Source organism: Oncorhynchus mykiss, chromosome 12, assembly GCF_057628025.1.
Source record: "Oncorhynchus mykiss isolate SJ-2025 chromosome 12, ASM5762802v1, whole genome shotgun sequence".
NCBI lineage: Eukaryota > Metazoa > Chordata > Actinopteri > Salmoniformes > Salmonidae > Oncorhynchus > Oncorhynchus mykiss.
In genome coordinates, this window is record NC_143033.1 from 74,115,289 (window position 1) to 74,182,082 (window position 66,794).

Sequence of the window (66,794 nt, forward strand, 5' to 3'; positions counted from 1 at the left end):
CTACACCGGCTTTGATAGTCGTGGCAGAGCTTTCAAACTATTACAGATTATAAAGGGAAACCCGGCCGAGAGCTGCCCAGTGACGCAAGCCTACCAGATGAGCTAAATGCCTTCTATCCTCGCTTTGAGTCAAGCGAGCATAGAAGAGCACCAGCTGTTCTGGACGACTGTACAATCATGCTCTCTGTAGCTGATGTGGGTAAGACCTTTAAACAGATTAACAATCACAATGCCGCAGGGCCAGACAGATTGTGCCCAAAAACGCCAAGGTAACCCGTTTAAATGACTACCTCCCTGTCGCAATCACATCTGTAGCCATGAAATGCTTTGAAAGGCTGGTCATGACTCACATCAACACCATCATCCCAGAAACACTGGACCCACTCTAATTCACAGACCGCCACAACAGATCCACAGATGACGCAATCTCTATTGCACTCTACACTGCCCTTTCCCACCTGGACAAAAGGAACACCTACGTGAGAATGCTATTCATTGACTAGAGCTCAACGTTCAATACCGTAGTGCCTTCCTAGCTCATCACTAAAATAAGGATCCTTGTGACTGAACACCTCCTTCTGCAACTGGATCTTGGACATCCTGACGTGGAAGTATAACTTCACCACCTGGAGTGCCTCCAGGTGGTGAGAGTAGGCAACAACACATCCGCCACACTGACCTTCAACATGGGGGCCCCTCAGTGGTGGGTGCTCAGTTCCCTCCTGTACTCCCTATTCACCTACGACTGTGCGGCCGATGACAATGAGACAGCCTATAAGGAGGAGGCCAGAGACCTGGCAGCAAGGTGCCAGGACAACAACCTCTCCCTCAACGTGTGCAAGATAAAGGCACTTATCGTGGACTACAGAAAATGGAAGACCAAACATGCCCCCATTCACATCAACGGGGTATCATGGTCCGAACACACCAACACAGTCATGAAGAGGGCACGACAACACCTCTTCCCCCTCAGGAGGATGAAAAGATTTGGCATGGGCCCTCAGATACTCAAAAAGTACAAACAGCTACAGCTACACCATTGAGAGAATCTTGACTGGCTGCATCACCGCCTGGTATGGCAACTGCTCGGCATCCGGCCACAAGGAGCTACAGAGAGTAGTGTGTACAGCCCAGTACATCACTGGGGCCGAACTGCCTGCCATCCAGGACCTCTTTACCAGGCGATTTCAGAGGAAAGCCCAAATAATTGACAAAGACTCCAGCCACCCATGTCATAGGCTGTTCTTTCTGACATCAAAGGGCTCCTGAACAGCTTCTACCCCCAAGCCATCAGACTGCCGAACAGCTTATCAAATGGACTATTTACATTGACCCACTTTACTATTCAATCTTTATTGTCATTTTTTGCACTGACTTTCATGCACTGGCTATATGCACACTTACTTGACTCTACCCACACACTCACACAAACTACACTGACACTCCAACACACACACACACACACACACACCAAAACACAAAATAATATATTTCCAGTTTAGTTGTTTTAACTACCAGTTAATCCAATCGCAAGCAACGCAAGATACAGTATGTTTCAAATTGCCCTTGGAAGTACTGCTGCTCAAAGTAACATGCTTACAGTACTGTACATTACAGTAGATTACACCGTTTTCACATTAGGCAATACACTTACATTACCTTGAAAAATGTACAGAAAATCTATAATTTCTATAATATCTATCCAATGTGTAATCAAAAGTGTGATCAATGAAGACATCCTCAACAATCATTCATGCCCCAATTAAAAAATATATATAATTGCAACATAGGTGTACTGTCTGTAATAAAATTTAAGAAATGTAATAAAACAAATGAAATGATTGAAAATAAAACATAACGTTCAGCACAAATTCATTTGCATCAAGCCTGTCTCATCCACATCACAATGAATGTTCTCATTGTTCATGCACTGCGGTAAAAACCTTTTGGCATGGCGAATCCAAGCTTGACATTGGTCTGCATTGATGTTGTTGAATGCCTCATCCATGGCCAGAAGGAGGGTGGCACGCTCATGAGGATGGGGATCGTACACCTTCCACCTCCATGCTGAAAATAAGTCCTCAATAGGGTTGAGGAAAGGAGAGTATGGGGGCAGGTATAGGGTCATGAATCTGGGATGGGCCCGAATACATGTCTGAACCACCTATGCAAGGTGGAACCTGACATTGTCCCACACAATGACATAGATGACCCATTCACCTTTGCAGGCCTGCTTAATTTAATTGAGAAAAAACAATTAGGTGTGCAGCGTTGTCGGATCCAACGTCCTACCAGACCATTTTCAGAGACAGCTGCATACATGTATATGTTTCCGCCACGTTGTCCAGGTACTTGGACGATAGCCTGTTAGCCGATGAGGTTCCGCCCACGGCGTGGAGTTTTGGCCAGGTTGAAGCCCACTTCATCAACAAATAGTGTATATACTTGTGGTTAGTAGGCTGAAGGATGCTACATTGACAAAGGTGTCATCGTTCTACTCAATGTCCTGCTTTATTTCAGACAGCCGTATGTCATTCCTGGCCCTCACCATTTCCACCACTGTCCACTCCTTCTGGTTGGTCACCACACGGCCATGGCCACCACCACGGGGTCTTCTGTCAATTCTGAGAGTAGGACAGAGTATACTGTCAACAGATCATGCTGTAAGAATACTGTAACATGTTTGACATTACAATATGTAATTTACTGTAAATGTAATGGTAAAGAATAGTGTATATCCTGAAGAGCTAACCGGTTTAAGTGGCTAAATGTTCTCATGATCTAATTGACAGTTGATTTTTTTCAGATTGGGGTAAACTAATCTGTCAGCCTCTGTCATGGTAAGGCCTCTGTTAACCCATTAAGCGCAGTTGGATTAAGTCATGGTCATATGTAATTAAATGAGAAGAGAATCTGGTGAAAAGTATTGTGAGCATTGCATTGGGAAAGGCAATGACTATATGAAAGGTATTTCTAGATGAAACACTGATTAGGTTTGGTGAAAAAGTAACTTGTGTGATTTTGTGTGTTGTACTTTGTCAATTGAAAATAGTACCAAAGAGATACTGTATTTAGGTGTACTTTTTAAGTTGGGAACAGGCTTTTTCACTGTAAAGTCTACACCTGTCGTGTTCTGCGCATGTGACCAATCAGATTTGAATAGATTTTGAAATGTGTAATAAAGATAACATATATGTTTAACAAAAATAAAAAAAGAAGCAACAAAACAAGAAGATGCAAAAAAATCTCTGTAACTCACGAAAGACAAAAGTAACAGAGAGATATGGTTTTAGAAGCTGATCTTGTTTTAAAAAAAGCAACGGTGGGCAAACCTGACAAATTGTAGTGTTGTAGTATTGTAGTATTGTAGTATTGTAGTATTGTAGTATTGTGCAGAGCCAAAGCCCAATCACAAGCAAATTTCATTGTAGAATGATGTGGTGTTTGTTTTCTGTTCTGTGTCCTGTGTTAGAGTGGCTGAGGAAGTGGGTCTTAGCAACCAGCACACAAAGTGTTGCAACTCAACGAGAGAGAACACAGGAAAGAGCCTCAGACAAGAGAAGGCAGAGACACGTTTTGCCAAAACGTGCAAAAGTAATGTGTTTGTGTGTGTCAGGGCCCATGTTACCTTTACCTCTACAGGCACTCTGTTGTCCTTCAGACAGTCGCAACCACCTCCACAACCCACTTCACCATGCCAACACACTGAGTCAGCTGAAAACAGAGAGGGACAGAGGGTGGTGAAAGAGCACTCCACTGTGCACTGGTCCACACAGCTCATCAGCTCTTTCTATGGATGAGAGAGCACAGACAATCATGCCAGGCAGCAAGCAGCTATACTGAAACAATGAGGGGGCGGATCGAGAGATGGAGTGTGTCAGAGTGAGAGATGGAGAGATCGATAGTGAGTGTGTGGGAGCGAGAGAGGGAACGGAGGAAGGATCAAATACATTTCCAGAAGGACATATACAGTACTATAGGAAGAGAAAGATGAAAATAAAGAGAGAGAACAAGAATAGAGACAGGAGGAGGCTGTAGCAGGTTGAGAAAGCACTGGTTGAGGGAGTGTGTGTGTGTGAACCTATCTGAGCGCTGTGCAGTGGGGTGGAAATGTGTCTGGTTAAACTGCAGGGAACAATTAGGTGCATATCTGTATGGTTGACTCACCTGCTGTGCCTGCGTTCCCCCTGTCACTATAGCTTCCCTCATCACAGGTGAGCAGGCAGAGCTCTCCCTAGCAGTCTCACCCAGCAGCACCTGGGGCTAGGTACACTGTGCCAGAGAGGAGAAGATAAAGCGCTCTGGCATTTAGTTTACTGGCACACTATTTGGGATACTATTTGTGATACTGTACATCAAATGTTCCAATTACCTTCTGAGTATGGAGCCAGGGTCCTCTTATTGCTAACTTGTTTTCACGGTCGACGTACATGTCTCATGCACTCAAACAACAATGGTTTGAATTATGTCATACTTGTAAACTTATGTTAAAAGTATGGGGTTTATCTGATCTGACCTGTGATTTAATGATGTGATGAATCTATGCAGAAAGTCAAATGGCTTGCCGTTCCCATGTACAACATCCAGCATGACAGATCTCACTGTAATGACTGAACAGGGAAGATACGTATTAGCCCTGTTCATTCTGACATGTATTTTTTATGCCTGTCAATCTGACGGACTCATTCATCAGAAAAGCCACCATGATGCTTCAGCTGCATAGCCTGGTCACGTATCCCCACTAGCTCTGTCCTCCACTGACCCAGACCATGACGTAGACAACAGCCAAGACCTCAGGGATGAAAACAGACTTGCCCTGGGCCTAGAGCAAACTCAAGAGCTGCCGGACTAAAAGAGAAGCCGGGAACAGGATGTCCCCAACATAACTGAAAATAAAGAATGGCCGGCCGTCTATTCAAGTAGATGGGGGAAATTTCTCACGACACAATCCCCGGCATTTCCTGGAATGCTGGGACTCGAAACAGAAACTGGACTAGTGGAATGCTGGGACTCGAAACAGAAACTGGACTAGTGGAATGCTGGGACTCGAAACAGAAACTGGACTAGTGGAATGCTGGGACTCGAAACAGAAACTGGACTAGTGGAATGCTGGGACTCTGAACAGAAACTGGACTAGTGGAATGCTGGGACTCAAAACAGAAACTGGACTAGTGGAATGCTGGGACTCGAAACAAAAACTGGACTAGTGGAAAGCTGGGACTCGAAACAGAAACTGGACTAGTGGAATGCTGGGACTCGAAACAGAAACTGGACTAGTGGAATGCGGGGACTCGAAATAGAAACTGGACTAGTGGAATGCTGGGACTCGAAACAGAAACTGGACTAGTGGAATGCCGGGACTCGAAACAGAAACTGGACTAGTGGAATGCTGGGACTCGAAACAGAAACTGGACTAGTGGAATGCTGGGACTCGAAACAGAAACTGGACTAGTGGAAGGCTGGAACTCGAAACAGAAACTGGACTAGTGGAATGCTGGGACTCGAAACAGAAACTGGACTAGTGGAAAGCTGGGACTCGAAACAGAAACTGGACTAGTGGAATGCTGGGACTCGAAACAGAAACTGGACTAGTGGAATGCTGGGACTCTAAACAGAAACTGGACTAGTGGAATGCTGGGACTCAAAACAGAAACTGGACTAGTGGAATGCTGGGACTCAAAACAAAAACTGGACTAGTGGAAAGCTGGGACTCGAAACAGAAACTGGACTAGTGGAATGCTGGGACTCGAAACAGAAACTGGACTAGTGGAATGCGGGGACTCGAAATAGAAACTGGACTAGTGGAATGCTGGGACTCGAAACAGAAACTGGACTAGTGGAATGCCGGGACTCGAAACAGAAACTGGACTAGTGGAATGCTGGGACTCGAAACAGAAACTGGACTAGTGGAATGCTGGGACTCGAAACAGAAACTGGACTAGTGGAAGGCTGGAACTCGAAACAGAAACTGGACTAGTGGAATGCTGGGACTCGAAACAGAAACTGGACTAGTGGAAAGCTGGGACTCGAAACAGAAACTGGACTAGTGGAATGCTGGGACTTGAAACAGAAACTGGACTAGTGGAATGCCAAACTGCCGGTTGCTGTTAAAACTGACGCACTGAGACTCTGGTCCCGTAAAGGACACTTCCATACCCACCATTGTCCAATACATCACTCTGCAGACCTGCACCAAGGCTCCCTGGGAAAAGACACATTCATAATATATGACCCTCTGCTCCATGGCCGTGACAGGATCTGAGTGACCTTTAACTTTATCCTGTGGCATATGATTGGCCTGTGGCTTCCCTGGAGATTATTGCTGGAGCCATTGAATGTCGAATATGTTTTTCCTGGAAATGCAGTACAATTTGAGCTGTACAATTTATCATTTATTTGTCCAGTTCTCAGATTATTGATATTAGCGGTGCCACGGCACGGCTTCAAATACCAATAAGATTATCAATGTTCTGATAACATATTTCATTACATATTTATTATCATGCATTATCACTTCAGTATGGCATGCTCCCTCAACCATTTTTATTGTTTTGTCAAGTGAGTAATTTAGAAAATATGTGAACTAAACTAATTCCATTTCATCTAATGTGAAAAGTGCACAGTATAAAAGTGCTGATTGTGCTTCGAAGTGAGTCTGTTAGCTCAGAGCAATCCATTCTTTCCACCCTTCCTCTTGTGTTTGGGCCTTGATGACTTTACCAGAGAGGAGTGAAAGCTGCTCCCTCCGTGCCAGCTTGTGAAAAATGTGCTGTGCATTTCTCAGGCTCTTTCTTCTCTCTCTGCCTCTGTAAACCTGCCATCTACTCCATGGTAGAAAGAATGGAACTATTCCTACTCTTCACATTTCCCATCTTTTTGTGGTTTAGAAGCATTAAGCAGGCATATAAAGTTATAGCTCCTTGGTTTTTATCATTTTGGATAAAATTCTCTCAAAGGGGGGATTTCTTTAAATCTCCCACCACTGTCCCTGCAGACCTGATGAGTTTCACAGAATGGAGAAATACCTTTCATTTTTACCGTATATCACACCAAAATGTACAATATGCCTCTATTCAGGCTTATGTAGCAAAATTTGAAATTGTGTTTTTTACATTGGATAAAAGTAGAGACTCAGTGCTAGAAAATTGTGTATCATACACTGCAGTTGAGAAACAGTGGGAAAGTAATTCTGCTTTGAAAGTTAAACTTGTAACCCCACTTTTGCGAAAATGGCCCTTGAATGTTTTGGTACGCCTTCTGGCTCTTCTTTAGTATGTAGTATGAATCTGCAGGTAGCTAACTAAAAGTATGCTTTAATGTGCAATAAAAACAACTTTCTGACAACATTTTAAACGTATATCTAAAAATGTAGCTAGAATCTTATCTGTATACATGGATGAACACTTCATGGAAGACTGGAACCGTTGAACTTTGTGTTGTTTGTAGCTACATCTTGTTTGGCCAGTGTTGTGTCAAGTCACTCCAGTTCACACTGACCGTGATATGTGCACAAGGTAGCCCATCACATTTTACAACTGAAATGTCGATAGCGCCTGCTAAATTCAGGCCATCAATGGTGTTAAGAAAGTAGCAAAACTTTTGTAGTTTTCAATGGCTAACGTTATATCTTTCAAAAACGGCATGGTAGAAAAGCCTGTCAACACATGTTATAGATTGAATTATGCTACATGGCAGACCAATCCAAACTCATCTCCTGGCATGTCCAGCCTATCCATTATCTCAGCCAATCATGGCTAGTGGAAAGACCCCTGGCTTTTTCCGTAGCAAAACCAACTAGGCTCGTAATTTAACAATTGTATTTGTATTTATGGATGGAATACAAGTTTGGTACACACACTTCCACTGACGGTTGGCACAGATACAGATATATTAGACCATGCCCCCAAATATGCCAATAAACCAAACCAGTACATTGGCCCCACCTACATTTCAAAGCACAGTGATGATTGTACCTTATATTCAAAATATTGGGGAGAAAAATTGACCGTTATACTAGATTATCTGCACATGTACCCTAAAAGGAACCGACCAGTATCATGTGAGTTCCTATGTGTACCTTTGAGGGTACTTTGTTTACCTTTGACCTTTTTGTACCCCAGGGAACCACACTGTACCCTAACTGTACCCTAATTTTGAGAGTGTGTGGATATATGTTCTTGGTAATAAAAATGTACCTGGTGGCACTGCTGAAACATTAATGCACCATCCACTGGTCTCTACCCACTCAGACACAACATACACTGCTGCTAAAATGATTATTGATTAGATGTATTACTCCAGTACTCTGCTGTCCATTGATTATTGATTTCCATTAGTATTCAGCTACTTATCCTGCTACTGGTCACTATTACTCCTGTTTACATGTATATATTACCATTAGTATATTAGGAAAAGTGTTTATATATTCCTGCTACCAGTCACTTTTCAGCCCTGTTTACATGTATATCCTACGACCAGTCACTTTTTATGTATAAACCCACCTCAACCGCTCCCGTACCCCTGGACATGGAATAAGGTACTGGCAGTGACCTGTATATACTTGCATTCTTGTGTTTCTTATTCACATCATAGTTCTTGTGTTTTTTATTTGAATTGTATTTTGTATTACATTTTGTATTATTATCTATACTATTAGTATTATCACTACATTGTTGGGAAAGGGATCTCAAGGTAAGAGTTTCACAGTACTGTTTTTCACCTGTATCCTATGCGGGTGGCGAATACAGTTTCAAACTTGAAACTTCCACCCAAAAGCTTTCAAGTTCAAATCCCCAAAGCATTTATGCACACTTTACACCAAGTGTCCCCGAGGACTGCTTTTCTTTTTACGTTGTTGTCCAATAATCAGATCTTTTTTTACTTGAATCTGGGCAACTTTTAGCGAAGTGCAGAACTGTAATCATGCCATTAAATCTGTGTACAATCTCTACCATACCCGCAGACCTGCTGGCATCGCGGGACATTCAGGTCACTAGCAACCAACAGTTCTGAGTTCAAGTCCCGAGAAATGTATAGTCTCAAGTAACCAGCATTCAGCAGCATGCTATCCTTTTACAGCAATAATACCTTCAGTCAGCTGTACAAATGCTGCAACTTGTTGTTTACCTTACTTTCACTGCAACCAGTAGCCTGTAGTGTACCGTTCAATTACAGGAACTGTTTAACAGTGTAGTATTTAATGCCATAAAAGGAAAACATGGTAGAGAATGAAAGAACAGGATGAGTCTTCACAACCATCACAACAGTAAAGAACCTTTTTTATGTGTGTATGCTGGTCCAGCATGGTCAGATAACTTTATTTACGATACCAGAGACAAAAGGTAACCTGCATGCCCTCCTCTGTCTGTCAGTTTCAGTAAACATCACAAGAGGATAACGTCTCAACCGGATGAGACAAATCCGAGGTCATTTTCTTGTTACAAAAATGAACAAAAGTTAGCGGAAAATTCCACCCCAAAACTATATTTTGATATTTGTTTCATTAGTCCATTGTTGACATTGTCCCAGCGCGTTTAGCTTGTCATCAATCAAGTTTTCAAGATATGTCATTTTCAAAATACAGAAATCATACCCATATGCTGCAAAACGCAGCATGATGTGATGCAAAATGCATCATACGGGGATGAATTCTTAATTCTAAAATCTTCATATTGATATAGGTTGTATGTTGTTTATCTAAACTCAAAACATAATGTTTGATGTCTGTACTGTACCACACTGTGCCTATTACCTTGTCATAATCAGAGGAAAATCAAGGTCATATTTTTACAAATGTTTTAGAGATCGAATGACTAGCCTAGCAGTTAGAATGTTCGGCCAGTAACCGAAAGGTCTCTGGTTTGAATACTCAATGCGACAAGGTTAAAAATCTGTCGATGTACTCTTGAGTGAGGCACTTAACCCTAATTTGCTCTAGAGGTGGTGTACTACTATGGCTGACCCTGTAAAACAACACATTTCACTGCACGTTGCAATAAAACATATTTTTCATTTATTTTTTACTATCACACAGTTAGCTTCTGTTCAGTACCAAAAGAATTCAACACTTTCTTGATTGTTGTTGTTCTTAAACTTATGGTCAGTGGTGCCACCAGCATCTTCATTGTTTAGGAAAGAGATTTAGTTGTGGATATAATCATCCTATCAGGTGATCACACTGGAATCAAACAGAGGCATTATCTCAAAGTGAAACCCTTACTAAACAAGCCCCTATCTCCTTCCTCTAACACTGCCCAGGTGACACAAAGCCACCTGCACGGCCACTATCAGCCAATCACGGGCAAGATAAACAGCCACAATGTCACCCTCATCTGAGCTGAGAAATGAGGAACATGCTGTTGATGACAGCAGAGCAGGTTTTGGTTTTACGCATGTAAGCAAGAGGTTTGGGCTATTGGTAAAGTTAGCAGGGAAGACTGTATGTTATAAGAGTGTTATAAAAGTCATATTGATAGGGGCGGCAGGTAGCCTAGTGGTTAGAGTGTTGGACTTGTAACCGAAAGGTTGCAAGATCAAATCCCCGAGCTAACAAGAGAAACATCTGTCATTGAAAATAAGAATTTGTTTTTAACTGAATTGCCTAGTAAAATAAAGGTAAATAACAGTGCAGCATACTGTGAAGGTATATGGACCTTAAAGATATAAAGGATTAGGATGAGAGATGATGCAATGAGAATTGATATAGCATGAGGACTTCCTCACAGTTAGACCATTTCACATTTCGAATTAGTTGAATGTTTGTTCAGTCTCACCTTCAGAAACCTCTCACTGTGAGCGTGCAAATGAGAATCAGACTCTCACTGCTATCTATAAAGGTTTGGTAACGTGACATTTCAGTTCAACCTCAGTCACCACAACACGTCTGCAGTTGTTTCACTTCTGCTCATCTTTCTCACATGGGACATCCTATTGAGCGTGTGCTGCTGTCTTTAAATGTAGACTTTTCACTTTAGTCTACATATTCAATGCTTTCAGCTTCGTTTGATTAGCCAAACTCTATGTGGCTTAGCCCATCTCTATACTGCTCATAGACCAATGACAGTGACTCTTTCCTCAGTGTGCCAGACAGACATTTATTGTTCATCTCCAAAACATCCTCCAAATTCACTCACATTTCTACTGGGAGAAACACCCATACACAGAGCCTAACACATGGGGAAACCGTTCTGTCTCTAAGCAGCCCAAAGGGCCTCCTGAAGGAGGTGTGTATTTTGTGTTGTGTCTGGTTTTGGAGGTGGGCCAAGGAAGGGGAATTTTCCAGACCTACATACCCTCCTGAACCCGCTGTGGGCAGGGGGAGAGGACCCGTACAGAAGCACCGGGCTGTAGCATCATCTGATTCTGACTATATGGAAAACAAATCCTTACAAATGACACAGTGCAATCTAATCTACAATCAGTCATCCACAAACATGGATCATATTCACACAAAAAATGTCATTCTTGAAAATGGGGCAACCAGGTAGGTCTATCCAGTGAAAGACAATTAATACTGTATTGGAAACTGAGGCTTTATCACCACCTAGTGAGTATTTATAAAATCTATGGTAGGACACGCAGACATAATACACACAGAGACAGACAATACTGAATTTAGGGCAAACCTAGTCTCGGCTCCCAGGCTTCTCTCAAGAAGGTGAAGAGAAAGCCTGTGACAGTGTCAAGGGCAAATCACACTGTGTGTTTGTTCAGTAATTGGGACACAAACACCACTATGCAAGCACTCCATGGGAGGTCTTTCTAAACACACACTACACACTATGCATGACCTGATGTATCCATTAGGCCTACAAACCTTAGGACTCACTCTACACCACAAAGCATGCACAGAACAGCATAGCAGCCTAATAATAGACTCTCTGTATCACTGGGGCCCTCTTGTTGCTGGCAGACAAACAGAGATGGGCAAAAATGACAAAATACCATAAAGTTCAACGTACCAAAATAAACTACATATAAACTATTTTGAAATATATTTAAAATGCACGTATTTTGTATGTTAAAATACAGCAATAGATTTGCAAGTAGCCGGCTCGAACAGTAACACCATTCTCAGTAACGGTTCTGTCACGCCCTGACCTTAGAGAGCCTTTTTATGTCTCTATTTGGTTTGGTCAGGGTGTGATTTGGGGTGGGCATTCTATGTTTTGTTTTCTATGATTTTGTGTTTCTATGTTTTGGCCGGGTATGGTTCTCAATCAGGGACAGCTGTCTGTCGTTGTCTCTGATTGGGAACCATACTTGGGTAGCCCTTTTTCCCTTCCTTTTGTTGTGGGTAGTTAACTTTGTTTGAAGCATCATAGCCCTGTGAGCTTCACGGTCAGTTTTTATTGTTTTTGTTGGTGACATTCTTAATAAAAAGGAAAATGTATGCTCACAACGCTGCACCTTGGTCCTCTTCATTCGACGGTCGTGACAGGTTCCTTGCTATGACAGTGATATGTGTTGTTTATCTACCTTAGGTGAATGCATTGACTATAGGTCACTCTGGACACTGGGTATTATTGTTGGCCTTGTTTCAGGGTCATGTCTAGATGGGATACAGTTTAACATAATTCTCCTAACCTGCTGCGTAAATTCTCCTAAACCTGGTACGAAAAGTCAATTTTGATAAACTGTATCCCTTCTAGACAAAACCTTGTTTCATTGTTTCAGGGCAGAGCTCATTAGAATAATACTCAGCATGCTTTGCAATTGTACATTTTTGCATACACATTTATATTTAGTTAATTTGGCAGACGCTGTTATCAACAAAACAATAGTGTCATCAAATTTCTGATACCAATTCAGGGTGAAAGGGGGCCACAAAATGGTGAACCACTATAAAAAAAATGGTATAGAAAAGTATTTGGTGTTATGAAAATAGGAATTACAGCTCTCAAATATCTTGTTACAAAATACATTGGAGTGTAGTTCAGCCCAGTGTGATACTGACAAAATTCTCAGAAGTAATTGAAATACATATTTCAAATATATGCAGCAGAAATACTGCCCATCTCTGGAGACATGGCCTGTACTGTACACTTTTCTGACAGGTGGAGATTAATGCACTTGGCATGCAGATCCAATCACCAAATATCCGCGCTAAAATGAATGCGTTTTAATCGACGGCCACTTGGGGCTTTAGGGAGCGCTGCTCAGTGATAGAGTGGTCGAGCGCGGGCTTGTGAGCGCCCTTTAATTTGCTATGGCCGTGGGGGGAAGAGATCTATATCGGAGGAAATCAAGGGCTGTCTGGACAGACGCCTTCTTGGCAGATGAACAAACCCCATTTCTCTTTTACCCAGAGGAGTTGACTGGAGACGGCCATTGGGGATGAGGTCACCGTCACCACCACGTGAATATTTGCGTGATGGATTGAGCCCCTGGTTTATTTGCATTGAATAATAATAGTGCACTTATGTTAAATTATTACTCGGCCAGGCGCCACTGATCTGAATACCATATTTAATACTGACCTATATCACTTTTTCCCATGCGCTTCTGACTCCAAATGGAAATGTAGGACAAACTCAAATGTCAGGTGACCTGACACAGGCACATAGTAAATTAAAATAATAGGCCTACGATTATTGTGAATACTCAAAATGATTCAACAACTGCCTTAAAAAACAATTTCTCACTTAGAAAACAGCCTATATGTGGCATTGATATGAGTCAGAAACATGTATTCTACTGTCAAAATTGACTACAATGTGTAAATAGGATCATAAGTCAGTGTAGGATTATTTTATGATGAAAATTATTTTCTAAGCTACTGTTGCTAGTTCTAAAATATGGTGAATCAGTTGTTTGGAATAGGAATGATAGATTTTCTGTCCCCTACCTACCTACCCCTACCTGTCCTCTACTTTGTTATATTCTGATTGGTCAGATGTTTGTTACTTGTAAAGAGTACAGGACATAGCGCAGCTCAGGCTGTAAGCAAGGTACCAGGGTTCTGGTTCTAGAAGCACAGTTGACTGCTCCTACAGTCTTTTTTCGGTATTGCAGGTTAACTGACACCCGGCCCAGAAAGAGAATTTCCATAGACGACACATAGAGAAGTTCCTAATAAGACACTTTAGTCATCACATTTGTGCACTAAACATCCACGGAATTATTTAAATTGTGACTGAAACAGTTTTTTTTCTTCATTACCTGCAGCCAAAGATGTTAACATTTTATATTCATCCAATGTCTACAATGTTTTTGGATGATGTGAAGACATCGTCACTGCTAGTGCTGTTCCCTGTGCTCACTAAGTGCTAGTGCGCATGGGAAGTTGGACCATGTAAACCGGATGCAACCTGTATATAGACGGTCCATGAATCAGAGTATGCGAATGTGCGTACGTTATATTGAAAAAAAACAGTCGGACATCTTGGGATGCAGTCTCCAGTTCTTTATACCTCAGTGGCTGTAACAATGGTCAGTTGATGATTAAATATACAAAAGAGTAATCAGTCTCCATCCTATTTCTATCCACATAAAGAGTCATCTATCCACCATTGAAAGAACCCTCAAACTATATCAGTCTCGTCCAAAACTGAGTTTAGTGAGACTTGTGTTCCTGACTGCACACAATGTACATGAAGGTTGGGTTTTTTCAAACCTACCCACAACATACAATCATCAATTCGGAGTGCAACTGCATGCGACCCAATCGTCATGCCCGTGGTAAATTTGGGTTACCTTTGGATATCCCAATGGGGCTAGTTAGGGACCATCTGTAAATTACACAATGTACATGAGACAATATGTTAAAAATTTCCAATAGCTCCAAATTTCAATGACTTAAAAACCTCAAACCAACTTTAAATTGTAGAAATTCATATACAAATATTGAAAGCATTTAATGAAAAGACTAAAAGGTGTGCAACATGAAAACATTGTCTAATTTACATTGTGTCATTTATTGACGTCCCGAACTAGCCCCAGAGATGGGCTATCCAAAGGGAAAACCATTTTGCCACAGGTCGCACACCAGCCGGCTGAAGCTAATTGGTGAAATAATTTGTCTTAATAATTCCCACCTGCGAACACACACAAGCGATACCCACATCAAACCACACCCCAAAACCAACTCAAGTTTGAATTAATTCATGGCCGCTAACAAGTCTACTAGGCAAGTCAGTTAAGAACAAATTCTTATTTTATAATAATGGCCTACCCTGGCTAAACCCTCCCCTAACCCAGACGACGCTGGGCCAATTGTGCGCCGCCCTATGGGTCTCCCGATTACGGACAGTTGTGATACCGCCCGGGATCAAACCAGGGTCTGTAGTGATGCCTCTAGCACTGAGCTGCAGTGCGCCACTCTGGAGCCATGCAGTAATTCTCCAACAAAAACAAATGTTCTACCACACCATGTTATTATTTGGAAGCCCAGTGAGGCGGCAGGGTAGCCTAGTAGTTAGAGTGTTGGTCTAGTAACCAGAAGGTTGCAAGTTCAAACCCCTGAGCTGACAAGGTACAAATCTGTCATTCTGCCCCTGAACAGACAGTTACCCCACTGTTGCTAGGCTGTCATTGAAAATAAGAACTTGTTCTTAACTGACTTGCCTAGTTAAATAATGGTAAAATATGATTTGGAGTTTGGACATATAATGTTTGTATGTGAAAACTATTTCTAAGATGCATACTTTCAATTTTTCCGAACTAACTTTTCCTTAACTTAACCTAATTCTCCTAACCTGTGGCACAAGTTCTCAGAAGTCAAATGTCAAGGTTTCAGCACTGGCCTCTGCTATCTATTCCAGCAAGAGAATGCATAGGCCTATATATTAACATTTGTGCTATAACTTAGTTCCTATGGCTAGAGGTCTGAACTTAAATGGCACAGTTCATAGGATGGATTTGAAACAATGTTTCAGCCTACCCTTCAGCTTTCCAAAACAAAGAGCATCTACATGACACTCACTACGAGCCTTATAACTATCCTACCAGGGGTTTACAGGCTTTAAATGACTGGCTATGTAGTCATTTCAGCCAATGCATTTCTGGTAATTGTGGGTGTCAGTTGGCCAGTATAGCCAACGAGAGACTAATTATACTCTAAATGTCTCTATTCTTCCTTTTATCTAAGGTCCTTTTGTGTTCTTCACTGGCTTTTCTCAACATTATTGTTTTAGGTGGAGTGTTAGTGGTCCACTGTGTATTCTAGGAGAATGTGTGGTCAGTGTGGGTTTGAGTGTGACCCGATACTGACCAGAGGGCCCACTGGCTAGGGCTCCTGTGCTGCACACATTGATAATGACAGTGCTTCCATCTCCTGGGTAAAGTAACTAACTGCTGTAGGGATCTTTATTGTTCCAGATCATTTTCCTCAGGTTTGGGAGTTTTTTTCAAATGATGTGATAGTTTGGCTGACAATGAGGAAAAAAATCAAAGCTCCAGTCTCTACCGGTGTGTCATATTTATTTTATTTGTTTGTTTGGATCCCCCATTAGCTTTTGCAGAAGCAGCGGCTACTCTTCCTAGGGTCCACAAAAAAACCCACAAAACAAGTAACAAAACACTGATAGACTGATAGACAAGGACAGTCACACACATTTTAAATACAACTATATACACACCATACAACAACAAAAAGAATGCAAACAATACAACTAGAAAATAATGTGTGTGTTAGAGTGTGTCTGTGTGTGCGCGCGCGTGTGTCTGCCCCCTCACAGTCCCTGATGTTCCATGAGATGTTGTTTAATCCGTTTTTTTAAGGTCATTTTGTTGTTTGCTTGAGTAATTGGAGATGGAAGGGAGTTCCATGTGGTCATATGGCTCTGTATAGTACTGTGCGTTGCCGTGAATTAATTTTGGACTTGGGGACTGTGAAGAGACCCCTGGTGTTATGTCTTGTGGGCGACATATGGGTGTCTGAGCTGAATGTTATTTGATTATGCAGACAATCAGGAATTTTCATCACAATAATATTTCTCATAAAAACTAGAAGAGAAGCAGTGAATCTCTCGTCAACCCTCAACCAGGAAAGACTGGAATGCATGTTGTTGATGTTAGTTCTGTGTGTGCAGTTAAGGACAAGGACTGCTGTTCTGTTGGGAGCCAGCTGCAGCTTTACTAGGTCTTCCTTTGCTGCACTTGACCATATTACCGGACAGTAAACAAGATAAGACAAGACCAGATCCCAAACAACTAGTACAGTTGATTTTTACGTCAAAAACGCAGAACATCTGTTAAGAACAGACATACCCCTCCCCATCTTCACAACAACTTTGTCAATATGATTTGATCATGATAAGTGAACATCCAATGTTATACCTAGACGTTTAGCTTCCTCAACTTGCTCAATGCTCCACAACTCCAGGTGAGGTTTAGGTCTTAGAGAATGTTTTGAACCAAATAGGGAGTGAAAGGGCTCGGGTCATGGGTTGATGGCCACAGACAGACCTCGTGGGAACACCTGGCCTAGCAAAACTTCATCCTGGGCTGGGAAATGAGAGCATGTTTACATTCTAGGGACCTTGTGATAGGGATGACAGTGAAAACATGACTTTGAGCATCAACAAACAACACTAACTGTATCTCTTCCCATACCATCTCATCTCACACCCCTCATCAAGCCCTACAGAGCTGCTCCGTGCATCTCCTCGTCTCCTTCCCTCAGACCTCATCTCTCTGTTAGCTACCTGACCCAGAGGACGTGTAGACCAGCAGCCCAATGGAGCAGACAGTGGTGCTGATCACAGGATGCTCCTCGGGGATAGGCCTCAGTCTGGCCGTCCGGCTGGCCTCGGATCCAGCGAAAATATACAAAGGTAAGCAGTGACTGACTTGCAAGGGCATCACTGTACAGAAAGCGTTTATTTTATTCAGTGCCGTAAGATCATGCAATAAACAGTGTGGGCACAATACGTGATGTGCTTGTTGCATAAGGTCTTTGAAGCAGTAAGCTGTCTCTGAGTTTTATGCCTGTTTACTACATGGCATCCACATATTAGAAACAGGTTTTGGTTGGTTTACCTGCATCACAATTTAATTACAGAAAATTCTAGTTTTTGAAACTATGGTGACAATATAATGTCAATGTCAAGCTCTGTATTTCATCCGTTTTGTTTCGTACATGTTTAATGGTAAATCTCTGATGGCGAAATCTCTGATATCCTTGACCACTGATATCAACTCTGTTTAGTCTATGCCACCATGAGGAATCTTGCCAAGAAGGAGCGTCTGCTGGACTGTGTGAAGGGCCTGCACAAGGACACCCTGGACATCCTCCAGATGGACATCACTGACCAGCGGTCCATTCTGGATGCCAGGGACAGGGTCAGGGAGAAGAGGGTGAACATTCTGGGTATGACCAGAGTCATGACTTACAGGAATAGTGTTATATCGTGTGTGTGTGGTTGTGTGCGCGAAACAGAAGAACAGATGTCCTTCATATTTGTACATCAACGACAATTTCTTTACATGTGTACAGCATACAGGATGTCATGTGCTCTGGCTTTCTGTTTGTCTGTGGTATTCATGTTGGCAGTGTGTAATGCTGGTGTGGGGTTGATGGGGCCGCTGGAGGCCCAGTCTCTGGCCACCATGAGGCAGATCCTGGAGGTCAACCTCCTGGGCACCATCAGCACCATCCAGACCTTCCTACCAGGGATGAAGGCCCAGGGCCATGGACGCATCCTGGTCACTGGCAGCATTGGTGGGCTACAGGGTGAGAGAGAGAGAGAGAGCAGGGCTGGGGTGACAGGAGGGGGAGTGGGATGAAATTGCATTTAGACACTGCTCTGAGGTCAGATTTGGGGGTTTGTTTAGTATTTATTGCCATGATAATCACATATCTCTGTGTGTTATTGTATTGTAGGACTCCCCTTTAATGAGGTGTACTGTGCCAGTAAGTTTGCAGTAGAGGGTGCCTGTGAGAGTCTGGCCATTCTCCTGCAGCACTTCAACATCCAGTGAGTCCAGACAGAGGTCCTCAGCTCATGTATCCCTTTGTCAGTGTTTCATTTTGGATGTGCACTGTGTTGGTACTGATTGACTCCATCCACCATCACGCAGTGTGAGTCTTATTGAGTGCGGCCCTGTCAACACGGATTTCCTGGACAACCTGCAGAGGGCAGAGCCAGGGGACTCTTCGCTGCAGCAGGTCGACGCCCACACACGCAGCCTCTATGACACGTACCTGCAACACTGTGGGATGGTGTTCCAGAACGCAGCTCAGGACACAGAGGATATTGTGAAGGTACAGGTACTGCTTACTTGACATCTATTAGTTATTTAGCTGATCTTCTATGGTGCTCCTCCCTGTCTCCAGAGCATACTGCATGTATGTATATGATACTAGATATTTATAGATTTTCTATGGAAGTGTAAGTAGTACTGTTGAGTAGATTTAATAGCTGGACCCCTCTCAATACAGGTATTTCTGGATGCCATCCAGTCATCGAACCCTGCATTCAGATACTACACCAACAATGCCCTCATTCCGCTCAGCAGCCCTAAAATCTCAGCACTGGACGGGTCCCAGTACATCAGAAATATGAGCAAGATCATCTTCTCAACTAATGGGAAAGGGGAACAAAAATAGCCATCAAACTATGGAATGTAATATAACCCTTTACTTTATACATACAGTACCAGTCAACATTTTTTAGAACGCCTACTCATTCCAGGGTTTTTCTTTATTTTTTACTGAAATAACACATATGGAATCATGTAGTAACCAAAAAGGTGTTAAACAAATCAAAATATATTTAATATTTGAGATTTTTCAAAGTAGCCACCCTTTGCCTTGATGACAGCTTTGCACACTCTTGGCATTCTCTCAACCAGCTTCATAAGGAATGCTTTTCCAACAGTCTTGAAGGAGTTTACACATATCCTGAGCACTTGTTGGCTGCTTTTCCTTCACTCTGTTGTCCAACTCATCCAAAACCATCTCAATTGGGTTGAGGTCGGGTGATTGTGGAGGCCAGGTCATTTGATGCAGCACTCCATCACTCAACTTGGTCAAATAGCCCTTACACAGCCTGGAGGTGTTTTGGGTCATAGTTCTGTTGAAAAACAAATGATAGTCCTACTAAGCGCAAACCAGATGGGATGGTGTATCGTTGCAGAATGCTGTTGTAGCCATGCTGGTTAAGTGTGCCTTGAATTCAAAATAAATCACTGACAGTGTCACCAGCAAAGCACCCCCACACCATCACACCTCCTCCTCCATGCTTCATGGTGGGAACCACACATGCGGAGATCATACGTTCACCTACTCTGCGTCTATCAAAGACACAGAGGTTGGAACCAAAACTCGCAAATTTGGACTCATCAGACCAAAAGACAGATTTCCACCAGTCTAATGTCAATTGCTTGTGTTTCTTGGCCTAAGCAAGTCTCTTCTTCTGATTGATGTCCTTTAGCAGTGGTTTCTTCGTGGGCAATTTGACCATAAGGCCTGATTCACCTCTGAACACTTGATGTTGAGATGTGTCTGCTACTTGAACTCTGTGAATCATTTATTTTGGCTGCAATCTGAGGTGCACTTAACTCTAATGAACTTATCCTCCGCAGCAGAGGTAACTCTGGATCTTTCTTTCCTGTGGCGGACTTCTTGGGAGCCAGTTTCATAATAGCTCTTGATGGTTTTTGCGATTGCACTTGAAGAAACTTTCAAAGTTCTTCAAATTTTCCGCATTGACTGACCTTCATATCTTAAAGTAATGATGGATTGTTGTTTTTCTTTGCTTATTTGAGCTGTTCTTGCCATAATATGGACTTGGTATTTTACCAAATAGGGCTATCTTCTGTATACCACCCCTACCTTGTCACAACACAACTGATTGGCTCAAACACAATAAGAAGGAAAGAAATTCCACAAATTAACTTTAACAAGGCACACCTGTTAATTGATGTGTATTTCAGGGGACTACCTCATGAAGCTGGTTGAGAGAATGCCAAGAGTGTGCAAAGCTGTCATCAAGGCAAAGGGTGGCTACTTTGAAGAATCTCACATATATTAACACTTTTTTTTTTTTTACTACATGATTCCATATGTGTTATTTCATAGTTTTGATGTCTTCACTACTATTCTACAATGTAGAAAATAGTAAAAATAAAGAAAAACCCTTGAATGAGTTGGTGTGTCCAAACTTTGAACTTTAGGCTGTATATAGGTTATACACATGATTTGCGTTGGAGCCACACACAAGGACATAATTTCAGCAAAATACATAGATAGCCAAAATTGTCTTCTTTACACACACTGTTCAACCACCAACTTCAAGGTGGAAGTTTTGCTATTATGTCACAACTTTCTTATACATTTGAAATGTTCATTTCCAATACTCTATATCTACCAATGTTTTTCATCATAAGTTTGCTAATGTGTACCTTCATGTGTGTGTAAGATATTGCTGTTCTTAGATTTTAGTGTATGTGTATGAAAATGCGTTTTTTTTTCTTCAAATCTCGATATATCCATTGTTTAGCATGGAATGAAATTATTGTATCCTGTATATTTGACTGTGATGTGTGGTTGTCTCACCTAGCCATCTTAAGATGAAGGCACTTTTACTGTAAGTTGCTCTGGATAAGAGCATCTACTAAATTATTCAAATGTAAAATATGTATATCTTATATTACGGTATTGAATGCTTTTTAAAATATATATATTAAATATTGATGCCACAAATGTATCATTCATACAGTCCTTTATTAAAAATGTAGTTCTTTTTTTTTACATTTGACTGTGTAAAACCTAGCAGTACTACTCATTTATCTGAGAGTAAGGTGAATTTGTCTCTCAGGGATTCTCGAAAGACAGGACAATCCCAACTTTTGCTTTTACAAATATTTTTCTTAATATTAACAACATTTGAAATATAAATGTTTATAAACCAAAGTATCAGCTACCACACAACGTAAAGGATCAACCTCCTAACTAAAATTCCACTTAATGTCATTTTTAAGATCAGATATTCAAACAAAATTCCCTTTTTTCAACTATAAAAATGACATTTCCCTGCCGGACAAAGATTGCCCCGTTCTCTGAAATTAAGTTATTAGATATATTTTAAACAAATTAATGTCTGTCATTGAGCAACCCCATGACATGATTAGGTAGTGAAAAATCACACTAATCTAGTTTATAATTTCTTTAAACAATAAAAGCTAATTTACCAACATTTCTGAAAATGGTACATAGCGTTTTGGAATGAAATCTTCATTTGTTTTGTTTTTTACCTTTGACTCCATGATTAGATGTTTAAATTAAAAAATATATATATAATAATATTTTGCACTTATACTGTATTTGTGTTTGGGTTCATATCTTTTATTAATGTGCACATTGCTGATACTGTTCCCTCCCACAAGGCTCTGTTGCTGACTGGTGTATCATGGGTGTGATAACATTCTCAAGGGCATGGCATGGATATGAAACTGTCATGGGTATTATTCCACCCAGCAATTTACTTCTTGGATCACTATCTCACAAATGTGTGTATGCCCGTATGCCTGTGTGTGCCCACCATGTGTGTCCCCATGTGTGTGTGTGTGTGTGTGTGTGTGTCTTCAGTTCAACCAGCCCTACTCCAGCTGTGACAGACTATACCCCCAGTCAGCTGTCAGGCCTTGAGATAAGGCTAACTCAAGGACCCAGATCAGATTATCAGGCCCTGTCTGTCTGGCACTCGTCTAAACATACCAATATTTCGCTTGCACAATATTCCCTTTGAACATAATTTTTTTGTATTGATGATTATCATGGGGAAGAGCGATATGTCAGGGAGAGACTTCATTCCTAGACAATGATTGGTTTGACAAGCAAGGCATTTATCCTGTTCTGTCTGTTTGTATTTCATTGTTTGTGTCAATCATTAGTAGTGTTGAGCAAACAATTACTTCACACTGGAAGAAGTTAAGCCACCCTTAACAAAAATGTATTTTACTTAACAAAAGTTACTTTGAAAAAGCATTTCACTCCATCCAAACTACTTTGTGATAAATGATCATATCTAAATGTCATAGATGACAAATTGCAACAGCAGATCACTCGAGGGTCACAACAGAATGTCTAATTTAGTGTATTAAACACAAAACTATGTTTCAAGTGAGAATTAGACAGATCTGATGTTGAAATACAAAGGAAATTCTTGCCTACTTCATCCATTTATCATTTTATTTTTGCAAAAGAAGTTAGTAGTAGTTCCAGTAGTTAAAGTTGCACACCTCCACATGGTGAAAAGCAGTCAATACACTACCAATATTTAAATTAAGTTCAACTACCACCAAGCTACTGCAAAATGCAGTTTCAACTAGTTGAACTAAATGTAGTTCACTACTCCCCAACACAGTATGTTTTCCCTGCCAGTTCACAATGTTCTGACATTGAACTATGTACAGACTTTCTCCCTCATGTGATTTTCTAGCTCTGTGACCTATTTCATGGACATGTTAGAAATACCTCTAACCCAGAGGAAAAACAGAAGAGGTTCTCAGTCCTTCCTCTCCAAACATTGCTACAAAGTGACAAACAACTGAACACAAACAAAGCAGATGAACGTCTGCGCGCACACACACACACACACACACACACACGCGCGCGCACACACACATACACACAGTGTTCTGTTCCTAACGAGGTACATTTCAGTCTCTGTGGTTCTGGTTAAGGTCCATGTTGTGACTCATGAAAACTGATGCCAATTTATTTCAGTTTGAAGGAGGAGATTTCAACCTCCAAGAGACCGCATTCAAGCTACTCATCAACATCCCTGTTCAACCTGTTTATGTGTCGTACGCCGTCTTACTCACTGATTTACTGTAAATATTACTGAAGTGTTTCTCACACGGTCCACAGATGACAGATGTTCTTTATTTTGTCCACCAGGTGGCATATACTGTAATCCTAGCCATCGTGTTGGCTTGTTGATAAAGTTGCTGATTTGAATGAGGGGTAAGCCTATAAAGTCCAATCATTGTCATAACTACGTAAAACATACAGCCAGGTGACTGATGGTAATGTCTCTAAAGCGTAAAGACGTCACTGTAAGTGGTGGTTTCTTTTGTCTCCTTTGTGAAGGCCATGTATAGTTGCGGACAATGGTCTTTTATTTATTTATTTATTTAACTTTGAATTTGAGTCTAATGAAAACAATGAGGTACACTGTAATTCTAAAAGCCTGTGAAAAAAAGTTCAAGACATACATATCTCTCGCTTGAGGCTCCTGTTTCATTCCATCCCAGACTGGCACAAAAATATGACACAAAATGTCCCCACTCTCAACAGAGCAAACTAGGTCTTATTTTAGGCTCTGTGGGTTATGTAAAATACAGTGTGAGGCTCTAACACCCAAGAGCCAAACGCTAGTCTAAGAACCTACCATTACAGCACAGAGAGAGCTAGCCTCTGAGTTATGTATATGTACAGTATATGCCATCTCTGATCGCTGTTTGGTAAACTGGCCTAATAGTGGCCTGATGATCCTGTATGTGACCTAATTCTCCCACTTATGGCTATGTTACCACTAACCATCTAATTATGAATTACCTAACAATTTTATAGCTGGCCTTATAGTAGCGTAAGCTATAGGACATGAATTAATATGGGAGGTCAACACACAGCATAGCCACAATTATTTTAATCAAATAGTGGATTTAGGCCATGTTGCATTTGGTAATACCAATATGGATGTTTTTTTCTAGCTTGCAGTACAGTAGGTCATGTCATGTGACCCATGTCAACCTGCTATAATTTGCAAGTTGCCCTGAGTTTGTTTGCACCCACAGTTGGAGATAGTGTACCAGGCAGTGTCCCAAAGTCCAGGTTTGCATCATAACCAATTCCTGTCTCAGTCATCCCCTCCATCATGAAACACCCACCCACATCATGGATGGTGGATTTGGACTTTGACTCTCCACAAGAGCATCACTGTGACAGTGTTGAGGACACTGAGGCAAAGCCAGGGCAGGGCCAGTCTGGGCAGAGGCCCTGCCAGATTGAACACTGGCCCACCCATGCACAGGAGGTTCCTGGGATCTAATGTTGTTTCGCAATCATATGGTACCCCCCCCCCCCCCTGCAATTCTAGAGTTAGCTAGTCATGAGTTATGTAAACTTTTCAAAAAGACACAGTTGGGGATTCTGTCACAGTGAACATAATTTACCAGAGCCTGGAACACAGCACAGCACAGTTGGTGAGGCCAAAGAGCATGGCCAGATACTCGTAGTGGCCGCTGGCCATGTTGAGGACAGTCTTCCACTCGTCCCCCTCTAGTGTCCGCACCAGGTGGTAGGCGTTCCGTAGATCCAGCTTGGAAAACACAGTGGCACCCTGGAGCAGCACGAAGGCCGAGGAAAAGAGTGGTAGTGGGTAACATTGAGTCCCCGGTAGTCAATGCACAGGCACAGGGTCTTATCCTTTTTCTCCATGAAGAAGAACCCTGCGCCTACGGGAGAGGAAGAGGGAGTCTCTGGTCCCGACAGAGAGTACAGACATCCCCGGGACGGTGTGGTGCTAGGGAGAAGGTCAATCCCGCATTCATAGGGTCGGTGCGGCAGAAGCAACGTGGCCCGGGCCTTGCTGAACACCTCCCGGAAGTCCTGGAATTCCGCTGCGATGGTGGAGAGGTCCTGGGCACCTTCCGAGCCCACAGGAAGCCGTCCCGGGGCGGGCTGCGCTGACTTCAAACAATGGGCGTGGCAGAACGGACTCCAGCCCATGATGGCACCCGTAGACTAGTTGATGCGGGGATTGTGTCACTGGAGCCAGTAGAATCCCAAATCCATGGGAATCTGAGGAGACTTGATGAGAAGAAATTGAATAGTCTCGCTGTGATTCCCTGACACCCGTAGGTTTCTGGGAGTGGTATTATGAGTGACATGGCCTATAAAGCACCTGTCCAGCGCTCTAACATCCATGGGAATGGAGAGGGGCTGAGTGGGGATGTTCAGCTAGGAAGCCAGGGTAGCGTCCAAAAATTTATCATCGGGTCAATGAGGACCCCGAGAGATTTAGACTGGTTTCCCCACAGCAGAATGTCATGAAAAGGGGTGCAAGGGAAGCAGAAAAGTTCCTCATATGGCCCACCAGAGTACTCGCTCCTAACGGTGAGCCTGGTCTTTTAAAGGACAAGAGGCCACAAAATGACCCAAAGTCCTGCAATACAGAGTCTTCGTGTCGATCCTGTATTGCCGTTCCGCTGGCGACAGCCCAGCTCTGCCTAGTGGCATAGGCTCAGGAAGTGGTGACTCGGTCATCTTCAGCGACTCTCGAGGGAGGTCGGGAAGCCTCGGGTTCTCTTGGCAACGAGATCGTCTGGGACTTCCGGGATGACTCGGAGGCAAGGTGGAATCCCTGGAATAGCGAACTTAATCGAATTTCCCCTCCCTCCGTCATTCCCGTAATCGCCCATCAATTTGGATGGTCAAAGCGATGAGGGAATCGAGATCCGTAGGTAACTCCTCCGAGATGCCGTGTAGGAACATATCGAACAGCGCTTCCTGGTTCCAAGCACTCTCCGCTGCCAACGTGCAGAAATCCAAGCGGGGCTCCCGAGAAGGTGGAGTGACTGATGAGACGGTGCTGCTCACAGTCGAGTTACAGAGGGGCTGTGGGGTTACCACCGTGGTAGGCTGCCTCCCAGACAACCCGCAGAATTGCTACAGCAAAATATCCAACGCCCGGTCATGACGTTCAGCCAACGTTTGGACCCCTCCATAAGGCCACGAAGCAATTCTTCGTGCAAACCGATGGAGGCTCCCTGGGAGAAGATGGCGTCGCGCAGCTGGGCCGGGTCTGCTGGGTCAGTCATGACCAGTTCCTACTATCAGGTGTCAAGGTAAGTCCCAGATGCAGACACGTCGAATTGACAATGGTTTAATATTCCAACAGGGGCAGGCAATAGACATGTCAAGGGCAGGCAGGGGTCAGTAATCCAGAGGAGGCAAAGGTACAGGACGGCAGGCAGGCTCAGGGTCAGGTAGAGTGGTCAGGCAGGCGGCCTCAGTGTCAGGGGCAAGCAGAGTGGTCAGGCAGGTGGGCTCAGAGGCAGGACAGGCAAGGGTCAAAACCAGGAGGGCGAGAAAGAAGAGAGACTTTGGAAAAGGAGGAGCTGAGAGAAACACGCTGGTTGACTTGACAAACAAGACGAACTGGCACAGACAGACAGAAAACACAGGTATAAATACACAGGGGATAATGAGAAAGATGGGCGACACCTGGAAGGGAGTGGAGACAAGCACAAGGACAGGTGAAACAGATCAGGTTGTGACAATTCAATACCCGATATTACGCCATTTATGATGATTTCATGTTTTCATGCCTGCCTTGGTAGACGTTTGTGTTTGCTGATTCAAGTGTGCTAGTTATTTCATACCTGCCATACAGTTCAAGATATAGCCCTAAAGGCTTTGTATTGTATTGTGAGTTGCTGTTTTCATTTGGTAAAAATTGTGCTCTTTTGGGCTTAATGAAAACACCTTCAGAGCTTTCTATTCTTCCTTGCTTATTTGTGCAATAAATGGTTAGCGCATATTCTAATCCAGTGCCGAGCTGGTGTCTGGCCAATGCGCTGACCATGGTCCTGAATCCACCTGTTGTGCCTGTGCTATAGATCTCTATCGCTCTCTCTTTCTCTCTCTCTCTCTCTCGCTCTCTCTCTCTCTGAATATGTAGGGGATAGACATGTTGTATATTTCATTATGTTGTAAGCGGTTGTGTAGACTACTTTGCAATAATAATGGGCTCGTTTGTCAAGGGGAATTTGTGGTGTTTCCTGGTCACATTTATCCTGTGTTGTGTGTTAAATTATGCAATGTGATTGCACAAATTTTCACTGAAATATTTTTTTGGGGGAATTTGTGCCCCCCCTTCAGCACCATTCTGTACTAACTGTAATTTTAATTCAGACATTTGGAACAACACAAATAAATAATGATACCATTTAAACTATATAAATATAAAAATATATACATATAAATACAAAAAATAAGACCATATCAAAAAGAAGTAACAAAGACAAATATACACTTTTTGTGTTGATTTGGCTCTCAAGCATCAATACATTACCCATCCCCCAACATTTTCAACCAAGAGTCAAGACTAAACCAATTCACCTTGGTGGTGTGCAGACTGGTTTTAGATTATTCTTAACAATTTCGCACAAACCAGAAAAAAATGCAACAATATGTCTGTGAAACTATATATTCACAGTATTATGAATGAATTGTGGTTTATTTGGTAGCATTTCCTAGTGTGACTGATTTTACTAATTGCATTTGTACTGTACAAAGTTAGAGGTTCGCTATTTGATAGATTCCCCCGCTTCCCATACCTTCGGCTTCCAGTGGGGAGACCTGAGGTCAACCTACCCCCGCCCCCCTCCCCATCTCGTACTTCTGTGTGGGAGACGTTCCCAGGCAGTAGCCTGCCTAGCTCACAAACTAGAATCAGGGCGCCCACTCCGACAAGGTTAATTGACCCACAGTCCCACACGGTGACATGATATCATCGACGTGAAGTGCAAATGAGCGATAGAAAACTGATCGCGCAAATGTCACCATTCCGATTTTTTTTTGTGCGGGCGCTCGGTGCAGCCCCCGGCAAGATGCCGCCCGCCCTGAATGTCAAGTCAATGAGGTAATACACAGCATGATATAGTTTTCATACCTGCAGTAGGCAACTGAATGCGAGTGCGTGCGTGTGTGTTTGCGAGAGAGAGAAAGATAGTTATCTATGCCGAACAGAAAAAAATGAAACTACCCAAAATATTGAATGGTCTGTATGGGAATTTACAGCTTGAGACTGATTGATCAAACATGAATACTCAATAGCCTATAACACTCCTATCGTTCGTTCCGATTGGTTGTCTGACATAGACCCCCCTCCACGTCACACATTATTGGTCCATTTTATGTAACCAGAGTGCCACATGATTTTATAGCAGACCTTGGACAAAGCCAGCATACGCAGGGAGTTAACGCTTCTCTTCAAACTTTGAGAATTTGTATTACCACTAACATCGAGCATGGCCAACAGAATCACCCCTCTTCTTTTCAGGGTACTGGTTGAGATGTCTGAAGTACACTCTTCAAAAGTTGTACGAGGAAATCCCAACAGAGTAAATATCAGGTAAGAGCAAAAATGCCGGTAAGCGATCCTCCAGCAAGTTTGCAACAACGTGTAGGCTATTTAGATCATTCATCAACTGTAGCCATTGGCTTATTTATTTTTCACAATGGTTGAATACAACGGCACTAAAAAAAAATGTACATAAAATATATTATAAATCTGAGACGTTTGTATAAAATGTAGGCTAGGATATTGAGAAAATGAAGCTGGATTTCCGGTTACAATTAAAGTTGGTAAATCCTGAACAAATTTGGAACATAGTGCAGTACAATTGAACATGTTAAGAATTTTAAAGAGGAAATTACATTTTTCCATCTGGAGAACGTTTCTATTGGGAAGTGACAAGATGCGCACATCTCGCGATTGATGACGGTTTGTCCTATATTGGCGTAGATTAGGCTACAGAATTAGAACATGTCAGTTTCTCTGAATGTCAGGCAGTAGTCTGTCAACGTGCTCTGTTCATAACCCTCAGGTGTCTTACTTTATCCATCAAATTCGTCTGAGTTTAGTAACCATTTTAGATCGGCCTACTACACAGTAGAAGTTCTAGAGCTTTTGGAAGTGTTCGATCTGATCTCATTGTTTTAAGTCTGGGATTTAAACACACAACCAAACTACTTTCACCAAACTGGGACAAAATAATGTAGATCGTCTTTGTTATGATACTTTAAAACTGTTATTTTCTTCTGGAGTTTGGAAACATTGACTATCAAACAAAAACGTCTCCACAGCAGGTGGTTAAACCTAAGACCAGTGTGCTTTACCAAAGATGAACACATTTTCTCTCTCTCCTCCTCCTCCCAGACACCTGGGCAGCTGTGGGGTCCTGTCAGCACGGCGTGCCACCCTGCCCCTGTCCTCCCCCCTCCTCCGGACCACACCCTCCCGTAGCTTTATTAACCTGGCTGCCTCCATCACTGCCCGCAGGATGGAGTACTCTGAGAGCCGCACACTAGGGTGAGACTTCATCACACACACAACTCAACTCTGCCCCTCTGTCTTGTCGGCCCCTGTTGACCAGAGGTGATTCTAAAGCCCCCACTTTCCTATTCTCAACTTCAATACCCCTCAGTTAACATGTGGTTTGGATTGAAATAGACGGGAGCATATTGTATCTTTCCTATATCACAGCCAATGTTTACTCCTGACTTATTTAAAAAAAAAAGTTTACATGAGTAGCCCTATGAGCATCTTCTTGATGGATCCCCCTCTCCTTCCCCATCCAGGTACACTCCAGAGCAGATGTACAGTGTGGTGGCCAGTGTGGACCAGTACCAGCACTTTGTCCCTTGGTGTAAGAAGTCCCGGGTCGTGAAGGGAAGGAACGGGGATATTCGGGCCCAGCTGGAGATTGGGTTCCCTCCCATCGTGGAGTGTTACACCTCGGAGGTCACGGTTGTCCCAAACCACCAAGTCAGGGTAAGCCCCGATAACATTGTACAACACGGTTTATAGCACAGAGAGGGTAGACATCCTGTATCAATATGGAAATTGTGCCCTATTTAGAGTGCCTTCAGAAAGTATTCATACCCCTTGACTTATTCCACATTTTGTTGTTACACCCTGAATTCAAAATGGATAAAAAGTCATTCTTACCCATCAACATAGAATACCCCATAATAACAAAGTGAAAACATTATACTTTTGCAAATTTTTATGAAAAATGAAATGCATAAAAATATCATTTAAGTCAATATATGTTAGAATCATCTTTGGCAGTGATTACAGCAGTGAGTCGTTCTGGGTAAGTCTAAGCGCTTTGCACACCTGGATTGTACAATATTTGCACATTTATTATTTTAGAAATTCTTCAAGCTCTGTCAAGTTGGTTGTTGATCATTGCTAGACAGCCATTTCCAAGTTTTGCCATAGATTTTCAAGACGATTTTTAAGTCAAAACTGTAACTCGGCCACGGTCTTCTTTGGCATTGTGTTTTATGCTATTGTCATGGAGGACAGGGAATTTTTCTTTGTCTTTTGGGAAGTAGACTCAACCAGTTTTTCCTGTAGGATTTATCCTGTGCTTAGCTCAATTGTTTATTTTTATCCTAAAAAAACCTCACTAGTCCTTGCCAATGACAAGCATACTCATAACATAATGCAGTCACCACCATTCTTGAAAATATGTAGAGTGGTACACAGTGACGTGTGTGTTGGATTTGCCCCCAAACAATACAAACTTTGTATTCAGGACATAAAGTTAATTTCTTTGCCACTTTGCAGTTTTACTTTAGTGCCTTATTGCAAACAGGATGCATGTTTTGTAATATTTTTATTTTGTACAGGTTTTGTACAGCTTCCTTATTTTTACTCTGTCAATTAGGTTAATATTGTGGAGTAACTACACTGTTGTTGATCGATCCTCAGTTTAATGGCTGTGATAGGAGAAAACACTGTTTTATTGTCACCATTAGACTCATGGTGAAATCCCTGAGCTGTTTTCTTCCTCTCTGGCAACTGAGTTAGGAAGGACGCCTCTATCTTTGTAGTGACTGGGTGTATTGATACACCATCCAAATTGTAATTAATAACTTCACCATGCTCAAAGGGATATTCAATGTCTGCTTTTTTTAACCTATCTACCAATAGGTGCCCTTAAACACTATGGCACAGAGTGAGTCCATGCAACTTATTATGTGACTTGTTTAGCAACATTTTTACTCCTGAACTTATTTAGGCTTGCCATAACAAAGGGTCAAGACATTTCAGCTTTGTTTTTTTTTTAAATTTGTACACATTTCTAAAAAAATGTAATTCTACTTTAACATATTGGGTCTTGGCCAGTGACACAATCTCAATGTAATCCATTTTAAATTCAGGCTGTAACACAACAACATGTGGAAACAGTCAAGGGGTGTGAATACTTTCTGAAGGCATTTCAGTACTCTAACTTGTGGGATTCAAATGTACTATGGGACTGGATGAATGGGTTAAATCGTCAAGTAATACGGTACATTGATTAGATCCTCCTAGGGGATAAATACTAAGTTTTTTTTTTTTTTTGATCACCTAGCTGCCAACATTGTGCTCCTATGTCCATAGAGCAAGGATTAGAGGGGCTTTGTCTGGGGCCATGTCCTGGACAAGAGCAGTGTGTATTGATGAGTGCGCATGTTGTCTCACAGGCCGTGTGTACAGACGGATCCCTCTTCAGCCACCTGGAGACGATATGGAGGCTTGCCCCTGCGGCCGAGGACCAACCAGACTCCTGCAACATCGACTTCCACGTGAGTACCACCATTTTGTCCACCAGAACAGTTCACTTTCATTTGGTGTCAGCCTGAGACTAAAAGTCAGCGAGGTTAGATAATAGCCCACTGAAGTACACCGTCTTAGTGTAGTTAACATTTGATGAATGTTGCACAGGTCTACTCACACGAACATAAGTGACTACTAATGAACTTTAGGGCTTGAGATCAAGTTGCCTGCCAGGGGACTAGTTTTATACCAGGCCTTGCATTTTTCGCAACCTCTATAGATACTTTTTTGGGGGGGGAAGGAAGAGGTTGAGTAAAGTCAATTTAGGTTTTATTTATATCACGTACAGTTGTTAGTGTTCCTAGCCTCTTCACATAGCTGGCTAGAGGTCATGGCGATATCTCTCCCTCTCTACTCCCTGTCAGGGACTTTGTGACCCAATAATTGGGACAGGTTACCTGTAGTGGAAATGGGGTGAAGGATTTTGGAGATGGAGGACAGGCTCATTAAGGCCTTAGGATGACTTGGCAGGAATAATGAATAGTGCGGAATGGAATGAGTTCGTTCCGGCTGTTTGCCAGCCATTAAATCAGGAATACAGATGGTGGTCCCTCGTTACGATATGAGGACTGTCCTCGAAGGAAACAATATTCCTCAGATGGATTGGTACACTTGTGTCAGCCGCATGGTTATGGCATTTGAGTACTTATTTTCTCCCCTTCTCTCTTCAGGTATCCTTCGAGTTCAGGTCTTTGCTGCACTCCCAGCTGGCCTCCCTGTTCTTTGACGAGGTGGTGAAGCAGATGGTGAACGCCTTTGAGTCGCGGGCAGCCAAACTATACAGGGGCCACCACGCCCCCTTCCAGGAGGCGCCAGCGAGGAGGCGAGCAGCATGAGAAGACTCACTGACCCCACTCACTGACACGGACTGAAATAAGACCCACTCCCGACCACCATCCCCACCTGAAACCCCTCACCACTCCATTTCACCATGTCTTATGCAGGAGACTGGGTCTTCTATTTTGGATTTTGTTCTTATGTACACAAAAGCACCTATTTATTTGTATTACAGAAACTTTAATTTATTTACTTGAAAGTACATTACTATTTTTATTTGGGATGGAAGTGGATGTTTGTTGTCAAATGTTTATGTTTGAAAGAGACCTTCTTTTTAAGTTACAGAAGATCAAGTGACTCCTTTGTGGTGTTCAAAAACATCTGAGAGGTCAGCTTTTTCTTCCTGGCACTAATACAATAAAAATGTTTTGTCTGAATGGAAAATTAAACAAAGCTCATTTTGATACTCTTTGTACCTCGTGCATTTTATTTTTGTATGTGTTGTCAACTGTGTCTTCTGTTCATTGTTGATTACTGTCATCGTCAAGACGGAGCTAGGTGAAAGTTGGTAGGATCACAGATGTGTAGAAAGCATTGTTCAAACAGCCAAGAGAACAACTCGGCTCCAGTAACAGAAAGTTGTCCTGTAGTAGACCTATTCTACTGTCTACCAATGTTCTGTTCCATCAGGACAGTTCCAGGAAGGCACATGACTTGAGGATTAGTTGTGTAAGAGCCAGGAAGGAACACAACACAAAAGACCTGAAGGCAGGGTCAACTCCTCCCTCCTGCTTCCTCACTGTTAAACCATAGCCAATCAAGATTTAGGAAGATTTTCAGAAAAGGCTTTCTGCTGTTGTGAATGTGGATACTGGCTTGCCTTGGCAGCTGGGTTATTTTTCAGTTGAGAAAGTGCTCCGGGGGTAACTGAAGGTTATACTCTAAGTTGTGTTTATTTTTTTAGTCCTTGGAAAAAGTAATACAACTTGATAACAGTGAGTCTACTGCTCGTGATTTAGGAATGCCACGGACCGGCCCCCGTCAGCTGGCAGAGACATGGACACCCAGGCTGGTAGTGAGCCAGACCAGTGCCTCAGTCACCATCAGCTGCTCCTAGCTCAGATTTATCACAAGCATCACACCCTCCCTACCCCAGTGTCTTTATATGATTATCAATGTATTCATTTAACACACCCGACAGGCGGGATACTCCTCCACATAAAATAACATAGACAAAAGATGAGACATGGCCCAGCCACACATTTTAAAAGCTGTGAAGCTGCATATGAGACAAGGTCATAGTGTAGGTCGTCTCCACAACCCAACTGGTTTAAACTGACTGGACACTTTTTTTGACATCCTCTATCAATATGAAAATTGTGCCGTATTTAGAGTGCCTTCAGAAACTATTCATACCCCTTGACTTATTGCACATTTTGTTGTTACACCCTGAATTCAAAATGGATAAAAATAATTCTTACCCATCTACATAGAATACCCCCCCCCCCCCCCCCCAACCTAGATGCCTTGTCTCCTCCCAACAAGTGTGCATGACCAAAATAAATGTAGTGATAGCCTTACCCAGTCAAGAACATAATGTAGTTCTACAGCATCAAGTACAGTAATGTACTGTTAGAATCCACTTTTCTCAACCAATATGTCATATCAAGCCAATGAAAAAGCCCCACATTGACTTCTCTTCCTCCAATGAAAAGGCTGCTCTCTAGTGGACATAATGATCATGGTGCATTAAATGCATTAAGAATCAAACCATTAAATACAGGACACAAAATCAACTGCTTCCATCAAACCATTAAATACAGGACACAAAATCAACTACTTCCATCAAACCATTAAATACAGGACACAAAATCAACTGCTTCCATCAAACCATTAAATACAGGACACAAAATCAACTGCTTCCATCAAACCATTAAATACAGGACACAAAATCAACTACTTCCATCAAACCATTAAATACAGGACACAAAATCAACTACTTCCATCAAACCATTAAATACAGGACACAAAATCAACTACTTCCATCAAACCATTAAATACAGGACACAAAATCAACTGCTTCCATCAAACCATTAAATACAGGACACAAAATCAACTACTTCCATCAAACCATTAAATACAGGACACAAAATCAACTGCTTCCATCAAACCATTAAATACAGGACACAAAATCAACTGCTTCCATCAAACCATTAAATACAGGACACAAAATCAACTGCTTCCATCAAACCATTAAATACAGGACACAAAATCAACTGCTTCCATCAAACCATTAAATACAGGACACAAAATCAACTACTTCCATCAAACCATTAAATACAGGACACAAAATCAACTACTTCCATCAAACCATTAAATACAGGACACAAAATCAACTACTTCCATCAAACCATTAAATACAGGACACAAAATCAACTGCTTCCATCAAAATCATTAAATACAGGACACAAAATCAACTACTTCCATCAAACCATTAAATACAGGACACAAAATCAACTACTTCCATCAAACCATTAAATACAGGACACAAAATCAACTGCTTCCATCAAAATCATTAAATACAGGACACAAAATCAACTACTTCCATCAAACCATTAAATACAGGACACAAAATCAACTGCTTCCATCAAACCATTAAATACAGGACACAAAATCAACTACTTCCATCAAACCATTAAATACAGGACACAAAATCAACTACTTCCATCAAACCATTAAATACAGGACACAAAATCAACTACTTCCATCAAACCATTAAATACAGGACACAAAATCAACTGCTTCCATCAAACCATTAAATACAGGACACAAAATCAACTACTTCCATCAAACCATTAAATACAGGACACAAAATCAACTACTTCCATCAAACCATTAAATACAGGACACAAAATCAACTGCTTCCATCAAACCATTAAATACAGGACACAAAATCAACTACTTCCATCAAACCATTAAATACAGGACACAAAATCAACTACTTCCATCAAACCATTAAATACAGGACACAAAATCAACTGCTTCCATCAAACCATTAAATACAGGACACAAAATCAACTGCTTCCATCAAACCATTAAATACAGGACACAAAATCAACTACTTCCATCAAACCATTAAATACAGGACACAAAATCAACTACTTCCATCAAAACATACAACTTATCTAATGAAAAGTTATTTCAATCAATCGTTACACAATGGCCCAATAAACACTAACTACAACTCTCAATATACCCAACATGGTTAACTCTCTTTTATATGTATTCGCTATTTGTTGATGCTATAATTATAGTATGCACCATAAAAGGCGAGTAAATTATGTTATCACAGCATGGGCTGTATTATTTTCTCCTAAAATGAATTTACCAAACATATCCAATGCAGAAAGAATGACATAAATATCCAGGAGAAAAATACTTTGTTTGACCTTTTTCTATTTTAACTGAGAGCTGAACTATCTTCCTCTATAGCCCCTCTACATTTCCTTTGCCCTTGTCCTTGCAAAGACAAAGGAAAGTGTTCAGCACTTCTCAGATAAATAGTTCCTACTTCCTGATGGCATATTTATAAAGAGGAAGACTGAGGAAAACATGCAGAACCGTACTGCAGGAAAAGTTTCAGACGAACATGAGTTCGAGAATGAAGGGTTTTGCATTCTTTTTGCTGGCACTATGTTGCTGTCTGTCTGGGACACAGGGTCAGGGAGACCACGAGGACCAGAAAGCATGCTGCCCATCTGCCACTTGCTCTCTGATGAAAGAACTGACATCTATAGCAGAGAAACTAGGAGCCATGGGGGAGAAACTGGGAACTATGGGGGATAACCTGAGACTCATGGAGACCCGGTTACAAACCAGTGAGAATGAAGTGGAGGTGCTGAAGAGACTAACTGGAGGTAATATAGCGGTTTTCACGTGTCACCAACCTCCTATCCACCCATTGCTTCTCTGTCTATTATAGGGATTATCCTATATTCAACTTTCTAACAGCCTCTGATCTTTGAATACATTATTGTATACAACTGATATGATATACACTAAGTGTACAAAACATTAGGAACACCTGCTCTTTCCATGACAGACTGACCAGTTGAATCCAGGTGAGCTATGATCTGGTATTGATGTCACTTTTTAAATCCACTTCATATAGAATAAGGGGAGGAGACAGGTTACATAAGGATTTTTAAGCCTTGAGACAATTGAGAGATGGTTTGTGTATATGTGCCATTCAGAGGGTGAATGGGCAAGACAAAATATTTAAGTGCCTTTGAACGGGGTACGGTAGTAGGTGCCAGGGCACCGGTTCGAGTGTGTCAAGAACTGCAACACTGCTGGGTTTTTCACGCTCAACAGTTTCCCGTTTGTATCCAGAATAGTCCACCACCCAAAGGACATCGAGCCAACTTGACACAACTGTGGGAAGCATTGGAGTCAACATGGGCCAGCATTCCTGAGGAAAGCTTTCGACACCATATAGAGTCCATGCCCTGACAAATTGAGGCTGTTGTGGGGGCAAAAGGGGGTGTAACTCATTATTAGGACAATGTTCCTAATGTTTTGTACACTCAGTGTACTTTTTAATATAGGTAATCTCATCCATCCTGTATCTCTCTCAGGTCGGCCTCAGGTGGCCTTCTCCGCAACTCTCTGGGAGACAGGCGATGCCTCTGGGAACACTGGACCTTTCACCACTCCCATTCCCCTGCAGTACAAGAAGGTCTTCTCAAACACCGGCAGCTCCTACAACCCTGCCACAGGTACTAGATATACTCTCACGCTCTCTCTCTGTGTGTGTGTGTGTGTGTGTGTGTGTGTGTGTGTGTGTGTGTGTGTGTGTGTGTGTGTGTGTGTGTGTGTGTGTGTGTGTGTGTGTGTGTGTGTGTGTGTGTGTCCGTGTGTGTAAACTAAAAGCTATGTCCCTACAGGTATCTTCACTGCCACGGTCAAAGGAATGTACTACTTCCGTTTCTCAATGATGAACAACCTGAACACCCCTCCTAATTCTGTGGTGTGTTTGACCAAGAATGGCCAGAGGCTGGTGTCTGTCTGGGACACTACAGGATCTGATGCCAACGACAGTGGCAGCAATGCAGTGGTCATTCCTCTGGAGGTGGGAGATAACGTCTATGTGGAGTTACAGGCTAACAGGCTGGTTTATGATGATAGCATGAACTACAACACCTTCAGCGGCTTCCTGCTCTTCACAATGTAAACATGGAACACATTTCAACAGCTAAATGGTTGAAATTACTTTATTTTCTTTAGTAGACATGAAATAGTAATCTGTGCTTCATAGCACACTGTGGGGTTATAATGTAGTGCAATAATGTATAAGAGTAGGTTGTCATCAGGTGGACATGTAACTGTATAAATAAATACAAAATGTATTGATCCTAGATGTAACTTAACATTTTTGTATGGTAATGCTTCACTGAAGTGAAAACATGTAATAACTTTTACTATATGTACATGAACTTACATCTGTCAATAAACGTTGAACCATTCATGAAAAAACATTCCTTTACTACTCCTAAGTGCCATAACTCAAGTCTGAATTCCCCCTAAGTGAACTGGCTATTATATTGATCAGGGTGAGGTACATTTGAAAGGAAGATGCATGCATTTCAAAATGGATTTTCCAAGATACTGACAAAGTCCATTTATAAAGACCCCGTCAGACACATTTAATGTGTCTGTAAATAAGTGACACATAAAAATCAAATAATGTCCAGTAATCATATGAGTTTCAATTGACCAGTGGTGGAAAAAGTACCCAATTGTCATACTTGAGTAAAAGTATAGATACCTTAATAGAAAATGACTCAAGTAAAAGAGAAAGTCACCCAGTAAAATACTACTTGAGTAAAAGTCTAAAGTATTTCAAATCAAATATAATGTATTTATATAGCCCTTCGTACATCAGCTGATATCTCAAAGTGCTGTACAGAAACCCAGCCTAAAAACCCCAAACAGCAAGCAATGCAGGTGTAGAAGCACGGTGGCTAGGAAAAACTCCCTAGAAAGGCCAAAACCTAGGAAGAAAACTAGAGAGGAACCAGGCTATGTGGGGTGGCCAGTCCTCTTCTGGCTGTGCCGGGTGGAGATTATAACAGAACATGGCCAGATGTTCAAATGTTCATAAATGACCAGCATGGTCCAATAATAACAAGGCAGAACAGTTGAAACTAGAGCAGCAGCACGGCCAGGTGGACTAGGGACAGCAAGGAGTCATCATGTCAGGTAGTCCTGAGGCATGGTCCTAGGGCTCAGGTCCTCCGAGAGAGAGAAAGAGAGCGCACACTTAAATTCACACAGGACACCGAATAGGACAGGAGAAGTACTCCAGATATAACAAACTGACCCTAGCCCCCCGACACAAACTACTGCAGCATAAATACTGGAGGCTGAGACAGGAGGGGTCAGGAGACACTGTGGCCCCATCCGAGGACACCCCCGGACAGGGCCAAACAGGAAGGATATAACCCCACCCACTTTGCCAAAGCACAGCCCCCACACCACTAGAGGGATATCTTCAACCACCAACTTACCATCCTGAGACAAGGCTGAGTATAGCCCACAAATATTTCCTCCACGGCACAACCCAAGGGGGGGCGCCAACCCAGACAAGACAATCACATCAGTGACTCAACCCACTCAGGTGACGCACCCCTCCCAGGGACGGTATGAGAGAGCCCCAGTAAGCCAGTGACTCAGCCCTTGTAATAGGGTTAGAGGCAGAGAATCCCAGTGGAAAGAGGGGAACCGGCCAGGCAGAGACAGCAATTTATTTGGTTATAAATATACTTAAGTATCAAAAGTAAAAGTCATAAATAATTTCAAATTCCTTATATTAAGCAAACCAGACGGCACTATTTAAAAAATATATATTTCATTTACGGATAGCCAGGGTCACACTCCAACACTCAGACATCTCTGCCAGATCAGAGGCCATAGGGATGACTAGGGATTTTCTCTTGATAAGTGAATGAATTCGACCATCTTCCTGTCAAAATGTAACAAGTACTTTTGGGTGTCAGGGAAAATGTATGGAGTAAAAAGTACATTATTTTCTTAAGGAATGTAGTGAAGTAAAAGTAGTAAAAAATTGAAATAGTTAAGTACAGATACCCTCAAAAAACTACTTAAGTAGTACATTCAAGGATTTTTACTTAAGTACTTTACACCACTGCAATTGACAGGGTCTTCGTTTCATTCACACATTCAACATAAAAGTTAGTTGTGGACAGGGGTTTTAGATCTGAAATAAGTGTTTCCTATGTATCATTATGGAAGAACAGTAATTTAGGGAGTCAGAGGTCATGAGGCAACATAAAGCATAGAGGTCTGCATGGTTTATGATTGTCATAAGCTAAACACGTTTACATTTTGTAAGTGACCTTTAATAAATGCCCTGTTGTCTTTAAGCTACTGTTTTTAACTTCATTGCCTCTCTTTACTCTCTCTCTTTTTTCAAAGCAGGTCCATTAATTAGTTGTTTTGCGCAAGTCTGTATTTTCCCTCTCTGTTAACCACCCAAAACTTTCCCGCATCTTGTGCAATATTTGACAAGTGCACAATATAAAGAGGAAGACTGGGCTGAGAAACAATACAGAATGATACTGCAGGAAAGGTTTCAGAAGGCTTTGAGAATGAAGGGTTTTGCAGTCTTTTTGATGACACTATGCTGCTGTCTGTCTGGGACACAAGGAGACCACGAGGACCAGAAAGCATGCTGCCCATCTGACACTTGCTCTCTGATGAAAGAACTGATCTCTATAGGAGAGAAACTAGGAGCCATGGGGGAGAAACTGGGAACTATGGGGGATAACCTGAGACTCATGGAGACCCGGTTACAAACCAGTGAGAATGAAGTGGAGGTGCTGAAGAGACTAACTGGAGGTAATATAGCGCTTTTCACGTGTCACCAACCTCCTATCCACCCATTGCTTCTCTGTCTATTATAAGGATTATCCTATATTCAACTTTCTAACAGCCTCTGATCTTTGAATACATTATGACAACTGACAGTTCAATATAATTTCATCCATCCTGTATCTCTCTCAGGTCGGCCTCAGGTGGCCTTCTCCGCAACTCTCTGGCTGACAGGCGATGCCCCTGGGAACACAGGACCTTTCACCACTCCCATTCCCCTGCAGTACAAGAACGTCTTCTCAAACATCGGCAGCTCCTACAACCCTGCCACAGGTACTAGATATTGTCTGTTTGTGTGTTGCATCATGTTGTGTGGTGCTGTGTTTAGAAACTAAAAGCTATGTCCCTACAGGTATCTTCACTGCCACGGTCAAAGGAATGTACTACTTTCATTTCACAATGATGAACAACCTGAACACCCCTCCTAATTCTGTGGTGTGTTTGACCAAGAATGGCCAGAGGCTGGTGTCTGTCTGGGACACTGTAGGAACCGATGCGCACGACAGTGGCAGCAACGCAGTGGTCATTCCTCTGGAGGTGGGAGATAACGTCTATGTGGAGTTACAGGCTAATAGGCTGGTCCATGATGATAGAATGAACTACAACACCTTCAGTGGCTTCCTGCTCTTCCCCATGTAAACATTGAACACATTTCAACAGCTAAATGGTTGAAATGACTTCATTTTTTTATATAAAGGTTGTATTCAATCCGTATCGCAGAAGTTCCGCGTTGTAGCCCGATTGCCTTTAATAAATGTCAGTGGCAACTGCATTTACAGCAGACCGGCTCGATTGGAAATGACGTTTAAATTTCCAAGCACGCGCAACGCAGATTTTCAGCGATATGGATTGAATCCTGCCCTTAAGTTAGTAGACACAACATAGTCATCTGTAACACAGTGGGGTTATCATGCTGTGAAATGATATGCTTTCGGTCTTTTATTGTCACACTTTCCACGAGGCTGCTGTTCCACCACAAGACAAACTCTTTGTCAAAAGAAGATGTGTCATCTGGTGGACATAACTGTAAAAATTAAAAGCCATTGGTCTTAGCGGCAACTATAAAATGTTTGTACAGCAACGGTTCAATGAGAAAAATAAAAAATAATTCCAAATTCATAGCAGTTACAATACATGATAATTAAACTTACATCTGGCAAATGTTTAACAACCATACCTGGTGCAAAAAGACTCCTTTATTATTAAGACACTATTCACAGTAGTCTTAATTCACATTCTTTTCAAACCCGTACGCATGTCCAAAATAACTAGTAGGACTTTGGAGGTTTTCCATCGGAAATCAAAGAGTTGTTTCACAAGCGCAGTAATGTACAGAGTTTAGTGGTTCAAGCGCTGTGCAACATTTTCTGGAACGTTTGAAAGACATTTCACAAACATGAACATGAAAGAATATCTGCTTGTTTGTGTTTCAATACGTAGTCATATTTCTGAACAAACCTATTCCTTTACTATGAGTTTGGCTGAACACAATGCCTTCCCCTGGTCGTTGGTGGCCCTACAGGTGTAAACATCCGAGTCCTCTGGCCCAACCTGGGCCAGGACCAGGGTGCAGAGCCCATCCTCTTCATACTCTATCTGCACCCGGGATGACTCCTCCAGAGGCTCCTCCCCCCTCAACCACACCACCTCCGGGTCAGGATACCCTGAAAGGAAAGGTCAGAGGGGTGAGAGAGAGGAAACATCCAATGACAAGAGCTCAGGAAAATAGAATGTAACAGTTACACACTTGAAAAGCTTAACATGTATCACACAGCAGGATGCAGCTGTGTGGCCTTGAGCAAGGGACTTAGTTAGGCACGATAGCTCTTAATCAATGCCCAACTTTGAAACAAAGCCTTTCAAATCTTTTCAAGCACCAGCTGAAACTCAGTGAAAAGGTGTCATTCGGTCAACCAAACAGGTCTAACAAAGCGATTGAGATGGAAGCCGTTTGTAGTGGAATGCAGTGTATAGGTAGGTACCTGTGAGGTGACAGGAGAGGCGGGCGGTGGAGCCCTGGGAGGCAGTCTGGTCCGTTAGGGTCAGGGAGAACTGGGGCCCCCCCTGGAGTTTGACCTCTAGAGACTGCAGGGCCTGCTCTGCCTCAGGACTCAGGGGGCTGTCTGTCAGGGGTCAGACACAGGGTCAAGGATCACATCAGAGTCGTAGCCTGGTCAACCAGACTGAGGACAAGTCAACCAATGGTATGCGTAGCACTCATTTGGTTGACAGGTCTAACAGGGTCATATCACTAGGGGCGCAACTTTGGTTTTAGAAGTGGGTCCGCGTGGTCCTAAAGCACACCGCTGCCTGATGCTGTATCACATTCCAATTATAAAACTGTGGTGGAAATGCAATTTCAGAATGAAAAGTTGCACCCCTGTGTATCACATGAGGAATGCTAGGGTTATGAGAAACTGACATGGTTTGTATTGAGTATGGCAGGTTTTGGAAGTCTGAAGGGAGGTCTCACCTTCTGCAGGGGTGGTGGGAGAGCCAGGCCCATCGGCTTTAGACAGCAGAGCCATCCTCTTCAGCGCCAGCAGGGCTTTCCCTGTTTTCTACAGGAGATACACAGAGAGGCTTCAGTCAGTTCACACCAACTGGGGGATGATGAAATAATTAAAGAACTGAAATGTAGTAAAATACAAAGTGTCACCTTGGTGGGGAACCCAATACCTACCTTCCACTTCTGCTTGGCGAGGTACCTCTTCATCTTCTCCTTGGAGAGACACTTGGTGGTGCTGGGGTCTGCTGAGATGGGCTCAGCTATCCAGGAGTGGACCAGAGCCTCCTCACAGGATATCCTGCACCTGGGTAGGGACAGACAGAGAGGGTTAGAGGATGGACAAGGCTCATCCATAGACAGTCACTCAGAGACATACACATATATACATGTACAGGTATATGGTGTTGTCCCAGACCTTGGTTCCTTGTTGAGCAGGGAGCTGATGAAGTCTTTGGCCTGGTCAGTGATCTCTTCGAAGCTCTCCTCATCAAACTCCCACTGAGCACCAGTCACCAAGGCCAGGGTCTCTGCCTCACTGTTACCCTGGAAGGGAGACTCACCACTCAGTCTGAACACGCACACAAACACACACACTATATATGAGCAATAGCAATGTATGGCCACTAGGTGGTAGAAAAGCTAAATTTTGTCAAGCCCTGTTGTAGGCAGAGAGGAATGTCTCTAATTGAGAATTATTTAAACAGAATATTTATTGCCTTAGTACTCACAATATGTAGCAGATGACTCCAATGCTCCACATGTCTGTAGCTAAGCTAACAGGCTCATAGCCAATCACCTCTGGAGCCACAAACTCTGGTGTCCCGTGCATCACCTTCAGGGGAGTGGAGGGGTCTGGAGGACAGACAACACCTCAGGGTAATGAGGATGCGTCCCAAATGACACCCTATTCCCTACATAGTGCACTAATTTTGACCAGGACCTTTTTAAAACACAGCCCCTATGGGCCCTGATCAAAAGTTATTCCCTATACAGGTAATAGGGTACCATTTAAGGCACAACCATATATCACAGTGAACACAGAGGCAGACATCATTCATTTTCCAGGTGTCGCAATGCAAACCAACAATTCTTCCAAAACCTGCAGCACCATTCAACACCCTTGGCTCTGTCCCTCAGCCAGCCCCATACTCACCCAGCTTGCTGGCCAGGCCAAAGTCAATGATCTTAATGCGTGTGCCAGTGTGATCAACACACACTATGTTTTCAGGCTTCAGGTCCAGGTGGATGATGTTCTGCTGGTGCATGTAGCCAATCCCCTCCACGATCTGCTGCATGTAGTGCACACTGGCCGGCTCTGTGTGCACAAAGCTGTCGTCCACTATACGCTCAAACAGCTCACCTCCGGCAATGCTGCACACAAACAATCACAGGGTCAATAATGGTTGTATTTTCAATTGGATTAAATTCAACTCAATTCACATTAGTGACAGCGGACCTCATGCATTTACTTCTACAGGGCTCCATGGCTTCCACTGCCATGTATTGTGGTCAATGGTTGTTGTCTAGATTCTATACTTACAACTCCAGGACCATGACCATCTCTGGCTTGAGATCATAGGCCCCCAGACACTGGACCAGTTTGGGGTGGTGCAGGTAGTTCATCAGCTCTATCTCTTTACGGGCCGCCTCCCTTTCCTTGACTCGCCGGCCCTTGTAGAACTTTCCGGCACACACACGGCCCGTCTGCTTGTGAGTGAGTTTGAACACCTGGCCAAACCTCCCCCTGTGGAGTGTCACAGGAGATAGATGTCATTAACTTTACTGACTATTGTCCCATCGGGGGAATTTTGTTGCAGTGTCATGTACATGTTTAAAGAGGCGTTTAAATAACAAATCAACTTTGATAACAGTTACATACCGTTGAAGTCAGAAGCTCACAAACTTAGGCTGGAGTCATTAAATTTAATTTTTCAACCACTCCACAAATGTCTGGTTAATTAACAAACTATAGTTTTGGCAAGTCGGTTAGGACATCTACTTTGTGCATGACACGTCATTTGTCCAACAATTGTTTACAGACAGATTATTTCACTGTATCACAATTCCAGTGAGTCAGAAGTTTACATACACTAAATTGACTGTGCCTTTAAACAGCTTGGAAAATTCCAGAAATGTATGTCATGGCTTTAGAAGCATCTGATTGGCTAATTGACATCATTTGAGTCAAATGGAGGTGTACCTGCGGATGCATTTCAAGGCCTACCTTCAAACTCTGTGCCTCTTTGCTTGACATCATGGGAAAATCAAAAGAAATCAGCCAAGAAGAAGCCACTGGTCCAAAACCTCCATAAAAAAGCCAGACTACGGTTTGCAACTGCACATGGGGACAGAGATCGTACTTTTTGAAGAAATATCCTCTGGTCTGATGAAACAAAAATAGAACTGTTTGGCCATAATGACCATCGTTATGTTTGGAGGAAAAAGGGGGAGGCTTGCAAACCGAAGAACACCATCCCTACCGTGAAGCACGAGGGTGGCAACATCATGTTGTGAGGGTGCTTTGCTGCAGTAGGGACTGGTGCACTTCACAAAATAGATGGCATCATGAGGGAGGAAGATTGTGTGGATATATTGAAACAACAGCTCAAGACATCAGTCAGGAAGTTAAAACTTGGTCGCAAATGGGCCTTCCAAATGGACAATGACCCCAAGCATACTTCCAAAGTTGTGGCAAAATGGCTTCAGGACAACAAAGTCAAGGTATTGGAGTGGCCATCACAAAGCCCTGACCTCAATCCTATAGACATTTAGTGGGCAGAACTGAAAAAGTGTGTGCGAGCAAGGAGGCCTACAAACCTGAAAAAGTCTACACCAGCTCTGTCAGGAGGAATGGGCCAAAATTCACCCAACTTATTGTGGGAAGCTTGTGGAAGGCTACCTGAAACATTTGATTCAAGTTGAACAATTTAAAAGGCAATGCTACCAAATACTAATTGAGTGTATGCAAACTTCTGACCCACTGGGAATTTGAAAGAATGATGAAAGAATTAAAAGCTGAAATAATTCTCTACTATTATTCTGACATTTCTCATTCTTAAAATAAAGTGGTGATCCTAACTGAGCTAAGACAGGGAATTTTTACTAGGATTAAATGTCAGGAATTGTGAAAAACTGAGTTTCAATGTATTTGGCTAAGGTGTATGTAAACTTCCAACTTCAACTGTACCGATAAAAAGAGACTAGCCTGCTGGCCTTACTGGGATGATAGGAACATTAGCCCAAGCTATTTAGGCAGGATATCACACCTGGCACAAATTGTCTAGTCCTGTTTTTCCTGCTGAGGGGTGCCCTATACCTGCTCCCAGATGGGAGTAGTTCAAAGTCCAGGTACAGTGGCTTGGGTCTAAAATTACCTTAAAAATCTCATCCAGGCCTGTCTGTGTGACTCCAAGTACCTTGCTTGCTGTGGTGATAATCCTTCTCAGCATATTTCTCTGGCTGACAGTGGCATTGCCAAACCAACAAACAGTTAAAATACTCTCAAGGAAAGACTTATGAAACAGAGTCAGTATAGAAGTCTACATTAAAAGATCCCAGAAAGTACAGTCTCTGTTGGATCGTTTTGTAGATCAGGTCTGTACATTTACTCCACTGAAGCTTATTGTCCAAGAGGACACCCAGGTATTTGTATTCCTCTACAATCTCTATGTTCTGACCTCTGATAGATGGTGCAAAGGTAGGTGTTGTGCATAGACTTCAGGAAGCGTACATCTCTTTGGTCTTACTGGTATTGAGGACCGAGTGTGATTCCTCACACCACTCTACAGAGTCATCTAGGACCGGGCCATGGTGTTCCACATCATCATGCAACAGGCTGATCAAGGCAGGGTCACCAGCGAACTTATCGAGGTGTCTGTCAGGATGGGAACTAGTACAACTATTAGTGTACAAGATGTACAGGAGAGCCTGTGTTGGTGTTGCGTATATCCTACACATGGGGGACCTATTTTGACCCACAGTGAGGGTTGGCTCAGGAAGTCCAACAGCCACAAATCCAGCCCCCCATCTAAGGAGAAGTCCCAAATGAGTCTCTGTGCCAGAATGAATGTAAGGCTGGATTGTGTTGAAGGCAGAAGAAAAGTCAACAAACAAAACCCTTACATGGGATTTGGCACTCTCTAGATGTCTGTAGACCATTTGGAGGAGAATAAGAACGGCATCATCAACTCCTCTGCTAGGCTGATAGGCAAACTGAAATGGATCAATGAACTTCTGGGTGACGCTGAGAATATGATGACTTTTCACAGGTTTCTCAAGGCATTTCATTTCTAAGGATGTGAAGGCGACAGGGTGGTAGTCATTCAGCACAGAGGGATTAGATGCTTTAGGAATTGGTATAATTATTGAGTTTTTCCACAATACTGGTACATGTTGCTGGTCAAGCGAAGATTGGAAAATGTCTAAAAACACCAGCCAATTGTTCAGCACAGTACTTTAACACATGTTCACTTATTTTGTCTGGGCCTGGGCTTTTGTGTGTGTTACATTCCCTGAACAACTTCAAAACGTCAGCCTGTTTAATCCCTTGCCAGGCCAGCCTCGAGTTTCCTGAGGAGAGGGTCCTCTCCACCCTTTGCTTGTATGCCTCCTTGTCCACCAGTATCTGTCTTTGTATCTCACGTTGTACATCTCTTGAAGCCTGTCTGTCACCCCCAGCATAAACTGCCTTCTTCCTATCAAGTAGTGATTTTAGATGTTTTGATACCCAAGGCTTATTGTTAGGGAAGATTTTACAGGTCTTAGTAGGCACAACTGACTCAACACAGAAGTTTACATAGTCTGAAATAACCTCTGAGTTCATCCAGATCAGAGCTGCTGTCCTCAAATACCTCCCACATAGTTCAGTCAAAACACCCCTGGAGACCAAATACCTCCCACATTGTACAGTCAAAACACCCCTCGAGACCAAATACCTCCCAAATACCTTGGTAGCTTTTTTTTTTCTGTAGGTTTTGTCCCTACAGGTGGCAGCGGAAGAATAAGTATGGCCAACAGAGTAGTTTAACTGCTTTACACATACACAGAGCTAGTCAAGTTTGCACTAATATTGCCATCCACGCAATGGATTGATGAGACACTTTTGTCCATACAAATCAGATTCAGTCTATGATCACATGAATGTGTGTGGGGAAACATTGTCTCGAGGGCCACATCTGGATTTAAATATTCAACAGAGGGCCACACAGATTTTGTGTGGAACCGATTTGTTTGTCAAAATACATTTGCAGGGCCAAAAAAAAAGGACAGTTACTTCAAAATATATGGGTCCATTATAATTTCTACAACTTGATCTAGTTTTAGACGTTCAAGAGTAGCCTGGAGTGTTTTTTAATTTTTTTTATCTACAATAATAATTTCCCCCAAAAATGTATAAATACTCAACCTCCCGCAGGCCAGATCTGTATTTTACCCACCCCTGCTCTAGACATACATAGACACACAGACCTGTGAACCCCATGGACCATAATGCAATGGTAATCGGTGCCAAACCGTCTGTATAATCATGGCTGCAGAACAGCTTTCTCCATCTGGAGAGCTGAGATAGAGATCTGACCTAGATCTGACCAGGAATGTAAAGGAAGGGTTGCTGTCTCTGAGTTATCCCTGACCATGTGACCTGACCAGGAAGAACTCTGGGGTTTTCACCAGAGATTTCCTGGTCAGGTCATGGAAATCTCAGTGTCCTAACTACAGTACTAGAATTTAGAGATTCTATTCTATGGTCCTAACCACTAAATCACTGAGACAACTCTCTGCCTTCATACTGTACAAGTTCAGAGGAAGGAGAGGTGTTAGTAGAGATACATACACATGTAAAAGATATGGTAGAGTGAGTGGATCAGAAAATTAAAGCACGTCCCTTATTCTGACTAAATGGAGAGGATCAGGGTTGCTACATGCCCTCTCTGAACACTTCTCTCCTCTATGCGCTGTCTGTCTGAACACTTCTCTCCTCTATGCGCTGTCTGTCTGAAATCTTCTCTCCTCTATGCGCTGTGTCTGAAATCTTCTCTCCTCTATGCGCTGTCTGTCTGAAATCTTCTCTCCTCTATGCGCTGTCTGTCTGAAATCTTCTCTCCTCTATGCGCTGTCTGTCTGAAATCTTCTCTCCTCTATGCGCTGTCTGTCTGAAATCTTCTCTCCTCTATGCTCTGTGACTCAATATTCCTCTCTCTGTTGACTAAACACTGAATCTACAAGTGTTTTTGTCAAGGCTAGATCAGCCATGTCTTTGACATTTCAGAGGGGAGTGAACCATTTTTTTTTGCTTGAAAAACCTTGTGAACAAGAGCTGGCATGAAACCAGTTAGTAAGTGTCCATTATCTGTAGATGAACAGACATCTTTGTTCATGTCAATGAACCTACCTGTGCGTGTTTTTTTGTGTAATATTTCATGGGAGATACTTACACCCCCAGTTTCTCCAGTACATTGTAGTGATCGGTGACCTTGTGGGTGGAGTCGATGGTGACGTCCTCATATGTCCGAGGAGACTCCTCCTCTTGTGGCTCAGCTACAGATCACACACAGAGACGGACATGTGAGCTGTCAGTCATCAGATAGGCCGCATCAATCAATGCACCTAATGCATGCTATTGATACAAATCTACTGGAAACAGATTGAGTTGAAAAGTCTTGTTGAAATGTGTTCCTCTCTGCAGCTGATGGCATGAAGGGTGCCATCAGCTGCAGATAGATTAAGATTTTACATTTTAATTATTTAGCAAACGCTTTTAACCAGAGCGACTTACAGTAGTGAGTGGATACTTTTTCCTGTACTGGTCCCCAGTGGGAATCAAAACCACAACCCTGGCATTGCAAGCACCATGCTCTACCAACTGAGCCACACGGTATACAGCCACACATGAAGTTCACAGTATACGACTCCTGCTGGAACCAATCAACTAGACACCAACATGGCTCACCTATCTGCTCCATCTTGATAAGCTGAGACTCCTCACTGGGCTCGCTCACCCCCACCACGTTGTAGGCCCTCACCCGGAAGCAGTACTCCGCCTGAGGCTCAAGCCCTGAGCGCACCTTGTAAGAAGTACTCTTGCAATGGGCTGAGAGCTCACTCCAGTCCCCAGACTCAGCGGGGCCTTTTCTCCTCACCTCCACCACATAGCCCAGGACAGCACTGCCTCCGTCGTAGCAGGGCCCAGACCAGGACAGGACCAAACAGAGAGGAGAGACAGAGAGGAGAGACACCACAGGGCTGGAAGCTGGGGACTGGGGCCGCTCTAGGACCAGGAAGACACGGTACAGGTTACAAACAGGTTCGGCACAAAAACACACAAAGCACAGAAATGTTTTGCAAGTGTTATTTACCTATGACAGAAAGAGTGAGGGTGTGATGCGCCGAGCTCTTGCGGTCGCGTACTACAACGGTGTAGCGTCCTGAATGCTCAGGTCCTGGCTCTGCTATCACCAACGTAGTGCTCTGATCACTGCTCTCTACCCACAACTCAGACCCATCTACAACCTACAGAGTGAGTTAGACAAAGATAGACAAACTATACACTCACACGCTCAGAACACTATGAAAAGAAGGCTAGTGATATTTGTTTACTTGTTAGAAAATATATTTTTTTAAATTAAAAAATATTGTACCGGTTCTTTATTTCGTATCCAGCAGGACACCACAGGGGGACTTCCGCAGAACACACACGTCAGACGGGCTGTCTCTCCTAGCCGTGCCTCAATGTAGGATGGGGGATCCTTAAACTGCAACGAGACTGTGAAAGATAGGGTAAAACAAACTTCTGAGTTTTGACTAGAGTCCACTAGGGGCCACAATAATTATTTGTTTACAAAACATTATTAACTATGTGTGAGAACTGCGTTTGTTTTTGTACATGTAAGTGTCATTGTGTGTGTATGGTGGGTCTGTTTGCTTGTACGACTGTTGCATTTGTGTGTATGTGCTTGTACGACTGTTGTGTTTGTGTGTATGTGTTTATGTGTGCGGGTCTGCAGGCAGGATTTTATGACCAAACACAGATGACATACACACAAGTAACAGCAGTCCTTATGAAACCAGCAGTATCCAACAACTACAAACACCTACACACACACACACATACACACCAGTACATAACATGGTAAAACATTCAGACCAAACATCATTTACATTGAAAATGAATTGCCTATACTGTTATCAAGTATGCTGAAGATAGAAATGGTTAGATATCATTTATAACCACGTACAGATGACTTCCTTATAACCCTGACATTACATTACATTGGAGAAATCCATTTAAGTGCAAAGCCCCAAAGGGCTTTGTGGACACAGCCTCTTTCTGGTCAGTAGTCAAATCAGTAAGGCAGTATGGCATATTTGACTAAAACCACTGTGATAAAGCTGCACTTCTGTTCTAATTGGTGTGAGTGTATAAAGCACTTTTTCTTTGAGACAAGAAGGACTGACGTCACAAAACCTCCCATGGAATGCATTCAACTGATGCCCGTCTATTTTTAAATATTGAATACATTTATTTACCGGCCTACTTCTAAACAACTTTCCTCTTTCTTACACACAGATTAGAGGCACCTGATAAGACTGGACAGCCAGCATACATTAAGTTATGACAAATCAGCTTCTGGGCAATCCACTGAACGATGTAAACCTACACCATCTATTGACAAAGTTACAAGTTATCTACACAAAAGGATGCAATTAAGTCAGGGATGGGCAACTGGTGGCCCACATGAACTATACATCCTTTTATGGTTCTACCTGGTAACACCCTTACCCAGTTCATACACAATAACACTCTAGCCTTACCCAGACCAGAGCAAAGTCCCTCACCACAGCAGCACAATACACACTGGCAATACAGAGGAGTACAAAGAGTCAAACTAAATGTGTAGCTCTAGTATCTGAGGCTGGACGACAATATGATTCAAACGCTGTGGGTTGATAAAAACACAAAAGATGAAAGCAAGGACAACAACTGGAAATGTTATACAGAATAAATGCATTGAAATAGAGGCAGGTGCAGCTCTTGGCTTGTTCACAGATGAAGGGAGAGACTAGTGTGTATCTTACCTGTCCCCGAGCTGGCTCTCTTCTTTGGCGTGACTTCTGTGGAGACTGGTGGAACCGAGGTGATGTGAGATGAGATCACAGGTGCAGGTAGTTAGTGATAGGGGTGTGGGAGGGCGTGGCTAAGCTCTCTCTGGACCATAACCAAAGATTGTTTATTATATTGACAAGATATTCGAGTGAAAGCTCTAACAATGGAAATACATGTCCTCAAATATGGAAGGCAGGCAGGAGGAAGCAAGTTCAGGTCGGACCATTCTAGCCAATGAGAGGGCAGATACACGTGTGAACACCAGGCCATAGAGATAAATAGAGGGCTCATATTTTTATCTGTGCCATTATAGTGTCTGTGACAGCATGGGCTTCTCCATTTTAAAGTAGTCAATTTCCTTCATCATTGGCTGATTGCTCCCAACTTATAGGAATCTCCACCCAGTTGACTAATTTAAAATGGTGGAAGCCCTCAATGGCAACGTCCATGCTAAAATGGGTTATGTCCATGATGAGGCCTTTATCTCTATGACAACAGGAACAACTCCGATATATTTGATCATATATGCCTCACGTAGTAAATTACAGTTTTACATTACATTACAGTTTTTGTTCACAAAGTTGTCTGAATACCAGCGTACTAAATAGTATGCGAAAAAAATTATGTTTTATAGTATGTGAAATTTCGTCATCTAATGCGTGATTGCGTTGACTCTTGTCCATCGTTCATTTTGGTACAGCAGATCAATGTATCTGATTATCAGCTGTTGTCAAACACATGAGTTGAAAAAGACGAGTTAATTCTACTCGTTGAAACGCCGAAATGAGTATGCGGTTTTAGTTTGTAGTACGCTAGCATGGGTATTTGGACACACCCACTGTCTCTAGGTTTAACTATGCTACAGTGGACTGTGTCTTCCCCAACGTGGTGCTGGACAGAGAGCAGTGAGAGAGCAGTGAGAGAGCAGTGAGAGAGCAGTGAGAGAGCAGATCAAAGCAGCGTTGTAATACAGAACAAGGGAAACAGTACAAAGGCTGGATGAGACTTCCATGCAGACACTGTTGTTGAACTAAGCATTGATTGGTTGAAGTGATTCATGCCAAATATGACTGATTTGGTTCATCTGAATGAAGATAAAATAACCAGGTATCCATAATAAACCATAGTGTGTTGGACAGAAAGCATATTAATGTCTTTAGAAATGAGCCAAAAGTAAATGTAGCATTTTTGCAGAAATAACTTTGCCTGCTTTAAAGAGTTGTATACAACATGAAATAGATATACACTGAGTGTCCAAAACATGAAGAACACCTTCTCTTTTCATAACATAGATTGACCAGGTGAATCCAGGTGAAAGCTATGATCCCTTATTGATGTCACTTGTTAAATCCACTTCAATCAGTGGAGATGAAGGGGAGGAGACAGGTAAAGAGGATTTTTAAGCCTTGAGACAATTGAGACATGGATTGTGTATGTGTGCCATTCAAAGGGTGAATGGGCAAGACAAAATATTTGAGTGCCTTTGAACGGGGTACGGTAGTAGGTGCCAGGGGCACCGGTTTGAATGTGTCAAGAACTGCAACACTGCTGGGTTTTTCCACACTCAACAGTTTCCTGTGTGTATCAAGAATGGTCCACCACCCGAAGGACATCCAGTTAACTTGACAACTGTGGGAAACATTGGAGTCAACATGGGCCAGCATCTCTGTGGAATGCTTTCAAAACCTTGTAGAGTCCATGACCCGACAAATTGAGGCAGTTCTGAGAGCAAAAGGGGGTGCAACTCAATTTTAGGAAGGTGTTCCTAATGTTTTGTACACTCAGGGAATAAGAGATAGTCTATAATGAGTTCATGTTTCACCTTTTCGGGGTCCTCCTGTGCTCGGGGTGTTAGAGCTTATTGTAGAGCTGGATTGTCTGAAGACACTGTCATTGTTGGAGGACAGTAGTAACTTTGAGCCTCTGTTCTCCATAATGTTGAGGGGAGTGGAAGTGTGTGAAGTTGCGTTCAGGACTCCCCAGATAGGCTTAAAGTCTGCGTTGTTTCCATCAGGGGACAATTTCAGTTTCGTATCCCGTAACAGAAGGGACAAAAGGGGAAAAAAAACACAACATCAGAATCTAAACTCTTACTGCAGTGCAGTTAACCCTTTGTGTTGTTGGTGTTCATGCAAAAAGCCAGTGGAATACTGCAGTTTCACTGATCTGCTTGTGGTACGCCAGTGATCTGAGCACACTTCAGCATTGTGTGTGTGTTGTCTTACCTCTCACACACACAGCTGCGCTGCTGGAGGTCTTTCCCGCTCGGTTCTCTGCCACACAGGTGTAGGCGCCCGCGTCCTCAGGTAGGCATTCCCTCACCACCAACCTAGCCTCACTGCCATCGAAGAGGGGCTTCCCAAAAAACACTGCCTCACCTGCCCACGGGAACACCCATATACTGCAACATGAAACTCTCTCAGAGCTCAGGCCACTGACACTAGTCCTCAGCTTCAGGGTGTGTGTCTGTTCGTCTCAGAGAGTGTGAATGTGAACGAGAGAGACCGGCATAGAAAAGGAAACTGAGTATGTGTGAGGGAGAACACCCACTGTCTTAACATTTAATTCAGGTGTTAACGGAGGAGCGTGAGCAGTATCACTTGGAAGTAGTTTCTTATCCTTCTAAAGGGGTGATATATAAAGAACTACAAAACATCACAAGGTAGTACTAATTCGCAACATGGGCAGCAGAGTGACGCAAATGTGCTTTTTATTTACCTTGTTGTTTGGGCGTTCAAGTACATTTGGCAATGGATATAAAATGTCACAGTGGACATTGATTTTAATGAAGACATTTTCTATTCAAATTCATAAAGTTGACTTCTAATGGCACAGAGCCAAATTGTGCAGGACATGGAGAATAAGGCCTGTCCTCAGCTCACCATTGTGCAGCCAGGACACACTGATTGGCTGACTTCCTGTGATAACCCCTCGGAGTGTGACGTCACTTCCTTCATCTGCCGAGCAGTCCTCCAAAGACTCTGTGAACAGGGGTGGATCCAGACTTCTGAGGGGGGTTGGTGTGTGGCAGCTGTCCCCTGGATGAGATGGTGCAGGTGGGGTGAGAGACAGGGTAACAGGGGGTGAATGGGACGGGGGTCAGGGGTCAGGGGACAGAGAGTATCATAAGCACATTTGAAATTCATACAGCGGGCCATCTGTTCTATGACAGCCTGATAAGCAGGCTCCTATCGCTCTGTTTGGCACGCGAAACAACCACACGTACATGTAGCATCTTTGTGTATGTGCTCTGAAATGAATCAATCAACACTCAAATCACACTTTGTCACATACAACAAGTGTAAACCTTACCGTGAAATGCTCACTTTACTAGCCCTTAACCAACAGTGAAGTTCAAGAAGAGTTAAGAAAAATATTTACCAAATAAACTAAAGTAAAAAATAATAAAAATGAACACACTAAAATGACAATAATGAGGCTATATGCAGGGGGTACCGGTACTGAGTTAATGTGCGGCGGTACAGGTCATTTGTACATGTACCATAGCACTTTGATACCAGTAGACCTACTAATTTGGGTGGAATTTGGCCACTCTGTTTTCTCACCCTGGGGGAAAACAACTGCTAAAACACTTTTGGTCAGCTAACAGCGGGGTGTTCTGCCTGGCCTGTCATCTTGCATTGCTGACAACGTTTCCTTATCGCTGCTTTTGTATTTCTGTTCTTCCTCTGCTCTAATGTGCTAACCACATCTCTCATCTAGCAGAGTATTTATCAACTCTCCCTGTTACAGGAAAGACTCCAGCATACCGTGACTCCTATTATATTGTCTACAACGCAGACACAAATAGCCCAAACCCACACATGTATATTGGGAAAATAAGCAAAACACATGCAACAGAAACACTGAGACCCTTCCTCTGTGTTTCTCCACCAGACCACCAAATTAGTATTAAGACAGCAGTAGCACACAGCCAACATCTTGGCACTAAAACATCTCACAGTATCTAAATTGTAAATCTGTTTGTTATGCAACAATACATATCTATTGACAACAACTAAACTTTTATCTTTATTTTCATCTTAACATTGATCCCTGGCTTTAATCTTCAGCCAGATCCAATGGGATGACACTGTCTGCTTGCTGACGTCAGACACTAGCTTCTTCCTTGCCACTCCTTCAATGCTGAACACCCCCTGGGTTCTCTAGAGTGATTGGCCTGCGACGCTCCTGCAGCCGACCTCAATTGGTAGATTCCAGGCTCTCCATCCATTCTTCTGACTTAAGGATGAGGGACTGGTTTTTCTCGAGCTTCCACTCATGTGCCTCCTCTATCCTCTCCACCCAGGGCACTGTGAGCTCGATGAGGACCACCTGCTTGGTCCTCTAGACCAGAGAACGATATCTGGTCTGAGGATTGTGCTGGCTATCTTCTCTGGGAACTGGAGCTGCTTCTTGAAGTTGGCCCACATCTCCCAGTCACCTGCTGTGTCAAGGATCCCTTTGGTCCTTGTTCTCTTTGCTGCGATGTCTCCTGGCATGAGGAAGTGGATGAAACAGGGGCCCTGGTTGAGTTGTTTGGGCTTTCTCCTTGCCTGCTCCATTCCCGCGGCCAGTCCCGCGGCCAGTCCCGAGTCAGTATTTGGTCATGCTGACACCTGAACTTTCCATTGGTCAGAGCTGCTTGTCAAGAGGACACGTGCTCCAGGTTGGCTGGTCATCCACATAGTGTGCAGCTGGGGCTCTCTGTCAACCCTCATGTTAAGTGGTGTGTGTGGCAACACATCATACACAGAGAAAAGCAGAAACGTAATCCGCTGCCCTTCCATGTTCCAGATGTCTTGCCAGGTGAGTGCCCTCTCTTGCACACTCTTCCATCATGTCCAGCTGCCCTGTTTTTTCCTGAGTTCGATCGCTGCCTGGCAAACCCTCTCATCCTTGCTGTCCCGCAGCTTTTGTTGCCTTGTACTCATTTACAAAAAAATGTATTGGTAGCTGCAGCTTGCTGTCTGTGCTGTACAGGCAGATGAAGGAGTAGCTTCATGGGACCGCCAGCCATCTCCTGAGGAAGTTGTTCATTTTCCTCTCTAGTGCCTCCACTGTTGAAAGAGGTACCCCATAGGCAAGCAGTGGCAGAGGAGTCTGGGAAGTATCCTGTGTTGGTAGCCACATGCCTTAAACTTGCCTGGCAGGCCGCAGGCCGCTCTTCTTCAGAGATGCCATCCACGTGTCAGCTTGCAAGGGCATCTCCTTCACATCTCTCTTTGTCATTGAGCTCGGGACTGTACCACTTCCCCAGGCTCTTCACACTTCCCCGGGCTCTTCACACTTCCCCAGGCTCTTCACACTTCCCCAGGCTCGAGGTGGACTACCTTGGTGCCTCTAGACCAGAGAACTTTAGCACTTCCCCAGGACCATAATCATCCTGACGATGGGGATGGTCTCCTCTCCAATCTTGAATCGGTACAGTTCCTGTACACTTACCCTTTTCAGGCTTGAACTCCATCCTGGAACATTTGGTGAGCTCTTCCAGATCCTCCAAAATCCATCTGCCTTCTAGAACTGACTTAGCTGTGATTGTCACATCATCCATGAATGTAAAAAAAATGTATCCCCCTAATGTCACGATATAATTCACACGCTGCTTACACACCTCTTTTACTTTCCAGTGCGGATGGACTGTCACAGTAATGTCATCCTACACTACAGGTGTTTAGGATACTGCGCTCTGAGAGAAACACAGTCACAAAACATGTACAAAGGAGGCTGAGGGCGGCGGGACTAATGTTTTTTCTCCAAACCCCTTCCTCGGGTTGTTCAAAACAAGAACCACATGGCCTTTTAAATGCACTCACAATCAACAACTGGGCATGTAGATTCCTGCACAGCCAGTACTCAAGAAGTACAGAGTCCAAACACCAATACAAGATGTTAACATCTACAATATCAAACTGGTAAGCAGAAACAAAACCAATAAATAACATTGTCATGTAAAACAAGCAAATATACTGTCTGAAAATGAAAGCCAAATGCTTTGTCATGGTGTGTGGTTAGGGTTCATTCAGCTATGCAGTCTCTGGGATAAATGTCTGTTCTGACTTGTCTATTACAATGTTGACCTGAACAACTAGATAGCAATGCCAATAGTTAATCTCCTATACCCCCCCCCCCCCCATCACCACCATGCACTATACCATTACGCGCTGACAGACAGTACGCACATGCACACGCACTGAACACTCACACACACACACACACACACACACACACACACACACACACACACACACACACACACACACACACACACACACACACACACACACACACACACACACACACACACACACACACACACACACACACACACACACACACACTCTCTTACCTGTACTAGAGGCTGTGTCTATCCCAGTCCTAGTGGCAGTAGCAGAAGTGATACTGGCTGCCAGGATGTTTTTTCCCTGCCCAGGGGAAGTGTTGGTGGGTCCGATGTACATCCTGAGGGTTGATACATAGCGCTTCTTGGAGCTGCTGTCACTGCTCATGTCCGGCTCCACAATGTCTCTGCATTCAACGCACAAACTTAAACAGTCATTTCCCGAGCCGCTTATCAAACATCCTCTCCCTCTCTCGGTCACTGTTGCTCTCTCACGCTCACAGCCAACTCATAGATCAGTCATAGTTAGAGAGAGGGGCATGAGGGAGGAGACTCTCTTTCTCCCTTTCACTTTGTCCCTATCAGTGTGTCTGTGTATCTCTGTCCCCTTCTCACACCCACCCACCCCCTAAGCTCACTAACCCCACAGCTAATAGAAACACACACACACACACATATACAGAAAGAGAGAGATTATCCATATACAAACACAGCCAAAGGTTGCTTTGTCAAGTGTTTGATTTGTTCCCATTCACCTGTCTTACTGTTTGAGTGCTCACTTATCAGTGTAGAGACTGAACTTTGGATGTGTGTGACATCTCTGTTACGTACTGTATGTATAATTTCACACCGGTGGGTGAGAGCATTGAACACAACAGCCACACCCCCATAACAGTTAACATAAATCCCAGAGAGAGACAGCCACTAGAGATCTTTCCACAGTGAGCCGTGTCCATGGTAACACAGACTGTTGAACGAGTGGCTGCTACTGCAGCAACCAGCAGCTCTGTGGGTGCGTTCCCTTCCCTCAGGCTCAGTAGAGAGGAGGCTTTACTGTACAGACATTGTTACTATGAGCATCCCTAGTAATAGTAGAATGACCTATGTAGATCTAGGTCTAGTCAGTTCTCTCACACAGCACAGTAAGCCAGTAAACTACAGTCAACCTGACGACAGTAAGTCTTGTGTTCCAGTCTTGTGAAGCAGTGTGCTGCACTGGCACAAACAAATACACTAGATGTTTGTCTATCATAGTTATTGAAACTGTTCACTGAACTGTTGATACCTTTACTGATAGTAACTTATTAATACCTAGCTTAATGCCTCTGCATCCCTCTCACACACAGAGCAGTTGTGTTTCACTGCCCTGATTTCAAGTACTACTGTAGTAGATCATTCACTCAATATCACTCTGCTCCCCTCACTTTCCATCCCTGCTCCAGCCCTCCCATATTCCACATCCTTAACCACACAGAACGACTGCCATGTTCAAGGTCAGTGATGAGTTGGGCTGTTTGGGTTTCTGTAGAATCTGGGTTAAGAATTATCACAGCAAATACATTAGAGAGAGAGATAAACATTGTGAGGAGGTGTTGTTTAGCTACCATGTTGTGATTGTGATGACCCTCCCACTCTGTCTGTCTTCTCTTTGCTCTTGTTTTCCTTATTAGGATGCCGGTGGGCGGAGCCTGGAGGTTCGTCAGTGACATGGGACACACCTGAGCCCACTATGGATGTGTCAAGGTGCACTACTAGGAGGTGCATGCTAAACTACTCTGTTAACCATCACATTTCTACTAGAATTACAGCGCTGTAATAAAAATCGACCATGTGTACAGACAGGTGGATTCCCTAGAATTCCCTCTAGGGATTTAGCCTCAAGACTTACCAGATGAATATGAATGGCATTACTCAACACTGTGTCCTCAGTCCTCATAGATAAGGCAGTCTGTCATTTTATTTCACAAGCCAACTTGAGGATGAAGCTGAGACGCTTTACTAGAAGGGCACTAAAGATTCCCAGGCTGGTCTAATAGACTAGATGTAACATAGTAAACGAAAATCTGGGACACTAAAATTAGTATGATTTGTTACGTTTGGTGTGGCTACATACGACAGAAGGTTACTTAAGGCAAAAACAAAAGGAGGGTGGATGGTTTGGCATATAACGCTAACGTCTAGTAACTCAAAGGTTGCGTGTTTGAATCTCATCACGACATTAGCATTTTAGCTAATTAGCAACTTTGCAACTACTTACTAGTTTATAGCTACTTGCAACTACTTAGAATGTTAGTTAACTCTTCCCCTAACCCTAACTTTTAACCTAACCCTAAACCCTATCCTAGCTAACATTAGTGTAAGCCACCTACCCACCTAGATAACGTTAGCCATAACAAATTGGAATTCGTAACATATACGTATTGCAAATTCTGAACATATCATACAAATATGAATTGTAATTCGTAACATATAATATGAATTGTAATTTGTAACATATAATATGAAATGGATGATGGACATCCACAAATGAATACTTACCACACCAAATGTAACATATCATATTCATTTGAGTGTCCCGGATTTTCATTTACTATGTAACGTCTACCCCTGAGTCCAGATTGCAGGCAGATTCCAGAGTGTTATTCAACCAGGTAATAGGGGCTCTTTGATAAATCCATAAGATAACCTCATGCCTAAACCTATTACCTCGTCCAACAACAACACAGCTACAACACACTCAGTACGAGGCCACACACACACACACACACACACACACACACACACACACACACACACACACACACACACACACACACACACACACACACACACACACACACACACACATACAGAGTAGACCGTGCACACATCCACACGTCTAATTTGGCATCCGAAATAGACGCTAGAGTCGAGAAGAGATCAATTTTGCTAACACAGGACCATTCATATAGGCCCTATTATGCAGGACAGAATCCAAACAAAAAACCTATTTGTTCTGCCTAACAAAAGCCTACACAGGAGTTTGAATCAGAGCGGTGTTGACAGACGGACAGCATACAGTACAGAGTTGGAGAAACATTTGGCAAGTCATGCTGGAAGCAGCTCGTTACGAGAAAAGACGGTGATAATGCTTCATTCATCAGCGGGAGCCTCTAACGACAGACAGGACAGAGAGGCTCCTGGGTGATTCATGGGAGGAGCCACATCCATATAGACAATATCAACTTTACAGCACCAATGACACCAATTGACTGAATTACTTAAATGGTTTACATTTGTTGTGTCTGTCCTTAGTGAGGCCTACTCTCTCTCTCACCCACCTGGCATGTGGGGTCTTAACGTTCACTCTATCTAAATGTACGGTTCCAGTGATATGTCTAAAGGGCCTTTATATCTCTCCTGGGGTGGCTGAGTGTGACTCCTCAGTCTAAACATCCTCTAGATGTGTCTGGAGATAAACATGCAGCTGGAGCTGCTTTCAGTCACTTTGAAAGGCGTCTCTCTAAAGAGAGATGCCAGATATGCAGCTGAGGTTAAGAATCTGGTAATAGCCTACATGTCATTTTCACATTTTTGGAAATGTGTACCTGATATACGTCGTCGCCATTTACTAAGTCATGGAACACCCACTAAAAGAAAATGAGCTAACTAAATAGGTACAGAGAGAGAACTGAGAACTGAAAATGAGAGAAACAGACTAATCCTAAAGATCTGAAACCTTCCTTCCTACAGAATGTAATAATGAATGCTGGGAGAGGACCGATGAATAGCTGGAAGCCTGACACAATGCTGCTGTTGCTTGGACTTCTCCTCTGATTACTGAACAACACATCAATATAAGTTTCCTCTGTGGAAATAACATCTGGTGAGAATAAGGAAGTGGTTTCAGAAGCTAACAGCCTGGTGTGAACATCATTGACAACATGAAGATCCTGTTACAAACATCCTACAATTTAAGCTAGATGCCCTCAATCTCACACAAATCATCAAGGAACCTACCAGGTCCAGTCCTAAATCCGTAACCATGGGCACCCTCTTAGATATCATCCTGACCAACCTGCCCTCTAAATACACCTCTGCTGTCTTCAACCAGGATCTCAGCGATCATTGCCTCATTGCCTGCGTGCATACTGGGTCCGCGGTCAAACGACCACCCCTCATCACTGTCAAACGCTCCCTAAAACACTTCAGCGAGCAGGCCTTTCTAATCGACCTGGCCCGGGTATCCTGGAAGGATATTGACCTCATCCCGTCAGTAGAGGATGCCTGGTTGCTCTTCAAAAGTGCTTTCCTCTCCATCTTAAATAAGCATGCCCCATTCAAAAAATGTAGAACTAAGAATAAATATAGCCCTTGGTTCACCCCAGACTTGACTGCCCTTGAACAGCACAAAAACATCCTGTGGCGTTCTGCATTAGCATCGAATACCCTGCGCGATATGCAACTTTTCAAGGAAGTCAGGAACCAATATACTCAATCAGTTAGGAAAGCTAAGGCTAGCTTTTTCAAACAGAAAATTGCTACCTGTAGCACTAATTACAAAACGTTTTGGGACACTGTAAAGTCCATGGAGAATAAGAGGATCTCCTCCCATCAGCCCACTGCACTGAGGATAGGAAACACTGTCACCACCGATAAATCTACGATAATCGATAATTTCAATTTCCTACCTTAGGGACAACATCTCAGCACCCCCTGAAGCAACTTGCTCCCCCTGCTTCTCCTTCACCCAAATCCAGACAGCTGGTGTTCTGAGAGAACTGCAAAATCTGGATCCCTACAAATCAGCTGGGCTAGACAATCTGGACCCTCTCTTTCTAAAATTAAAAGTCTAAATTGTTGCAACCCCCATTACTAGCCTATTGAACCTCTCTTTCATATCGTCTGAGATCCCCAAAGATTGGAAAGCTGCCACGGTCACCCACTCCTCAAAGGGGGAGACACTCTAGACCCAAACTGTTATAGAACTATATCCATCCTGCCCTGCCTTTCTAAAATATTTGAAAGCCAAGTTAATAAACAGATTACCGACCATTTCGAATCCCACCGTACCATCTCCACTATGCAATCTGGTTGCCGAGCTGGTCATGGGTGCACCTCAGCCACGCTCAAGGTCCTAAACGATATCATAACCGCCATCGATAAAAGACAGTACTGTGCAGCCGTCTTCATCGACCTGGCCAAGGCTTTCGACTCTGTCAATCACCGCATTCTTATCGGCACACCCAATAGCCTTAGCTTCTCAAATGACTGCCTCGCCTGGTTCACCAACTACTTCTCAAATTGAGTTCAGTGTGTCAAAGCGGAGGGCCTGTTGTCCGGACATCTGGCCGTCTCTATGGGGGTGCCACAGGGATCAATTCTCGTGCTGACTCTTGTCTCTGTATATTTCAATGATGTCGCTCTTGCTGCTGGTGATTCTCTGATCCACCTCATAGCCGACGACACCATTCTTTATACATCTGGCTCTTCTTTGGACACTGTGTTAACAAACCTCCAAATGAGCTTCAACAGTATACAACACTCCTTCCGTGGCCTCCAACTGCTTTTACATGCTAGTAAAACTAAGTGCATGCTCTTCAACCGATTGCTGCCCGCACCCTCTCGCCCGACTAGCATCACTACTCTGGATGCTTCTGACCTAAAATATGTGGACAACTACAAATACCTAGGTGTCTGGTTAGATGGTAAACTCTCCTTCCAGACTCACATTAAGCATCTCCAATCCAAAATTAAATCTAGAATCGGCTTCCTATTTCGCAAATAAAGTCTCCTTCATTCATGCCGTCAAATATACCCTTGTAAAACTGACTATCCTACCGAGTCTTGACTTCGGAAATGTCATTTACAAAACAGCCCCCAACACTCTACTCGGCAAACTGGATGTAGTCTATCACAGTGCCATCCGTTTAATCACCAAAGCCCCATATACTACCCACCACTGCGACCTGTATGCTCTCATTGGCTGGCCCTCACTACATATCCGTCGCCAGAACCACTGGCTCCAGGTCATCTATAAGTCTTTGCTAGGTAAAGCCCCGCCTTATCTCAGCTCACTGGTCACCATAGCAACACCCACCCATAGCACACGCTCCAGCAGGTATATTGCACTGGTCATCCCCAAAGCCAACACTTACTTTGGCCGCCTTTCCTTCTAGTTCTCTGCTGCCAATGACTGGAACGAATTGCAAAAATCTTTGAAGCTGGAGTCTTACATCTCCCTCTCTAATTTGAAGCATCAGCTGTCTGAGCAGCTTACCAATCACTGTACACAGCCAATCTGTAAATAGCACACCCGACTACCTCATCCCCCTATTATTACTTACCCTGTTGCTCTTTTGCACCCCAGTATCTCTACTTGCACATCATCATCTGCACATCTATTACTCCAGTATTAATGCTAAATGTTATTATTTTCGCCTCTAGGGCCTATTTATTGCCTACCTCCCTACTCTTCTACATTTGCACACTGTACATAGATTTTTCTATTTTTATTTAATTTTGTGTTGTTGACTGTACGTTTGTTTATGTGTAACTCTGTGTTGCTGTTTTTGTCGCACTGCTTTGCTTTATCTTGGCCAGGTTGCAGTTGTAAATGAGAACTTGTTCTCAACTGGCCTACCTGGTTAAATAAAGGTGAAATTTAAAAAAATGATATTGACATCAGGAGTTTGATGAAGCGTAACATTTTGAAGAGCTTTGAGGACGGCAGGGTAGCCTAGTGGTTAGAGCGTTGTACTAGTTGTACTAGTAACTGGAAGGTTGCAAGTTCAAATCCCCGAGCTGACAAGGTACAAATCTGTTGTTCTGCCCCTGAACAGGCACTGTTCCAAGGCCGTCATTGAAAATAAGAATTTGTTCTTAACTTGCCTTGTTAAAAAAAGGACTACTACTACAGTATATTATTACTTCATATCAACAGTAATAAACTACTATACTAAAGTGTAGATTCATTATACCTAAAATGTATATCAGAGAAAAATGAGCCTTTCTGAGGAAGTGAAGCGATTGAACCAGACAATAAGGGCTGATACACTGGCACCCCCTTGTGGTAAACCATCTGAAGAGGCGGTCTCAGTCAAACAACAATAATCGTTTAGGAACAAAGGCACTAGGGGGCCCTCTCTCTTTCCCCATGACATCCAGAGAAACAGACACAGGCCAGCCTTACCTAGTTTAACATTTCCAAACAATGATAGATTTGTTTGGAGAAAAAGATGATGAGATATCCCAGGCAGGACCAATGCCCAACTATCCAATTAGCTGAGAAAATATCGAGCCCAAACTGTTGTATTTGCCACAATAGCGCTTATCTGGTCTCAGCATACAGTAAACAGAAGAGAGGAAAAGGAAACTGCTGAGGCTAAAGCATCTGGTTTACAGGATGACAGGGGCCATCAGGCCAAGTATGCTTAGTAAACAGTGTCACTGCTCATTTATGATATCGCCAAGTGCACAGACACATTCAAGCACAACAGTTTTAACAACAGAGCTCCCTGTTTCACTGTGGTTTATTTTATTACCTGTCATCTTCTTAATGGGAGCCAGGCGGAGGGCTAACGTACGCTGTGTCTGTGTGTGTGTGTCTGTGTGTGTGTGTCTCAGGCATGTCTGGTTAACATCAGACTGAGACTGTTCATAATGAATGGATCAGACCAGCACTGATCCCTTCCTCAATTGGGCCTGATATCAGGGTCCTCAACCACATCAGGACCTGGACCTGTCAGGGACTTAATCAGCAGACTATAGTGTAACCCAGCCAGTTGGAGCAGGCCAAGGGGATGAGTAGTTCTGGCTCTCCTCCTAGGCTCCATGTCTTGGCTGGCCTTGTAGGACCCTTAGATTTAGACATAGACTGAGGTTAATGTGGGATGTCTAGAGTGGAGAAGTGGCTCTTGACGTGGGAGTTATTGGAAATGACTGTTTGGACACAACATCCAGGCAACACACACCTCTCCTCCATTCCTCCCCCTCTCATGGGCCTCA

At 43.1% G+C, this 66,794-nt stretch overlaps 5 protein-coding genes across 5 annotated transcripts; 4 read left to right on the top strand and 1 right to left on the bottom strand.

Moving 5' to 3' along the window:
• Positions 1-17,409: 17,409 nt before the first annotated feature.
• On the top strand, positions 17,410-21,643 carry LOC110538199 (estradiol 17-beta-dehydrogenase 1). Its single transcript, XM_021624853.3, has 6 exons — positions 17,410-17,774; positions 18,149-18,310; positions 18,494-18,673; positions 18,824-18,917; positions 19,021-19,204; positions 19,382-21,643. The coding sequence occupies exons 1-6, from the start codon at positions 17,678-17,680 to the stop codon at positions 19,547-19,549; spliced, it is 885 nt and encodes a 294-aa protein (XP_021480528.1). The 5' UTR covers positions 17,410-17,677; the 3' UTR covers positions 19,550-21,643.
• A 6,032-nt stretch (positions 21,644-27,675) lies between these two features.
• si:ch73-141c7.1 (coenzyme Q-binding protein COQ10 homolog, mitochondrial) lies at positions 27,676-33,591 on the top strand. Its single transcript, XM_021624854.3, has 5 exons — positions 27,676-29,087; positions 29,895-30,047; positions 30,317-30,509; positions 32,216-32,317; positions 33,020-33,591. The coding sequence occupies exons 1-5, from the start codon at positions 28,984-28,986 to the stop codon at positions 33,182-33,184; spliced, it is 717 nt and encodes a 238-aa protein (XP_021480529.3). The 5' UTR covers positions 27,676-28,983; the 3' UTR covers positions 33,185-33,591.
• Positions 33,592-36,624: 3,033 nt separating this feature from the next.
• Positions 36,625-38,660, top strand: LOC110538201 (complement C1q-like protein 2). Its single transcript, XM_021624856.3, has 3 exons — positions 36,625-37,042; positions 37,763-37,903; positions 38,072-38,660. The coding sequence occupies exons 1-3, from the start codon at positions 36,775-36,777 to the stop codon at positions 38,356-38,358; spliced, it is 696 nt and encodes a 231-aa protein (XP_021480531.3). The 5' UTR covers positions 36,625-36,774; the 3' UTR covers positions 38,359-38,660.
• Positions 38,661-39,376: 716 nt separating this feature from the next.
• LOC110538203 (complement C1q-like protein 2) lies at positions 39,377-42,252 on the top strand. The gene is made up of 3 exons (XM_021624859.3): positions 39,377-41,045; positions 41,211-41,351; positions 41,431-42,252. Exons 1-3 carry the CDS (start codon positions 40,760-40,762, stop codon positions 41,715-41,717), a joined length of 714 nt encoding a protein of 237 aa, XP_021480534.2. The 5' UTR covers positions 39,377-40,759; the 3' UTR covers positions 41,718-42,252.
• On the bottom strand, positions 42,000-60,310 carry LOC110538202 (myosin light chain kinase, smooth muscle). The gene is made up of 17 exons (XM_036938258.2): positions 59,037-60,310; positions 55,570-55,725; positions 54,913-55,065; positions 54,510-54,683; positions 52,660-52,704; positions 51,222-51,346; positions 50,940-51,093; positions 50,534-50,851; positions 50,019-50,121; positions 45,128-45,331; positions 44,741-44,958; positions 44,316-44,439; positions 44,003-44,155; positions 43,762-43,891; positions 43,552-43,639; positions 43,061-43,201; positions 42,000-42,742 (listed from the first exon to the last, which is right to left on the bottom strand). Exons 1-17 carry the CDS (start codon positions 59,194-59,196, stop codon positions 42,537-42,539), a joined length of 2,652 nt encoding a protein of 883 aa, XP_036794153.2. The 5' UTR covers positions 59,197-60,310; the 3' UTR covers positions 42,000-42,536.
• Between the last annotated feature and the right edge of the window lie 6,484 nt (positions 60,311-66,794).

Excerpts from the sequence above, each read along its gene's own strand:
- LOC110538202 (XM_036938258.2), bottom strand. The coding sequence starts at position 59,196 with ATGAGCAGTGACAGCAGCTCCAAGAAGCGCTATGTATCAACCCTCAGG. Across the intron at positions 52,705-54,509 it reads CACAGGAGGACCCCGAAAAG|TCTCCACAGAAGTCACGCCA; the intron begins GTGAAACATGAA and ends CGGTTCCACCAG. Across the intron at positions 42,743-43,060 it reads CCTCTCCTGTCACCTCACAG|GGTATCCTGACCCGGAGGTG; the intron begins GTACCTACCTAT and ends CTTTCCTTTCAG.
- LOC110538203 (XM_021624859.3), top strand. The coding sequence starts at position 40,760 with ATGATACTGCAGGAAAGGTTTCAGAAGGCTTTGAGAATGAAGGGTTTT. Across the intron at positions 41,046-41,210 it reads GCTGAAGAGACTAACTGGAG|GTCGGCCTCAGGTGGCCTTC; the intron begins GTAATATAGCGC and ends TATCTCTCTCAG. Across the intron at positions 41,352-41,430 it reads CTCCTACAACCCTGCCACAG|GTATCTTCACTGCCACGGTC; the intron begins GTACTAGATATT and ends ATGTCCCTACAG.
- LOC110538201 (XM_021624856.3), top strand. The coding sequence starts at position 36,775 with ATGAGTTCGAGAATGAAGGGTTTTGCATTCTTTTTGCTGGCACTATGT. Across the intron at positions 37,043-37,762 it reads GCTGAAGAGACTAACTGGAG|GTCGGCCTCAGGTGGCCTTC; the intron begins GTAATATAGCGG and ends TATCTCTCTCAG. Across the intron at positions 37,904-38,071 it reads CTCCTACAACCCTGCCACAG|GTATCTTCACTGCCACGGTC; the intron begins GTACTAGATATA and ends ATGTCCCTACAG.
- si:ch73-141c7.1 (XM_021624854.3), top strand. The coding sequence starts at position 28,984 with ATGGCCAACAGAATCACCCCTCTTCTTTTCAGGGTACTGGTTGAGATG. Across the intron at positions 29,088-29,894 it reads CCCAACAGAGTAAATATCAG|ACACCTGGGCAGCTGTGGGG; the intron begins GTAAGAGCAAAA and ends TCCTCCTCCCAG. Across the intron at positions 32,318-33,019 it reads CCTGCAACATCGACTTCCAC|GTATCCTTCGAGTTCAGGTC; the intron begins GTGAGTACCACC and ends TTCTCTCTTCAG.
- LOC110538199 (XM_021624853.3), top strand. The coding sequence starts at position 17,678 with ATGGAGCAGACAGTGGTGCTGATCACAGGATGCTCCTCGGGGATAGGC. Across the intron at positions 18,674-18,823 it reads CAGCATTGGTGGGCTACAGG|GACTCCCCTTTAATGAGGTG; the intron begins GTGAGAGAGAGA and ends ATTGTATTGTAG. Across the intron at positions 19,205-19,381 it reads ACACAGAGGATATTGTGAAG|GTATTTCTGGATGCCATCCA; the intron begins GTACAGGTACTG and ends CTCTCAATACAG.